Source organism: Lagopus leucura, unplaced genomic scaffold, assembly GCF_019238085.1.
Source record: "Lagopus leucura isolate 7727_CA_CO unplaced genomic scaffold, USGS_WTPT01 Super-Scaffold_100030, whole genome shotgun sequence".
NCBI classification, from domain to species: domain Eukaryota; kingdom Metazoa; phylum Chordata; class Aves; order Galliformes; family Phasianidae; genus Lagopus; species Lagopus leucura.
In genome coordinates, this window is record NW_024962281.1 from 565,639 (window position 1) to 636,799 (window position 71,161).

At 48.9% G+C, this 71,161-nt stretch overlaps 1 protein-coding gene and 1 long non-coding RNA gene across 3 annotated transcripts in view; one reads left to right on the forward strand and one right to left on the reverse strand.

Annotated features, from left to right (window-relative positions):
• The first annotated feature begins 14,265 nt into the window (after window positions 1-14,265).
• On the forward strand, window positions 14,266-54,431 carry LOC122185524. Its single transcript, XR_006180906.1, has 3 exons — window positions 14,266-14,353; window positions 14,444-14,523; window positions 54,294-54,431. It is a non-coding gene; the product is annotated as an uncharacterized LOC122185524 (long non-coding RNA).
• Window positions 54,432-70,368: 15,937 nt separating this feature from the next.
• Window positions 70,369-71,161, reverse strand: part of KCTD16 (potassium channel tetramerization domain containing 16) — a 37,176-nt gene continuing 36,383 nt past the window's right edge. For both annotated transcript variants that reach the window (XM_042881796.1, XM_042881794.1), the window contains one exon: window positions 70,369-71,161. This exon is cut by the window's right edge and continues 550 nt beyond it. The gene's annotated coding sequence lies outside the window, so the exon portion shown is untranslated.

Sequence of the window (71,161 nt, forward strand, 5' to 3'; positions counted from 1 at the left end):
GGATGACCTTCCAGGTTATTTAATGAACGTGCTGAATAGCTAAATATCCACCATTGCTTTTACTAAAGTGTTGGCCTTGGTCTGAGTTGTATTATGGAAAGAGGAATTTTCAGCCAAATCATTTTTTTTCTAAGATCAGTTCAGTGGAAGACACAGCAGGGCAGGCAGCTGCACTGCTGCAGCATCCGGGAGCTACGAAGGTGCACGAAAATGTTTGCTTCGAAAAATCAGGCTGACATTCTTTTTGTCTGCTCAGGTTGTGATTGTGATGGGTGAGAAACTGCTTTGTCCCCTGCAGAAGAGTTGTAGCTTTATCCTTTTCCCTGCTCAGCAGCACAGAGCTGGGACTTTCCAATGGTTGTTTGGGAACACAGGAGGAGGGGATGCAGTCTCAGGAGTGTGAGTGCTGCGCACTGCAGGTCCTGAGAGCCCTCTGTTCCCTGCAGCAGTGATCCTTTAGCAGCATGGGAAGGGTGGTTCTGCTTACAGCCAATGGGGTTTTAATGGAGTGAATATCTGTCTCTGTTCAGGGGAATATTTGCTCCACTGGAGCTTCAAATGCGTGTTTGGAGATAGCAGAAATCCAAGGGCACACTTGGGGGCTCAGTTTGAAGTAGAGCTTTACTGGAGGTGCAGCTCTGAGCTGGTACTGCGCTGTGCACACAGCTTCCTGCAGAGCCATGCATGGCATCACTGAAGTGTACTGGGCCTGGGATGCAGTGCTGTGATCTGCTCCTTTCCCACACACAGGGCTGGATTCAGGATTACACGTTACAGACACATTAAATGCACGGAAATACACCATCAAACCTACTGCAAACACAAAGCGTTTTCTGTGCTCTGGAGTAAATACAGTCTGACAGAAAAAGAGGGATTTGCTGCCGAGTCTGGACAGCCTTCCCCCTGAATTACAGCTTTGTATGAAATGTGAAATCCTGAATGTACTCATTTACACCAGCAGTCCTGGTTACCCCTGAGCTACTGCTGCGACAAGCATTCACAGACTGCTGAAGTGCTTCCATTTTAGAGAACAGAACTGTGCAACTTTCTGATCAGAAACAGAATTTCTCTGGCTGCCAAACAGGAAGGTGTGCATCTTTCTGAAGGCCAGAAGAAAATCACCACAACGGTGGTAGAAGAGTGAGAGAGATTCTGTGTTTATTTCTGAGAAACAAAGTGGTCCATTTGTGCACTGATTGTTCAGGCTGATCCCAGCTGTGCAGCAGCCAGGCTTTGCAATGCCATCTCTGTGCTGCAGTGCACAGATGTGCGTTTCCTAGTGGAAATCAATGCAGCTGCAGGATGTCTCCAGTGCTGCTACTGTCCATGGCTTCCTTGATTAAACTCTGCTAAAGCCTAATTACCTGGAATGCCTTGCTATTTCCTTGGCAACGCTCACACAGTTGCCAGAGCAGGAAGCATTTTATCAGGACATTAGAGCCACACATAGCACACGCTGCACAGAGAGAATTACTGTCCCCAGGGCCAGAGGACATCTGTGTGCCATGCAGTGCTGGCATCCAGCAGGAAAGCAGCCTCTGTTGTCCTGGCACCAGCCCTGATGGCAGACAGGCTCCATGTGGGTGCAGGAGCTCCTTGCAGGCTCTCAGGGCAGTGGGTGTTGGGGGGCTGGGTGTCCCATTCCTACCTGGCACTGCTGCTATGTTGCAAGCAGTGACAAAACCCACGTCTGTGTGACATTATCCGTTGGCAATCCATGGCTCGGGCCTTCTCCAAGCAGGGAACAGAAGGAGAGCTGTCACGTTAACATTTCAGCTGACTCCAACCTCCTCCTTTTTTCTTCTTTTTCAAGCCTGTGCATGAAATCCGCCTCTCCTTCCCCACGCTGCCGGATGGAGCTGTGGCACAGCAGTGTGAGCAGTTGGCCGTCTGAACTCTCCCTCTGCCAGGAGGGGCTGAGTCACAATGCAGCACAGGACAGCGGTGATGGATCCGGAGAGGTTCTGATCCTGCAGTGCTGCACCAGACCAGCTCAGTTGTTCTGAAGGATGTTTTCTCTGCAATGTAGGTCCAGGCTGTCCCATGCCAACAGCTGCTTCTCAGCCCCTTCCTTGCTTCTGTTGCTCCGTACAATCAAAGCTTGGGGCACAGCATTTCTGATTGGAAGGGGTAAACTTGGTGAGTGGGAACTGCAGAACGGCACCCACAGAGGGCAATTCTGCAGCGGGGAGCAGGCAGCTGGGTGCTCTGTTCTGCCATCCACCATTTCACATCAGGCTCAGGACTGCCTGGGGGCTTCTGCAGACCCTCCTCACCATGCCAGCTGCTGCAGAGGGAGCTCCACCATGGGAGCTGATGGGCAAACAAACTGAAAGAGGTTACAAATTGGTCTGTAACCACCAGGAAGAAAGAATGTCCTTTGCAGCCATTAAGTTACTGTAAAAGATGTGTAGGGAATTCTTTACTGCTGAGATCCCTTCCTTTCTTGCAGCCCCTTGATAAGCACTTCCCAAGCCCTGGTGCCCACAGAGGAAAGACCCCATGCCAGAACCAGAGCTCTCTGCTCACTTGGTGGTGCTGGAGGAAGAAATCCCAATGCTCATTTTGACCTCACGATTGTTCAGATGGCCAATAATGATCGCAATGATAAAGAACATTTAATAAAATGTGGGTTTCCAAAAGACAAGGCTTTTGCAGTCTGCTGTGTGTAGATGATGAAAATGCTAATGATAGCTCATGAAGTTCGAGGCCAACCTGAGTTACACCTCTTTCTGTGTGATCACATTAGCAATTGCATACAGGCGATTCAGCCACTGCAGATGTATTGCCAAATAAGAACACAGCCTCCCCAGGCCACACTCAGCATCCTGCAGCTGCTGAAGCTCTCCAGCCCTGTCCTGCAGTAGGAGCAGGGCCTTGCACCTACCTGGCCTCCTTACAGCCAGAGCAAACAGTAGCAGCTGAGCTCTGCAGGAACAGCACTGGGAAGTTCTTTGCATCCCATCCAGTTGCCTGCGCTGTCACATAGTCAGGTTTGTCCTTTGCTAGTCATATTTGCATACATTTCCCAGGGCTTTTTTTAAAATTTTGTTTTTCAAACAATGTTTTGAAAGTAGCTCCTTTGTACAAGGAGCTCTATTTGTGTATGACTGCTAGAAATTGTAGACAAATAAGGCTGTCTCTAATCCATTTGTTATGAAATGTCATAAAAACAGCAGAGAGAGAATAATGCATGGTTTCTACTATGGGCAGTCCTCCTCTCTGGGTGCAGCTGTGCTGGGAGTGAAGGTTCTCCCCATTCCCAGCTGCTGCCCACCATCTCAATCTGCCACAGATTCAGGTGTGACTACTTTTGAATCACTTTCATCAAGAATGAACCTGATAAGCAGAGACCTTCCCTGTCCAATGGTTTGAAGCCCTCTAGCCTGTTTTGTTTGTTCCCATCTGCATCAGGTGCTCAAGCAGCTCTGGGAGATGATCTGAGCAAGTAATTGTAATGGAGGTGAGCAGGTAGGACTGTGTTGGGAGTGTTTTCCTTCTGAAATGGCATGGCTATATGTATAGGAGAAAGCTTGTGTGTATGATAAAGTGGTGCTCAATGGTCCACAATAATCAAAGAGACCATCAGAGATCTATTGATGAACTCCTTAGCACTCTATAAGGAAAGCGTGTGCCAGGAGCTGAGCTGAGCCCACTGGAAGGTGCCCTGCTCTGCCCTGGCTGTGCTCTGCTCTCTGTGCTGCATTGGCAGCACGGTGCCTCGGCTGGCAGCAGTGCTGCAGTCACTGAGAGCTGTGCTGCTGATGGTCTCATTTCTGTGGATTCTGTTGACACTTCTGTTGTGACTCTGGGCTAGGAAGGTGTGCTCTGTTTTTGTCTGGCTTTCTTCCTTTTGTTTCTCTCAGCCCTTTTCTCCAGGGTCAGGGATACACGCTCCTCGATTCTCTGTTCTTCTTTCTGTAAGCACAGTAGATGGGAACAAACTGTCTGTTGTTCTCTTTGCAAACGCCGGAGTGCTGAAATGAGCCCACAGATAACAGATTGAAGCAGCAATAATTGGGAGAGAAGAGAGAAATAGAAGGAATGTAAACAAGTCACTGCTGTGACAGTGGAAGCCCCAAGTAAATGTGTTAGGCAGATAGAAATCCTCAGCTTTAATGAAATAGTTGCTGGAGGTTTTCTAATGCTTTTGGAATATAAATCCAATAAACACCAGAAGTTGCCCTTGGCTACAGAGCTTTAGGGCAGGTTTCCCATTCCCAGTGTCACTTGTTTGGCACTGAGCTTGATCTGGACCCTTCCTTCAGCACATGGCACACTCTCCGAATCCTTGCTTACAGCTCAGTAAAGAGCACACTTCAGTATTTATGTTTCTGGGGATTACCTGCTCTAGTAGATGTGCTTGCTTTGCTGCTCCTTGCTCATTATAGATGGCCAGAGCAGATTACAGCCACGAGACCTTTCATGGCTCTAATTCCTATGTCCTTTTCCTTATCGCTGTTTAACTTTCATACAGCCGAGTTAAAAACTTTGAAGAAGAACAAAGTGGAGATTGAAAGCTCCCCACGCAGAGGGAAAAGCTCTGGGGAGCAGCGGCTGCACAAGAATTTTAAATAGAAATGCTAATTCTCTGATGTCAGCCCCTGAATGGCGCTGCCCAAACCCTGCTGTGCCCTCCCAGCAGCTGCTCTGGGCAGAGCTGTGCCCCCCAGAAGGTTTCTCCAGAGCCTCAGAAGGACAGGTGCCTCTTGAAGACTAAATGCATGCAGACTGAAGAGCAGAGGATTCCAAACCTGACCTATAATTGGTGCTGAGTGGGGGCTGCTGCATGGAAAGGTTCAGCCATCCTGGAAAGGAGAAATTCTAATATAAGAACTGCATTTCTAGAGCTTTGTCATTGAATCTAGCTGTCAAAGCAGTAGATGACCTAACAAATGGCCTGAGATGCTGTAAGTGGTAGCTAGCAAAACTTAGTAAATAAACGGAGGTGATGATTTGGGTGGCAGCCAGGTGTTGTGCAGCTCTGGCTGGGTACAGAAATAATGGTTTGTGTCAGAGTGTAGCTGGAAGAGTTGCCTCTAAATTGCACCATTTATGTGTGGGAGTGAACAGGACGAGTCAGGACTATTGTAGGTCGTCCATGTCTTATTCTCTGCTGGCAAATAGAGATGGATTTCTGGGCACTGGGGAAAACTTCCCTATGCTAGCAGCACGAAACCTATGTGATCTTCTTTCTAAAGCCGTATCTCGGGGATATGCTTCCCCAGTTTCAAATACTGTCCCCATGAACTGTGGCTTGTTACTCTAGGAAGCATCCATATTCTTTGTATGAGCTTTGGAAAGATGTGACACTTCCACATGCTGTGGGAGGACCCAGTCCTAGCAACTGCTCTCTCCTCTTCCCCTTGGCATTCATAAAGCTCTGCCTATGCTCGACATAGGGGCATGCGAAGTAACTGTGAATTGGGAAACAAAGGGAACTGCTTCTTTAAGCCCTCTTTTCACTGGCAAAGTGTGGTGTTCGTGGTCTGGGATCTTTGGCCAGAAAAGTTTGGAGAAGGGAAGAGCAGAGCCTGGATTGCTGTGGCAAAAGTCCTCTTTAGAGGTGAACGACTGCACGAGGAAATCTCTTGGTTGTCTGCTTGTGCCACTCACATTGAAAATATCTCTGTTGACATTCCAAAGGCACATGTGGGCATCCTTTCAGAAGGGTGGAAAGCAGCAATGCTGCAAAATGTGCCGTGGTTTTGGATACAGCTTTGCAAAGCCAATGCTTTGTTCAGAAGGCTTTAAGATGGCAAGTGGAAGTATTGCTCTGAGCAGGGAAGAGAGGAATTAGCAGCTCAGGAGTGTTTCTCTTATTAATTTTGCAGAAGCACTAATGTTAGAGGGTCAGCCTCCTGATGATGGGCTGTGGGATCCCAAACCTGCAATGTGAACATTAAGGATTGTGTTGGGTAGGAATAAACGCATCAGATACAGCTGTTAGCATGAAATATGTATGAATGAGGTGCAGCGGATGTATGGCAAGGTGCAAACTGCTGAAGTCTTGGAGCCTCCAAACGTCTTGGCTAAGTTAAAGTGAGATTTCTGCTGCAAGATGCGTGCATTCTATCCAAATAACACTCCAGAGAGAAGTGCTACTGTCTCCTCCATTTAAGCTAAATGCTCAGAGTTCATTAACTAAAAAGTTCCATTCTTTTCCACTCTCCTACACAGTGACCTTCTCACCCTGCTCAGTGTGCTCTGCTCTGCAAGGCTGCCACTGAACCAGGGCCCATTCCCATCTGTGTTACTGACCTGGGTGATGGGGCACAGCAGCTCACCCCAGTGAGCTCACGGCACACTGGGACCAGCTGGGAAGCAGATCTACAGATGGGCCTGAGCTTCCTGGTGGTCACCACACTGAAGATGAGCCAGCAGTGTGATACTGCTGCAAAAGGAAAAAGTCTGGCTGCGTTAGTAAGGGTACCGCAGTCCAGGTGAGGGTGATCCTCCTGCCAGGGCACAAGGAAGCTATTTATGCTGAGTTGGGCCAAGCACTGGGGTGGGCAGCCTGGAGAAGCTGTGGGGCCTTGAGGAGATGCACTGAGTGCTGGTGGCCAGAGGCTGAGTAATCTGCTGTTCTGGTGTGGCTTTAGCAGGAGGTGAGCCACATGTTTCCAGAGGTCCTTGTCAGCCTCAGCTGCTCTAAGTGCTGTGAGCTGGTCACTGATCAACCAGCAAAGAAAGGAGAATGTGTGGCCTCATGTCCTCTAGACTGAGATCAGTGACTCAGTGCTAGTGGGCAGTGCATGTGCTGTGGTTCCATGAATGGAGAAAACCAGATGCACTAGAAAGAACAACTGAGAAAAGGTATGGAAAGGGAAAGGAAATGACTGTTTTTCTTCTTTTTGTGGCATTACGACGCAAGAGAAAGTGGGAACTTATTTATCACCTTCCAAAAACCAAAATGAGTATTCTGCATTTATATTTGAGGCCGTTAATTATCCTCAAACAGCACAGTTGGGTGACAGAGCAGTGAGTTACTGTGTGGAGCTCCAGGACAGTTAAGGCATCATAATGGATCCTATTAAAGGGAAAGCAGCCTATAAAGTGATGAACAGTGCTGGTTAGGCCAGGTGAATGATGTACCAGCCACCAGAGCATCACCAGCAACTTACCATATAGGAGCAATTGAGCACAGGCTGTGTCATGTTGGGATGCATTCAGATAATCCAGTTATATATAAACTGTACTGGTGGATATACACTGTACTGTCTAGGGATGCTTTATGCTATGGAATGATGACATAAACTTCATTTTCACATTTGACATATTCCTCTCTGTTTCCCTCCTGATATGGTAGTATTGCAATGGGAAGTAATCTTTCTTCTGCAGCAAGTGTTTGGCTTGAGTGACTTTGAGCACTGCTGGGAAGTTGCACCAACTGGTAACACTTCCCCTCCCGTCCTTTTGTCTGTGTGGAAATGAGGAACGCACGCAGATTAATTAGCACTGAGCTCTGTACAGAGCAACATGCGAAGCTACTCAAAACTCTGTGTTGTTGAAGCAATAACAGTTTGCAAGTAATGCATTTTGCAGTGATCAGTACCAATGGAAAAAGGGCCGTTCTTCCAGCTGGTCATCACTAACTGCCATAAAATACTGCCCATGAGGTTAAAACATTGCAGTGGAACCTGAATTTTGCAGATTTGCTCATCGTACCATCTCTACTTAGATTTCAAGCCAGTGCCCCACCAGTCGTTGCAGTGGAGATGCCTGTTTATCCTCACAAGCAGCATTCTACTTATGGATTTGATCATCCTTTGTGGGGATCTGAGCCCTCTTGTTCAGTCACAACATTAAGAACCACTCTAACACTCACTTCTGTGCTGTGCTATTGCCTCGGAGCCTCCTCCTTTCCTCCAATTGGGAGCCAATTAACCCAATCCCTAGGAAAAGACAAACTCTGATATCTAGATGACGCCACTCAAACAGCAGCCAGAACTTTTATTAGTTGTTTAAGCCAGTTTTAAAGAAAAAACAAAAATCAGTGAGGTGACCATGTGAGAAATCTTCTCTCCCCTTCTACTGGGGAAACGAACACGGAGCCGACAGAAGAGCTTCTGCTGTGTGCTAATGGATACTTGGCTGAGGGTGAGGCCGAGCGGTGTAATTTCTGCTTTGTGGAGCAATGCCTCTGGGTTCTGCAGGTGCACTGAGCAGGCTTAGCTGAAAGCCATGCTTGCCATTAATTCCAGCTCACAAATCCCAGCACTGAGAGACGATGCTGTGAAAAATGCAATGAAACTAAATGGTTGTTGGGGTTCTCAAGAAAAGTGACCACAAGCAGCAAGTTCTTGTGATTGCCTGGAGTCTATAAAGAGCTGCTGTGCTGAGATGCCTGGTGGCACTGAAGTCAGTTACCCAGTAACTTTTTTTGGCACTCACAGTGAGTGGCTGCATGGCTGAAGGAGCGCCGTGCAAACGCCATCTGTGTGAGTAACGGCCGGTGGCTCTGAACAGCATTTTGTTCAGTTATGTAAACCTAAAAGGCTCAGCATGCTTCTGGGAACACCAGGAGCAGCAGTGGTGTGGTGCTGTGGCCAAGGTGGGATCTGGCCATCGGGGGTTGGAGCAGAGCGGTGCTGTTTGGCAGATCACTGCTCAGCTGCCAAACAAAACTGTGTCATAAGGACAGCAAATGCTTCTCTGAGCTCCAAACTCCTCACTGGCAGCTCGGTGCCGTGGTGCACAGCACTGCCTGTGCTGTGGTCGCTGTGGCTGTGGCAGAGCCATCACTGCCAGCAGGTGGGGAGCTGGGGAGAGCTGCCTTAGTGCTGGGCTGTGGCTCTGTGTGGTGTCAATGCTTGGGGTGAGGGGCTGTTCAGGATGGTCAGTGCCTGCATTCCCAGAAGGGTAATTGATGCAAGATGGCCATTTCTCCTTTTCTCAGATGAAATATTTCATGTGGTCACAGATTAAGTAAATACGATTGAGAACAACTTTGCCTTCTGTTGATTAATATTCTACTTAAGGTGTATAATTTTTCCAATGTTCAGTGTGACTCATTTTTAGCCTTGGTGTGATTTGTTCCTCAGCTCTGAGCAAAGGGAGCTGTGGTCCCTTAGTGCTGGGGGAGCTGGGCTGTAGGTGTGGGCTGCGGCACCTGCAGGAGCTGCTGGGGCATGGGGGGCTCTGGATGATTGTAAGGGATGCAAACTGTGCGGTACTGTGTTGTGTTCCAGAGGTGGAACAAACCTGCCTGACCCACAGCAAGGGGGGGGAGCAGCCCTGGGTGTGGGGCGAGTGGGCTAAAACCACTGTTAGCTTAATGGCAAGGTTCCATTAGCTGCTCTGAAATCTGCTTCTTGTCCTTCTTGTGGGGTTTCCAGTTCTCAAATCGGTCCCCTCTTGGGTGTCAGAATTTGGGGTAGAAGGAAAAAAAAGGAGATTTGGCAGGAAAGCAAAACAGAACCAAATAAATGACCAATCCTGGCAGCAATGCTTGGTTTGTTCACAGCCGATGTTTTCCTTTCACTTTATTTCCTTAGAAATATGACTAACTATTTTTTTCTCCCCTGGTTTTGTGAAATCAATTTGCAATTGAGACGCGTTTCTGCGATCCCAGCAGTGCCGGCTCTGGCGTCGCTGCTCTCACCGAGCACCATATGCTTCCTTCTGTTTGTTTGCTGCCTCCCAAACACTCCCAGATCATCTCATTGGTGAGTGCATGACAAAGTACCAGGAAGATGTTGGCACACAATGCTGCCGTTCCTACAAAAGGGGAAGAAGAGAAAAAATGCTTTCATTTTCTGAAGAAAAAGATAAGGAGTTGTTTTGGGAACCCAGCTGACAGTTGTAATAGCTGTTAATGTTTTTCATCTTAAGAGCAAGAATTTCAGGGGAGGCAGGTAAACTCTGCATTAAATCTTCATTCAAAAGAAAGGCAAGCACCACCAAACAAAAAACCAAACAGCACTGCACCTGACTTTCAGGAGGCCTCTTGTCAGAGATACAAGGGAAATGCAGTGGGGTTTTCAAGAGTACCTGGAAGTTAAGTGCCTTATTTGCATCCACCCACATTAGCAGGAGTTGGTCCTAGATCCCACTCTCTTATGTGAATATCTTCTGTCATGTGAGTAGCAATACAAAATAGAGAATAGACATTATTCTGCTGTTCTGGGAAATAATATAAAAACAAAACAACCCCCCCATCCCCCCCTTCCCCCCTCCCACACACACATTTGAGAAGTGTTTTAGTAAGAAGTGCTCTTGCTCAGCAAACCAGCCTGCATTTGCTGCAGATATCATCTGTGTTTTTGGGGACCCTTTTGGATATTGGGGTGCAGTGAGAGCCACTGCTTTGATCAGTTTTAATGTAAGCTGATCAGACCCTGGCAGTGCCTCTCCCCGCTGTGCTGCTCTGCAGCAGAAGGAGCTCCTGCAGTGTCCTGCATCCCATTGGGCTCCTGCTTGAGGCCATTGCATGCAGCCTGGCCCACATCTCAGCTCTGCAGGACAGTGGAGCTGTGGAAAATTGCTCAATGCATCAGCATTACTGAACTCAGTGATGGTGAATCACCCCCCTGTGCACCCACGGGAGGGATACAATGCAACTCTCTGCCTTTGCAGACCTTCTGCTTCCCCTGCTGCTCTGATGTCAGCATCCTGTGTGCACCAATAAGTCACTGTTGAACTCGGAGGGCTCTGCCACTGCATGGGGGGGGGGGGGGGGGGATTCTTCTTGCTGTTACTGATCACCTGAATCCTTAGAGCTGGTGTAGCAGTGCTGTTCTGTGCTCGTTGGCAGCAGCCAGGACTTCAGCCATAGCCTTAATACTGATGGTTCGTCTGCCAACTATCAGAGCTTTACCTTGCTCTTTGCTTCCCTCGGCTCAGCTCCTCCATGTCAGTATCGTTCCTCACTCACGAGGATGCTCCCTGAGCCCACCAGCAGAGTTCTTACATTTGTAACCTGAGGGCAATCTGTTCTCAGTGACCATCGGCCCTGCGGTGCTCCAGGGAGAGGTGCAGGGGGAGCTCCCTGCAGCCCTTTCTGGATCCTGCAGCCTCTTCTTCCTAAGAGGAAAACTCCCTGAAGCCCTCCCTGAAAAGAATCAAAGGAATTTTGGTTTCAGAGGCATTGTTTGCGTAATTTAAAATGTTCACTTTGCAAACGGTTTTGTTGTAAATTTTTAGGGGCTGAGACTCGCAGAACTGTCTGAGTGCGGCTCTCAGACATTGCGGTGCTCTGGACAGCTTAAATCGTTTTCTTTCCTTGTGTGCCCCCAGGACGGCCCCAGTTCAGTGAATCAGCGCTCCCTGGGATGCGCTCGCCCAACCTGGAGCCCCGGGGCTGTGCAGGTGGTGGTGAAGCCGGGCTGTTCTGTGTGGCCGTGCTGACATTTCCCATCAGGTTGTTCCCTCCGAGTTAACAATGTTTTTCTTTCATGCAGCTGTTTACCATTAAATAAAATTGATGGTTCCCCTTGCAACACTGTTGTCATTTCCCTTGCTGAGTTGTTCAAACCAGCTCCCTGTGCTCACATCTCTCCTCAGGCGACTTTCTTTTCTATGTTTCCTAACCTTTTCCCTTGGACAGCGTGATGATGTTTGTGCTCTCTGAAGGCAGTGGTGGAGCAAAACAAATGGCCCTGGTGATCCCAGCTCAGGGGGACTGTGACCCTTCTGGGCTGTCTGTGCTGCGTTGTGCAGCTGCAGGCTGTGAGCCCGCTGCCTTCCTGAGGCACAGCAGCTTCTGTTTGCACAACTGCCTGCCTTCTAGACAGTCACATATGTATGTGTATGAAATATTTAACGTACATAAATCTGTGTGTAAATGGGAATGCCTGCACCCGTGGAAGGAAGCAGGCTGCTTTGCTCTGTAGCTGATGGAAGGATCAGTTTTTTGTTGGAGAAGAGCACGTTAGAATGCTTGGACCTGACGACACCTTCGTTATCTCTTCTTTGTTGCAAAGAGCAACCAGGAGGCAGTCTGTAATCAAAGCAGGTGGAGCAGAGAGTCCTGCACTGCTGGGATGCTGCGTGGCATGGTGTGTGTGTGTGTGTGTCTGGTGGTATGGGGGGCTCTCAGTACTTCCCTCATCCAGGACATGAACAGCCACTGAAATTGTGCAGGGGAGGGACGAGAGCTCGGCCTGCTGAGCTTAACCTTTTGCAGAGCTTTTTCTTTCCATCTACATGTGCAAGGCAGTGGTGCTGAGAACAGTTGGGATTCACTGAGAGGTGTGACATGCTCCCTCTAAGGTGTCCCTTCCCTGCAGATGCTATGGAGCAAACCTCCCCTGTGCTGCTGCTGCTTCCTCTTCTGGCTCTGTCCCCCTGCTCTGATGCCCTGCTGGCCCTGCGCTGAGGTGCAGAGAGCTTTCTGACCACCAAGCTGTGTCCTCACTTACATCCGGATGGCATAGCTGTACAGGTGCATAGATACACAAAGAAATTCCTCAATTATTGCTCTGTAGGGCCTCACACAGCACTTCTGCCAGTGGTGGTTTGGGATACAGCAAATGGCCGTGCTGCAGGTGCAGGGAGCAAGAAGCGCCACTGTGTCTGGCTGCTGGGATGGAAGTGAGCTGGTTCTAATGGTGGGATGTGTTCAAATTGTTATGGTATCTTTTTTTACTCCCACCTTATTACTATTATTTTTATTTATTTGCCACCAGGCTGCTTTCTGGGCCTAATTAAATGCTCTGCTAATCCAGAGCCAGGTTTTGATTCACAGAGTTCAATCTGGCCTTCTTATGCTCCTGGCAGCAAACCCTTTTGCTTTGACAATGCATCTTCCCAGCAGGACCAGGAGGTGTTCTCCAGCTGAGATGTTCTTTCCCACCAGGGACTCATTTTCTCTTGTACTCTCTGCCATTTTTCACCTGTGCTATCCTTCTGCTGGAACTCAGGCTTGCAAAATCCTGTTCCTCTGAACAGCTTTTTCCCCCCGGTAAGAAATGCAGATCCTGCAGTCCAAAAATAGAGGTGATTCCAAGAACGTATCAGCTGTTAGGGCTTTCTGCACTCCTGGATTCTTAAGGATGTTTTTAGGTTATTCTGTTTCCTATTCTGATCAACAGTGTTACTTTCCCTACATGCCTGCATTTCTTACAAGTTCTCCTATGATGCTCCCTAATTAACACCCAGCACGTTCACAATTAGCAATCAGTTTTTACCCAGTTGAGTTTGTTTCAAAATATACGTTGATATTTTAGCATGCTCAGTCATTCACTAAAGATGCTGAGAAAGCAATGGGGCTGAGATAACTGGTGGTTAAAATATGGCTGCCACGCTGTCACACCGCCTCAGCCCCCACGGCTGCAGTCTGGGTGCAGAGAGGTGCTGCTAATTGCAGCCCTGCAGGGGTGGAAGCGAATGGTGAGAGCTGAGATTGGACTGAATGAGAATGCGGCGGTGCAATTTTGGTCCTTCTGGCTTTGACTTGCTTATGGCTGCTGCCAATTCTTCCTTAAAACCCCACCTTTCTGCTACAGATTGAACATTTTTTTCCCTAGAAGAGCTTGCCTGGTGGAGCTGATACTAATGCCAGCAGGACAGAGAACTCTTTCACAGACTTCAATGTTTTTCCTGCTTAGAACTGAAAGCACTGCTGAGCACATCCCTTTATTGCAGTCTTTACTTCAACACAGGATTGCTTTTTTCCCCGGGGGTTTGTTTTGTTGAGTGCCCTCAGTTTCACTAATGAATGAAGTGCTCCTCCTTAGTCGCTGCACTCACTTCAGGATGCTGCTGGGACACGGTGTGACACAGCATGCAGAGCTCCCTGTCACAGGGCTGTGGCTGCTGGTTCTTCCGCAGCTGTCGGAGGGCAGCGAGAGTCAGATCGCTTCCTCCCAGCAGTGGGGCATTCAGGAAGATAACGCGAGGAGAAATAACCACCGAGGCCGGAACTAGAAGCTTAGCGAATGTAAATCGGGGTGTGCTCTCAGCCCGCTCTGCTCTGTGCCTGAGTCCGGCCCCCTCCCATCGCCCCTTCTTCACTTCCACGTTGGTTCCCTGCAGTTTGTGTTGCTGGTGGCGCAGCTTTGCCCGGAGCCCCAGGCGAGGTCTGGCGGCGGCTGCTCTTCGTCTGCTCTGCAGCAATTCGGACAGCCTGCTCAGTTCTGCTTGGACTGCCTGCAAAGCTCCCTTGGTTTTGCAGAGTGCAGACAGCCTGTTCTCTGCAAACCGACCCAGTGCCCTGACTCAGCACTGGTTACAAGGTGCAGTACAAGCAGCCTCTTCCCTCCTGTTTGATAAAGAGAAAACAATCAGCAAGCCAATAGTGCTCTCATGTTGCCAAGATAGAAGCTGCTAAATTGGGGCTGAACGTTAAATTGTTTTAAATATGCAGTGCCTCAGGTGTTGCAAAACCAGCTTTGCAGGAATTGGCTTCTTGGTAAGGGCTGCACTGTTAACAGCACACCAGGTCCTACCGAGCCTATGCTCACTCACAGCCTGTTTCTTTTTCTCTCCCATCCCTTCACAGGTACCTGCTGACATGTGCTCCCCAGCTGCAAATGGCCAACCCTGCCCTGGCACCTCAGCTGCCATCCTGCTCAGTACCAGGTGATTTCTTACAAGAAGAACCAGATAGGTGGTTTCTTTGTTTCTGGGGCTTTTTTTCTACTTAAGAAAGCAATATTTTAATAATTATTAATAATTATTATATTAATATAATTAATAAATATTTTAATAATTTTTGATGCTGACGGGGTCTGAAAAGTAAAGTGGACAACTGCCCCAGTGCCAGATGCAGGCTGCTTATTGTCCACTTAGTGGTGACAACTTGCAGCAGAAATGCAAAGCCACAGCTTGAAGCAGTGATGGAGCACCTGGTGGGAAGGCAGGGCCAACCCAGGGGAGCTCAGCTGCGTGCAATGTACTGAGTGATGGAAGGGCTGGAGCCGGGATCCACCCCTTTCCAGCCCTCATTTAAGGACTGAAAGTGGAGGCAAGGGTATTTTGTTGGAGATACCTGTGTACCTGAGGCCTTCTGAAGGTAAGTGGCTTTTTTCTCTTGTTTTTGTGTCTATGGCTGCTGCTTTGACTGTATCCTCATCTGCTGTAGCCAAGATCTTTGCTGTTCTGCTCTTGTTGCTGTGTTTTCCATCATGTTACACAGTTGCAGAATGCTGTTGTCCTCAGGACCCTCTCACTGTGCAGCATGAAGGGTTTGACTACGGCAGTAAAAGTGAAGGATGTTGTGAATGAGCGAAGCAGGATGAAGTATTGTACTGCAAACTGTAGACACACCTGAGGAAAGAATTAATGTTTCGTCAGCTGTTGTGCACTCGCGTTTCAGTTCAGAAGTTTATAATGAGTGTTTTGATTATTTCATTTTTATGAATGTGCTTCTACTCTGTGTTCTGGTGATACAACAGGAGTATTCTATCTTATAAAAATGGGGCAGTTTAAACTCGTATTGCTGGCAGGAGTGAATCCCCCTCCAACCCCCTGTGTGTGCTGTTCTGTGGGCTCTGCTTTGTGGCAATGTGGGTCTGTCTCAGGCTGATGGATGAAAGAGTAACATGCTGATGGGCACGTCTTGTGGCAGTCCAGCAGCACACAGCAGCTTTCCCTTTTCTTTCTCATTGGAACCAGTGCTTGAAAATCTGGTTACTTGCTGTGACTTTGGTACAGAACACCATGGCCCTACCTGGGAGCTGTGAAATATACTTTTCCAGTGTGTTTTTTTTCCAGATTCTTGAGAGTCCCTGCTTTGTTCCATCAGTCCCTTGTGTAAGAACCAATGCCACGAGGTCCTCAAATGGTGGCCGCAGAGGGAGGGATGATGAGGAATGGAGGCTGCTCCTCCTGAAATGATGCTGGGATCTCAGGGCTCCATGCGCTGCCTGCAGCAGCCCCCTCACAGTGCTTGTTTTTTGTGCTGTGTGTTTTAGCACATTTTTCTGTCATTGCACTGTTCCTGCCTCCAATAAGGGTTGTGTGGTTGTTTTCTTTTTTTTTCTTTTTTTTTTTTTTTTGCACCCCAGGTCCTGCTTCAGAGCCCAGTTGTGCTGTGTGCCTGTGGCTGTGTTTGTCTATGCCTATTTTAGAGATAATCCCATGGGACGTGACAAAGCCAGGGTGATGAAACAGCTTCAGCATGTGGTCAGCTCTGTTTAACCGGGGTTGATGAAGAAAGCACGCAGCAAAACTTGCTTCGCCAGCAGGTTCTGTGAGCAGCAGTTTGTCAGGCTGCATTTCTCCGTGCTGTCTTAGGTTAAGTTCTGCTGTGATTGGTGCTGAGCTGCAGGAACGTGGCATCGCCTCAGAGCTTCGGCAGAGCCCTTCAAGCAGCTCCCAGCACAGCTCAGGGTGGGAGGCAAACAGCCCCTGGTACCAGGGTGGGAGTGTGGGTGGGTGTCTGTGGGGCTCCAATTTCGTGCACAGCCCATGGGCTCCTACATGCATGCAGTGTGACCTGCAGCCAATGGGACTGAACCCAACAGCAGTGCCAGAGTGAGATGGGCAGAGCAGCACTGCTGGGTTTGTTCTGTGTAAGCACCATTTCTGTGATATTCGCTCAGTGTTTCTAAAAGCCTGTCGTGGCCGTGAACTGCAGACGTCCTTCTGAGGCCTTGTTATTTTCTTTGCAAAAGCACGCGGTGCCTTATTTGCTAGTAAACTTGCTCTGAGTAATTAAATCTAAATTGCAGCTGTCAGAAGAACAGAGCGGTGATGTTTTGTCTTTGCTCTCTTTGGATGAGGTCGCTGACATGTGAACATCCATCCTCCCTCTGCTCTCTGTGGAAGGATCTCTAACAGACGTAACTGGAGTGCAGTGCTGTGGGCTGGGCTGTGGAGGCACTCGGTTGCTGCCGCGCTCTGTGCAAACCAATTAGTGTGAGCAAGTGCGCTCCCATCTAACATCCCAGTCATTCTTTGGCATGCAATCATTCACCATAAATGCACATGAAGCTGGAATTCAATTAATCAGCCTGTACAATAAGCCTGTCTCTTGCTATTTTTTCCCAATACATTTTTCTTTGAATAAAAATGTAATTGTCAGTGCAAAATATCAGACCAGAGCCACATAACAAATAACTATGGATTTGTAATTAAACCAGTAAAGCCTAAGATGAAATACAAAAGGAGGCGAGCTAAAATCCAATTAAAACTTATTATGAGAAATACAATGCCAGCCCTTTCCAGGCAGAGCGCTCCGCACCCTGGTTTGCAACAACAGTTACTGGGTTTGATAATGAGCCCCGAGGTGCAGCTTGAGGGGTCCGCAGGAGGAGGCGGGGATGGGGACAGAGCTTTTGCCTCCATTAGTGCCCGCTGGCAGGCACTGCCTGCTGCCTTTGGTCTGGACAAGCTGTGTGCAGGGTCAGCCCCGTGCTGTGCTCTGCTTCCTTGTGAGAGTTGCTCTGCAGCAGCAGTGGTGTATGGCTGTAAATGTTTTTTTCTTCACTTTGTTGTCAGCCCAAAAGCTTCTGAGGCGTGGAAGTAAATGGATGAAGTTAACTCAGATATGGAAAACAACTGGACTTTGAGCTTAAAGTGGGGAAAAATATTGGATTGCTCTTCCCAGATTGCTCATTGTTACAAAATAACTGTAATTACTCCCTCTTTTTTTTTTTTTCTTTTTTGCTATTGAGTTCTTCCATTGTGAAACATGCAATTCTCCTAAATAGCAGAGAGAATCAAATCAGCCCGGCCCCTCATTTCATTCTGACCCTTATCTCGTTTAAAATTTGATTATAGGCGTGACTCCCCACTGCCTATTTTGTGTCTTTGTAGCGTTAATGGCCTATTCAGTAATGCCCAACAGCTTTGTCTGTGCATTTCTTTATTTGTTTCAGCTGATGGCACTGGCTCTGCAGCTCCACCCTTCAGGTTTGTGCATCCCAGTGCCGACCCGGAGCAGCAGAACAGGGCAGGGCTGAACCGTCCCTCTGCACTCCTGAGCTGTGCCCCGTGTCGCTTCTGTGCCTGTTCTGTGTCTTCATATTCCACCTACCAACTTCCACGGTGACCAAAGTTCTAACCCCCAAGGAGTTCACCCAGCTTCCCAGTCCTGTATGATTCCCAAAGCTCCAAAATGAAGTAATGGCAAAAAATGTCGTATTCAAGAATCAGCTTTGTTCTGGGCTCTGTCATTAGAAAGCAGGAAGAACCTGAGCAGCTGGGCTGCTGGAGGCCGGAGCTCTCCATTCCTTATCCCCAAATGAGACGACGTGCTTCTGTCCAAACAATCTGCAGCTGAGTGTGGGAAGGGGCTCAGCGGTGCCCTTTGGTGCCTCCTTGGGAGATGTGGCTGAGCCTCGGGTACATGTACCTGAAATCTGACTTTGTTTCCATATTCCAACTCCTGAAATCACATTGTCGCATTTCTGTTCTTTGGGGTGTTTTGCACAGAGAGCTGCGTGCTGACACCTCTTCCTCTGCCTCCAGTGCAGGCTGCCATTTAACTTAAACCCAAGTAATATAAAAGTGTTCATCATGTGAGATGCTGAAGTCAGAAGGATAAATAGTGGACTGGCAACTGGGGGAACTGGAAGAGCAAAGGAGCAGTGAGAGCCTGAGGAGGCTGCTGAGACAGAATGCTGTTGGGGCTGGGGCTATAGATCAACTTAGCCAGAGTTTTGCACCTTTAAGATTTAGGTCTGTACTTTCATACTTCTGGTGGATGTATGCATGTTTGTGTGAGCAACATTAAAAGCATTTAAACTGCAAACGTGCTGCAGTGCAGCACGTGTGGTTCTGTTACTGCTGCCTGTGCTGCTGGCACATGGCAGGGACAGGGCTGAGTGTCCCCAGGATCCTCCAGCTGTTTGCAGAGGGGCAGAATGGCCCACTGCTCAGCTGGAGCATGAGGGTGCAGGTTTTCCTTTCTGAAATGCCCCCACTATGCCCTTTGGCAGACTTTGCCTTCCCACATGCTGTTCAGGGATGCTGGTGATCGCTCTATGTCCTTCCCTGCTCCCCATTCCTCCAAGTATTAACAAAGCAGTGATTTCGATGGTGGGTTGGATTTTGAGCTGTTCCTTACTGACAGCTTGCTTAGAAACAGCATGTAAATGGCACAGAAAGTGAAGACAGTGCCAGAAACCATTTCCAGAGAATCAATTTTATGTCTCCACGTGGCTTCCTGCTGGCCCTGGGAGGCTGAAATCAGGAGCAGGCATTAAATCTAGGGCTCCATGAGGCAGCCATGCTGGGAGCAGCTCCATTGGAGGCACACGCTTCTGCAATCAGCTGAGCAGGACCTGCTGCTGGGGCACTGGGGGACAGCAGAGCTCCCTGCTGCCATCAGGGCAGTGCAGGCAGGCAGCCTAGTGATGGCCTCATCTGTAGGAGGCTCCATTTCCAGGCTCAGAGGACAATCTTGCACTGATTTTTTTTATTTTCATTATTTTTTTTTGGCTGTCTGATTTTCTTGTAGTAGATTGCATTGGAGATTGAAGCTCTGTTAATTCCTCCTTCCATTCTGCCTGGTGATGGCTGCAGGAGATGCAGTGCCAGTGCACAGAATGCAGTTTGTTCTCTGGTTGCCTAAGCCTCGCTTTCTGTTTATTTTTCTCTCTTTAATTACTCTATTAGTACAACATTTTAAGTGGTTAACCAAAATAATGTCAAAGGATTTTTACTTTGGTATGCGTGCCAAAAATAATCACTGCTAACTCTTAAACAATTGTAATAAAAAAATGTCTTGCTGCTAATGATACCTCATTTGTATTAAAGATGCTTTAGTAGGAACAGCTCCTACAATTATTTCAACTAACGCTTAACTACTATGTTGGATTTTGAAATCAAAGTACATGCATGGAAAATTACAAGCTACTCTGCCACACTCAGCAGTGCCCGATCGCTCCAGAAGCCCAGGAGCACTGCTGGCTTTGAAGATCATTGCAGAAGATTAGCTACCTGTAGTGGCAATTAGCAGTGTGAATTACAGAGCCGAGGTCTCTGAGGATTCTCTGAGTGTGACAGCAGACAGCAGCTGCAGTGGGATGCCCTCAAACTCCTCCCATGCGCAGCCCCTTTCCCGTGTGCACAGCTGGTGAGACCTCGGCTCTGGGGCCACGGAGCTGCTCAGATGCAGCCACCCCCAGAGGAACCCCCAGCAGATCCCCATCCTGTGCCCAGTGCAGCACATCCCTGCCTGTGGGGGAGCTGATCTGAACCACAGAGGGAGCGTGTGGTTGGGATCACTGTGTTTGTGTTGCTGATTTCTGGAGGAAATGCGATTTCCCACTTGCCTATCTGATTTTGGGGGAATGAATTTCAAATAGTAATTTTAAGTGCTGCCTATCGGTCCTTTTCAGCGTGAAATCAACAGGATTTGCAGGGCTACAGCTCTGCGGAGGATTTGGGCTGTGGTTTTGGAAAGAATTCTGAATGATTCAGTGTTTAAAAAAACACACAAACTACCAAACCAGCCTCACCAAAGCAACAGCGGCAGCAGCGCACTGATTGACTTAATTGACCAACTGCAGCCACCTGGGTTCTGAGCACCAGGGGAGGGCAGGAGCTGCTGCCTTTGCCCTGAGAGCTCCAAAGGGCTGCCAGGGGTGCTGTGTTCCTTGGGCTCTGGCTCGTTTAGGCTGCAGGACTGTAAGGTTTTGCTGTTTGAGATTTGTCTCTTTTAAATATTGATGTTTCTATTTTAAACTTTTGTTTGGGTAGTGAAACAAAGCTGCCTTTAGCTCAGGTTATGAGCAGTGTGCTTTTATCAGGCCCTTCCTGGTTCCATTAGCGAGCTTTCTGGGGAGGCTGTTCCAGCTCAGCGCTCCCTGAGGGTGGCCCTGGGCCCCCGGTGCTGCATCGAGCTCTGGAAATGAGATGAGGCGATAATTCATGACTGCTGTCCTAAATGCATTGGAAAGTAATTAGCGGTGGTGGTTAATTGGGATATGTTTCAGCAGAGGGCATCAGGAAGCCGTCTTGGGCTGTGTGACCCAGCACAGCAGAGCCCTTGCTGACTTGTTTTGCCTCTCGGATGGGGCTGCATGTTTGTTGCTGGTTGTAGGTTGCAATGGATTAGGCAGATTGGCTCGGGAAACATGTAGACAGTACTTTGCATGTGGCACATGCCCCCATAAACTTCCTTAAAAGGAAAATAATATTATTTTTGAAGTCTGACACAATCACATTAAGCACAGCGCTGCAATGCTTTCAAGCCAATTAAAATGAGGTTGGTTTTCCCCTAGGAAACAGATACAGATTCAGACGGGTGCAAAAGCATCAATATAGCTGTGGATTTCTTGAATAGGAGAACCTTCCAACCTTCAGATCCTGTCCCTGAGCCTATGGCTGTGCAGAGAGGTGGGCTGTGCTGTGCTGCTGGGGGAGCAGGAGCTGCAGCCCAGAGCTCATGCAGCCTCATTTCCTCCCTTACACCAAAGAGACAGCGCGGAGAGAGATGCATTTGTGCTGTAGACTTTATCACTGAAGTGTGGAGAAGGAACAGCCACTAACAAGTAAACTTCAAGGCAGAAATTAGAACATATGCAAACACAGATGCTGCTGCCGGAGAGATTTCTGGAAGTTGCTTTCTAAAGTAAATGAAAATGCACACAGCACCTGCAGCCTGGCAGAGCCTAACGAGCTGTGACGGCGATCAGCTGGACCATGAGCAACTTTCTCCAGCAGTGATTAACAAGTGGAATGCAAATAGCACATGGGACGGGTTTTAGGGAGCTGGGAATGTTTTTGGTGGTTTTCTTTTTTTTTTTTTTCCTGTTTGAAAAACACATCAGGGTGGAGAGCAGCACCAGGCATAGGCTACAAAGCTGATGCTCAGTGCAGCCCTGGTGTGAGTGCATGGGTGCAGGGCTGGGCACGGCCACAACGGAGGAGCGGCACTGGCTGCACTGGGGATCCTGCTCCTGTTTGCTCTGAGTGCAGCACTGAGGGTGCTGGGCCCCTTCTTGTGAGCTCTTCTGCTGGGAGGGGGTGAGGAGAGGGTGGTTTTTAAGCACTAATTGGAAAAGTAAGACCATCTGACTCCCACACATCAGTTTGTCATGTTCTGCTTCAATGTGGTCATATAAAAAGAGGGATTTTGAAATTTTGCTGTGACAAACTATTTAAATTCAGCAAAACTGCCTTATTTCCTTCAAAATTCTGCTTGAGGCGTGGTGATCTCTAGAGGCCCCTTCCAGCCCCTTCAGTGCTGTGATGCTCTGTGGGGCTGTTGTGCTTAAAGCATGTCTGTGAAGTGGGACGAGCAGCCGTAGTGCTTTGAGTCTTAATTCTGGGGCAGTATGCAAGTATGGAGCTTGATGTTCTGGAGAGGAACAACTTTTCAAGTCTGGGTTTTCTCCTGAATGTGCCTGTTTCTACATCTGCCTCTATCCATAAATTCAAAGTAAATTCACCTGTTTGACATGGGGTGGATTTTAATGATATTCCTGGAATATATTATAGATAACAGCAGGCAATATTGGCTTTCTGTGAGGGAAGAGGTGGCGCATGGCCAAATGCAGCTTGCATTTGCTCAGTTTGTTCTGTGTCAGAGCCTTTAATTGAACTGTGCCATCAGCATCTGAGATTTGCCATGACTGGAACACCACATCTTAAGAAAGGCTTTTAAATGATGTTACATCCAGGTTCTGCCTTTGTGATATTAATTCTCAAAAATGGGAATTGGAAAGAAGCAATGAATGTGATTTTGGTGAATTTGCTGGGAGCAGTTAAAATACAAATGCATTTTTTTTTTTTGTGGCTGTGGAGCAGCTGATGTCAGCAAACAGGGCTCTTTCCCCCAGTGAATTTATTTTCCCTTTTGAGGACGTGTGTGAGCTACCAACAGAAACAAGGGCCTTTCTGGCACTTTTCTTCTCTTAATTGAGCACTGCCTTCCTGCTTGCACAAAGTGTTCAATCCACTCCTCTGAGCCTGAACAACTTTTGTAGGCATGGAGGTCATTAATTTTAATTAGATGAAACTTTTTTATACTTGCTAGAAAACGAGGATCAGTCTCAACAAGTTTCATTAAATAAACAGCATATTAGAATGTTCAATACATCTCTGAGCAGATCCGAAATCATTTCATCCAACACTGCTTGGTGGGAGAGGTTGTGGGGGGTTTGGGTTTCTTCCAGACAGGGGATGTGAATAAACTGCTCAGCTGGAACTGACATTGCAGAGATGTGGGGGAGCTCTCAGGATGTCACCCGGCTGTGCTGAGGGCACACCAAGTTCTCTCCCCACGTCTTGGTTCTGCACCTTTCCCATCATTCCCAAGCTCCTTCCTGATGCAGCCCCGTGTATCAGAGCAGTGCTGGCTGTGAAAATCGCGGTGTTGGAATACCTGAGATGGGATGAGCACCACAGAGGCTATTCTTCCGGGAATGTCAGCATCTCAGCTGCCAGCAGTCCTCTCACTGACAGGAGGGCTGTGCTAAGTGTTTCCTTTTTGCCTCTTGTTTGGCACGTCTGCTCTAGTTAATGTACTGAACTGTGTGCAGGACGCTTCCAAATGGGAACTCCTAAGTATGCTCTGTGTGAGAAGATCCATCAGCACAGCGCTCAGGAGATGACTGCTCTCACCACTCACTGCGAAGATGTGAACAAAGTGTTTTGCCAAAACTAACAAATAGAGATGCAGCCTTACTGTGAATATATTGGTCTCTGCACTTCAGCCTCCTTTGCGTTGCATACCAAGCTACTCTTCAATCTGATGTTACCTTCAGAAGAAGCAAACTCATGCAGCTCAAACAGCTCAATGCCATCCCAGGGTTTTGTAGTAACAGCACTGCTGTTCCTAGGAAACAAATGGCCTTTTTGCTCCTGTGCAGTGCGTACCTTTGGGTCTCACACCTGGAATTCAGCATTAAGCCCACTGCCTTCTCTGGTGCTGTTTCTGTAGCACTGAGCTCGTGGCCGGCACATTCAGCCTTGTGCTGGCAGTGTGACGTGTGTGCCTTGGCAGGGAGCTGCTGGCTGCTGCTGTCATTTGTCTCTGAAGAACAATTTCTGTAGCACATTTTCTCCCCTTCTCCCTCGCCCCCGTCACTGATGTCACCAGGGCTGGCCATCTCCCAGCTTTTGTAGCACTGCCATCAGCAGAGGGCCGAGCGAGAGCTGCTGGCTAAGCTGAGCGCAGTAACTGTGTGCAGGAGGTGTGAGGAGCACTGCCTGTGTGTCTGAGGGCAGCATGCATGTGGTGCTCAGGCACGGTGGGCACCGTGTAAATCTGCCCATCTGGGCTGTGGGGGTCTTTGTCAGCCGTGCTCTCCTGGTAAGTAGGAGAGGATGCGCTGTGGGAGTGTCTGCACAAACGGGCTGTAATTTACCAGGGACGCTTCAGTGCCTTTCAAAGTGGCATCTCACTTAGTCAGAACAAATGGAATAGATAGCGAGCCAGAGGTCTGCAGCAGTATGTCAAAGTACTTTATAGAGCCAAAGAAAACCGTGAAGCCAAACCGAAGAGCCCTGACAGTCAGGAGAAATGGACAACGGCAAGCAGCTTTTTTTTTGCCCGTGATTCAGTGTGCTGCCTCTGAGAACACGTTCTTTCTGGAACTGAAATGGCTGCCATAAGGCACGGTTGTGTTCTCAGCCAGGACAGCAAAGAACTTTCCTTCTGCAGGTTTACCTGGCTGTGTTTGGTTGTTCCTGTGGAGGCACAACACAAGCACACAAGTTAATGCGTGCTTTGGCTGGCGTTCAGCAGAACCCTTGATGCTTTTTGCTGTGTGCAGCTCACAGCCACGGAGCAGTGCTGTAAGTCACCTGAAAGGAAAATAGTTTTATACAGGCATCACCAGTAGTGTCAGAAAGCTGAAGGCAGCAAAATCGGACTTTTCTTTTTCAAGTGTTACAGCATATAGGAAACCTGTCTGCAGGCAGGCTTTGCCTGGAGAGGGGCAAAGTGTCCTTTTGGGGTGGGCTTCCTGGGGCTGCCTCTGCTGGCAGCTGGTGCAGTGGGCAGAGCTGGGGCTGGAAGAGAGCAGCTCCATCAGAAAACCTGAGGGTGACAAAGAAACCTGCGTGTGGCAGAGCAGAGCTGATTTGGCTCCAGTCTGTCATGCTGGTGAGAGGGGAGGGAACAGTCCGTGTTTTACTTCTGTGATCATTATGTAATTGATTTGCCTAGAAGTCTTAGTGTTTATGTAGGAAAAACCGAGCACAGAACCTAGGTACAGCCTTACCAGTGTTGCCTGAGAGGGGATTACTGATTTTTGGCCTCTCAAAAATGCATCTAAATTTGGGCAGATTCATTCTGGGTATGACTCTATTAACTTACAAGTGTTATTATCAGCACCACCAAAATGCCAGCAAGCTGTGTGCTACCACAGAGCCAGGGATGTACAGCACAAATGATTAAGGAGCTTGAAGAACTTGGGAGGAAAGATTAAAAGAACAAAATGTTTCTATTGGATGAACAGCAACCAAGAGTGGCCTTGATAATCAGCAACTCCTGTGTGAAGGGTACCAGTGCCAAGAACCTCATTTCAAAATGGATTTGGCTGCAAGTAACAGGATAAACTATATGGCATGGATGAAAGGCTTCTTTTCCTTATGTATAGAGCTGTTGGACTGGAGATGTGTTTCCAGGTGTTTGTTTCTGGCTAGATCACCCTTTGGGTATCAAAGTTTAATCTCAATTCCTTTGCTTTTGTGCATGGCAAAAAGAGGTGGTGGTCTCTGGGGAGTGTCTTTTCCATTGGCGTCAGTGGAATGAGGATGCTGAGGAGGAAAGGCATTGTGGTGGTTACTTGGAACTGAATACCCAGGCAGATGGCAGTACATGTGTGGGCATTTATGTACCAAAGGCCAAAGTTCAGGCACTGCTATCATTCATTATCTTCCTGGTTGTTTTTCATGCTATTCTGAGATTGCCTGTGCATAAGCCCCAGCATGAGATGTTTGCACTGGCAAGCATGTCAAAACCATCTACAGCCTCATGTCTACCCATTGCTGTAAGTCCTGGGTCCAAACTAAGTAGGGGTGGCACTTGCTGAGCACAGCACACATCCCCTCTTCATTGCAGCCATAGGCAAAAAGCAGAGTGTGCCCTATGGCAGCTGCAGGGCAGCTTGGGGATGCCTGAGAAATCCAGAGCGGGCGTTCTGAAAATCAGTCTGGGTCAGGGAGTGCCTTGGGGTAAAGGTGTGCTACAAGAGGCAGAATCTTCTGCTGAGAGGAATAGGAACTGTAGGGAACAGCAGCTCGTAGAGGAGCTTTTCACCTTTGGTTTCAAGAGCCAAGCAGGTGTGTGCAGACAGCCGTGCTCATGGGGTGTGGGGCTCTATGGCAGAATGGTGCTCCTGCAGCAGGGCTCACTTGGGGGTGGGGAGTTGGAGATGCTCAGCAAAGTGCTTGGAAGTGCACACAGAACTGCACCTGGTAATCTCTGATCTATGTTTATTTATGAAGCCTGTAATCAGCAGCAAAACTTGTGTTTGTTTCCCTAATTGTATTGGATAAGTGGAAGGAGAGCGTCTTAATTGCCTTCCTTTAGGTAAACCTGTCCTTCCGTTCGTCAGGGTCTTGCCTCAATTACTGCTTCCTCTTCATGTGTTTCAAAACTGTTGTTAGAGGTGGAATTGAAGTCAGACAGCTTAGAGTGCGGGAAGAGGTTTGTCTGAATTGAATAAGAATGTTATAGAGAAGAATTGCAAAGGGGCTGTCCTGGAGGAATCCCATAGGATGTGCTGCTGATGAACTTGTTGACTTCAACCACAGCTCATGCTTGGAGATAGATGTCTGCAAAAGTGCTTTCTGTAAGTCACATTCTGCTTGAATCTACCTCTCCTCCCCCCAAAATGGGTCAGCCTGGGCCTTGCGGAAGGGTTGGTGCAAAGGTGGTTCCCATTTATTTCTCTTTTACCATACTGTGATCCTGCTGTGGTAACTGACAGTGTTACCAGCAAAGGTATTGTGATGGCTTCATCAAGGAGCGTTGCATTGTGTGTTTTCTTCTTCTAATGCCAACCTGGAGACCAGTGCTGCATGTGTCAGCTTTGGAGCAGATTATAGCTCCAAGGAGCAGAACTAGCTGTTTTATTGTCTAACAGTAACACATAAAACTCTCATCTCAAAACGCTATTTTGAGATTGATAGGAAGCGGTGATTCATTGAAAACCGCCAGGCTGGACCAAAGCACCGAGTGCTGCTGAGCAGATACACAGCGCCTGCTGCAAATCAGGTGCGTGGGATGGGGGCATGCTGCACATCCCAGGATGGCATCAGTGTTCCGGTGGGAATCTATGGAGTGTGGGAGAGGGGAGAAATATCTGCAATGCTCGTCACGCCGATCAATCTGACTTCATGGTTTACCCCGTGGAAGCTACGCAAGTTATACTGTGCAGGCGTAATTTGGGTAGAAATATGTCACCGAGCCAGATAGGAAGTCAGGATTGTGATGCAGTCAGGGAATGAGCTGCTGGGTGTTCCTTCATGAGCCTCTGCTCTGGCAGAGGGACGTGCTGGTATTCTCAATGTGCCTGGTGCCATTGCAGAGGGGCTAACAGCACTTTGTCTCTCTCTGTATAACAACAAAGCACTTCAATTCCAGCAACCACGGAGGTAATGCTGTTTGATAAATAAACACTTATTGCTTGGTATTTGCTCAAAGCACTCCTGAAAGATGTCCTGGGCAGGCTGCTGGCAGAGAATCCAATGAGTATGGCTTGGGAGCAAGGTATGGGAGAGAGAACTCATTTGGATTCATCTCTCTAAAGAAAACCTTTTGTAAACATCTTGGTACAGCACTGCCTGATCTGTCCCATGAATGTAACTTTGATGTCAATCACTTCAGCCACAAGGAACATCAGGAATATTCTGGGGTCTCCAAATAAGTGACAAATCACTGGAGGCAGGGAAATCACGTCAGGCTTTAACACTGGTGATGCACCAATGGCCCCTTGGGACACCCTCACCATTAACCAAACTCTGGAGGATGTGTGTGAGGTCAGGCTGGGGAGCTGCGGCAGTGCAGGGCCTGTGATGCAGAGCTGTGAGGCTCCTGCTCAGTGCCCTGTGCTGTGCTGTGTGGGGATGTGTTGCTGTGGGTGCTGCAGCACTACAGGGCGCTGGCAGCCTGACCGGTGTCTGCCTCATTTCCTGCATCCCAAGCATTGTGTTGGCCTGCCAGCCTTTTTGCACTGGGGACCAGATGAGCCAACCCTGCAAGCTTGTTCTGGCCATCTGGATGCCAACTGGTGCTTGGGGAAATGGATGTGCTCACTGGGGACCCTGAATGCTACACTCAGCAGTGCTGGTGGCAAGAGCACCTTCTACAAACCGGTGAGTTCCCAAGTTGAGCACAGTTCCTTATTACAGGCAGGATAAGCTTCCCAGCTTGTTTCCATAAATAGGGATTGCATGTGAACGCAGATGGAAGTGTTGGAGCTGGCACATAGCTTGGCTAGAAATCAGCTTTTATTTAGGGAAAGAATAATCTTACAATGGTTTCAGTGTACACTTTAAAACAAAAATATAACCGTAAGGAAACAGATTTACAAATAATGTAAGCTTTTGCTCATAGTCCTGATTAGCCCAGCAGCAGTGCTGTGCACCAGTTACCACTGATCCTTTGTTCCTTTGCAGTGAATTTGTGCAAAGATGGGATGCATGTGACACCTTGTGCGGAAATTATTAGAAAATCTGCCCAGTGCTGCTCGTCACTCTGTGATTTTCTCATCCAATAGTAATTGAAATCTTGCTCTACAGAAGCTGTCACCAAACTACCAAAAAAGATGATGATGTAAGTGTTCATTCAGAGCTAAGCAAGAAGGGTGTTTTCCCCCCTATTTTTGGAAGCGTCTGCATAGGGCACAATTGGATGATGCTCAGTGCCTCGGGGGGAGGGAGGGGGTGGCAGGGAAGCTGAGCAGTGCCTGGGGGGCTGCTCCTCAATGAAGCCCATCAGTGTGTTGGCCCCTGTGGTCAGGGAGCTGAAGTGAATAAAACCCTCAGACCTGGAGGGATAAACGTGTTCTTTAATGCCATAATCAGCTTGCTGCATGAGCTCACGCTGCAGCTTCAGTTGGATCTTGGAACGATGGTGCCATGAACAGAGTTTCACGTGTGCTGTGGAATTCCAGAGCCTATTGCTGAGCTGTTTGACATGCAAAGTATGAGGCTGCCTTTTTATTAGCAGCACTGCTTGTCTGAGGGATCTCTCTGCTCGTGCTGTGGACAGACATCTTAGAAGCAAAATGTAATAGAAATTCTGAGCAAGTGAGATGAGAATTAGCTGCCTGTCGAGTGCTTCCCTGTTTATCTCCAAATGTCAGCACTCCACACTCAAAGTTTTGATAGGAAGGCTTCTGCAGTTCTGGGCTAAAGAATTAGCAAATGAGGATTAGGGTGTGGGGGGAGGGCTAATTGAATCAGCTGTGAAGACAGCAGCCCTGCGAGGTGCTGGGCCAGGAGGAGCAGTGGGATGCAGCAGGGGTGGCTCGCACTGCTTTGCCCTGCACCACCACACACCAGGACAGAAGTGTTGTTCTGTTCAGAGCTCTCAGTGGAGCCCTGACTTCTTCCGTCCTCCTCACTCCTTTACTGCCAATATTTCCATCTGGGAGGCAAACATAAAAAGGCCAAATAGGAAATAACCACTAAGAGCACATCACCAACCTGTGCGCCACACTGAGAGCGTAACAGCGTGAGCACGATTTGGTTCTGTAAGAGATGAGGGCTGCATTGCTGTGCAGTGAACAGGAAGGGGTCATCACTGCTTCCCCGCTCCTCACTGTGCTTTGTTCCCACTACAGACACCAGGCAGGAGTAAAACTCCATCCTTGCTTCGCAGGGCCATCAGCATAAGCGAAGAGAGGAAAGATCAGGCTTTCCTTCCACGAATGGCTTTGTAAGGCAATTATAGAGCTATAAATACACTTTTTAGGAAGCAGCAGCCTATGAAATCGGTATCAAACAGTTCTGTTACCAGTACAGCTCTCAGTAGCCTTTCAGTTTCAGTTCATCGGAATGTTAAATGGCAGGGAAGGGAGGGGGAGCTGCCGGTATTTCGGATACTATTTGTTCCATTATTCATCTCTTTCATTCCGTGTGAGTCATCCTGAGATGGAACCTCTTCTCAGGAGTATGCAGTGTGAAACGCTCAGTGCATGCAGAAAGGGGGCAGTGGGGCTGCCGGGGAGTGCTGCTCTGGGGGGGGGGGTGGAGTTATTCCTCCTCGTGATAGAGTGTAAATATGGTTCAAAGGAAAAGGTGATGAATTGCAGGTTGAAAACGTACACTTAGAACACCTTGAATTCTGGTGTGAATTATTACACAGCTCTCTTATGTGAATGAGTTGTAAAAGAAAGTGGTGGTGGCGAACTGTCAGGTGCTTGTGTGTACTGAGATTATTGGTGTTAAGAAGTTGGGAGGGATGGTGAATGAGGGAGAGTTTGGGAGTAAGTGATTTTTTTATTTTTTTTAATTTTTTTAAGAGAAGACTGAAAAAATTCCCTAAAATTAGGGAGAATAAAATAAATATTGGGGATTAAAAGCCCTGTTTGATAGTGTTTGTAGCAGGAATTTCTTGCCACAGGTGGGGGGGGGGGGGGGGGTAAAGCTTGTGAGCAGTGAGTTAATACAGTGCTCTTATCTCTCCTTGCATTTAAGGGGAAATCCTGTCCAGCATCAGTAAAAGGGCTTCTTGCATGGCTGCTTGTAGTTGTAAAACCAAATGAACCTTTGCAGTGCTGGAGGTTTTAGGTGGGTTCCTGCCTGCAGCATCAATGTGCTCTGATCACACATGGTGATGCTGACAGACCTCTGTGTGCCCATACATTGCCATCTGTGTGTCTCCATCCTGCCTTGTCCTGACCTTCTGCTGGGCTGGGCTGGGACACAGGCTGTGTTCTGCATCACCTTCCTCTGGGCTCATCGTCTCTGGGCTGGAGGAATGGGTTTGCTGTGGCTCTGTGGGGACTGACCTCCCCCTGAACTACACATCTGGTGCACAATGCAGACTGATAAGGAATTAATTCTTGCTCTGTGCAGGCGGTGTGGTGGGGAACAATGGGAGCAGTGGCATCCCATGTACCGGCAGTTATCAGCTCTGCTGCGCACTCCAGTTCAGATCCTCTGTTTTTTTCCTGGCAGCAGCAAGAAAGGGTGGGAGGAAAGAATAAAACCCAGTGCTAATCTCCTCCCCCCACTTGCCTTTGGATACGTGTTTCAGGAATGATTTGTTTCTGTACAAATCCTGTTTTTTACACCTTTTTATTAAACAAAGCCTCCAAATAAATTTTAGCTGCTTTCCTGCCTGCCTAATCCCCGTGTTTTTGCACAGATAAATCTTGTATAATTAGCTGTTGCTCTGCAAGCCTGCCGTGCCTGATGAGAATGCAATGAGACGCTCTGTGGCACAGCTGTGAGCTGCAGGTCAGCATCCTGCACGGGGCAGCCCCACTCTGATCGCTGCCACCCAACCCTGCTGCCCCTGTGTGCAGCTCAATGGGCCCTGACCCCTCCTTAGGGGGCACAAAGCACGTGCCGAGCAGTTGGGATTTGGTAATGACTGGGACATTGTATTCCATCTCAATGGAAATATCTGCATCCAAACCCTGTTCCCCTCACCCCCTCCCCACCACTTCAACCTGTGAATGGTAAAATGAAGTCGTGTAGAACAGGCGTGGGGAGTTGGCATGGGACAGGAAAGCTTCCCTTCAGGATTCTGTGTTTTGTGCTGGTAAGGACTTGTGTTACTTCTGGCAATGGTACGTGCTATTTCTCAGGTTTTTCAGATAATTTTCCTGTTAGTAGCAGGCTGAGGGAGGCTCCCCAGCTGTGTGAATGACTGAACTGATGGTATTAACAGCAGTAACACTGACATGATTACTTTTTCAAGGCTGATCTCTATGCTGAGTTACATTCCTTGCAGAGCAGGATGCCCAGTTAACCTGTTTCAGCTCACAGCTCTGCCCTCACATCAAGTCTCTGAGATTCAGCCCATCAGCAGAATTACGTGGTGGATGAGCAGAGCGTTGTCCAACAGAACATGCGGGCTTTTTACTTGCTAGCAAGTTGCACAGCTACTGGTAAAGCAGTTTGAAATGAGGCAGCCTATGTCCTTGTCATGGTCCAGGATCAGTGCAGTTTCTTCTCCCTCTCCCGTCAACACAGCTGTGCCAGCTGCCATCCAGCAGCTTTTCCTGAAGTGCTCACTAGCATCGAAATATTGACTTCTTGTGCTGGTTTCTGCCATGACCAACAGCCCCCCTTCAAAGCTGTGTGTAGAGAAAGCACAAGAAGAGAGAAATCAGCAGAAGTGTTTTTAAACTTTAGAGCTGTCCTCATCCAAACATACATCAAAGCATTCAGGCATCAAACTAACCTGCTCCAGTGTTTGGGAGAACATTTCCACTTCAAACCACGCAAGCTTAATATTTTTCAAGGAAATTTTTTTCTATGTCATATATATAAATATATATATATATAAATATAAATATATATAATAAAGCACAAAAGAAGGAGGAGCTAGGGCACAAACATGGATCTCTGCTGTGTTTGGGTGAGCAGGAAGGACCATGTCAGTGTTCTCTACTCACTCGTGCACCACGACCTGCCTGTGTGCTGTCCTACAGGGCACGATGGAGCTCAGCATTACCAAAGTGCATCGTTTGCTTTTAATTCCCTTTTCTCTCGGTGGAACATGACATACTGCTTCTTTGCTTTGACCTTGACTGGATCAGAAAGGAAGAGTCCAAGTGAGCTCCTCAGTGAGGAACAAGGCTGTGTGCTGAGCCCAGTGCGCTCAGCTGTGCGGTGGCAGGGGACGTGGGGCTGCAGGGAGGTGTGGAGAAAGGACTTTCTGTTGTACTAAAAACATGGCAGACTGATGTAAACAGGAGAGGAAACTTTTGCAAATGCCCTTTAGAAGACCTCCCTTCCTTCTTTTCTTTCTTCAAATAGGAAATCACAAGAAGGGAGGACAAACACGAGAAACTCTCAGATCCTTTTGGGTTTGGTTTTGTCTCTGCAGTGGCTTTGCCTTGACTCAGAGCTCAGGGGAGACCTGGAACTGAGTGCTGCTCTGGGTTGGGTGCACTCAGGTTGCTCCTTGTCCCCCCTGAGCTCGCCTTGGCGCAGGGTTGGCAGCCGTGATGGATGCTGCTCCTTGCTGCTACCTCTGCTGTGTGCTGGGCTCAGGGTGGGGTACTGGAGGAGCTGTTGTGGTCACAGCAGGGCCTGCTTGTGAGGTAGGAACTTGTAAAAACAACCTGGGAGGATTCTGGCTTTTTTATTTTTTTATTTTTTTATTTTTTGTGGAAAATGAGTGTAAGCAGGTGGTTGTGCATATTGAGGTATTTAAAGTAGCATTTCTGTGTTAATACTCAAAGGAAATGCCCAGCATTCCCACCAACGAGATCCCTTCTGGCTCTTCAGCCACTGCGTCCTTTAAGCTATCCAGGAACAGCAGAGAAGGGGTTGCTGGATCTTCAAAACGAAGCTGAGCAAAACCTGAATGCGTTCCTACAATAATTGGCTTCTGTACACATAGATAAGCTGCCAAAAATAACAAGGTTTGAAAGGTTTGCTGGTTTGATCCTTACAGAGTGAGGAGGGCTGGGGTTCCATCTGAGCAATGGTGCTGTGAGCACACAGCAGAGCACTGGGCTCTGTCCCCTTCTGGGCATAGGAAGTACATTTGTGTGGGCTTCTGGAAGGCACAGAACCTGTCGTTTTGGAATTACTTTTTAAAGCTTTTCCTAGGAAGATGTGGTATTTATGCAGTCATTCAGCACAGTGGTTTTGTGTTTGTGGTTTCAAACAGGAAAGAAAAATCGCACTGGCATGCTCCATCATCTCCAGGTTGGGAGGCTGCAGAATGAAGGTGGCTGAGCAGCAATAGGTGACTGGGGCAGCAGAATGAGACAGCTGTGCCAGTGCTGCTGTGTCACTGGGAATGCTGCAATGAGCAGGGGGAGCTGGGTGCTGCTGGCAGCTCCTTGGGAAGGCGGAGATGGGTGTAGGGTGTGGGTGGAGGCTGAGAGCTGAGGGGAGGTTCTGGTGGATGTGAGGATCTGGTTTGGGCATGGGGGTGGCTCAGTAATGACAAAATGAAAAAAAAAAACAAAACCAACAAAAACAAACAAACAAAAAAAAACCACCAACAACAAAAACCAGATGAAAGTGACACAGGAGCTGTAGAGGCAGGCTGTGATATTGTGATAATAATTTACCTCCTGTTAGATCAGGCCCTGAATTCCCAAGGGTCCTCATTTGTACACATCGTGCCTGGGTGCTCATAGTGTGGTGTATGTGACTCAGCACAGGACAGGACTGCAGCCCTCCCCTGGTAACTGATGCCCAAGGTGAGGGCTGGCACTGCTCCCTGTGTTGTTATAGACAGCCACAGCCCAGAGTCATGGGAGTGTTTTAAAGGATGGACAGTGGAATGCATAGGATTGGGGAGAATAGGTTTGCTTTTTCTAATGCAAAAACCAGTGCATAAATCTGAGCTGAAAACAGTCATCTATGTGTGGATTAGAAATAAAAAGCGTTTGTTTTGCTCCCCCTCATATGTGTATCTGTTGGTGGTAATTGAATATATCATTCCCAGGAGGAAAGAAGCAGCTCACCTGCTGGAATCCATGCATTAATTGGTGCGAACAGTGAGAGTGCCATGAGAAGGCAGCACAGTCGGGGTGGTAGCAGTGGCTTATTTTGGCAGCAGTAAATGAATGAAGAATTGCAAATACACAGTGGCTAAAATGGGAAATCCTGAAGTCAAACTGTGAATGTCAGAGCACGTTTACATCAGACAGCAACAAAGTGCTGATTGATATCAGAGTCTGTGCCCAGAAAGGTGCAGTGTAGTTCATCATCTGTGCAGCTGGAATTTCCCTCTCCTTTTTCTTCACTTACAAAAGTGCTGAGCTCAGCTTCACCGTGCCAGCTCTATGCTGTTTATGTTCTATATCGGAGTGAGGTGTCCCAGTACCTCCATTCTCAGCCCGCTCACCCAGAGAACTCACTTGGGTCTGCTCCTCCAGCACAGCCCTTGCCAGCAGAAATCACCCACCTTCCTGTACGGCAGAGAGCAACAAGCTCAAAAGCTGTCAGTGATCTGTATGGGGTTTCTGTGTGGGTGGGGGCAGCTCAGGCTGGCTTGCAAGAAAGCAGAGCAGGGGCAGAGCTCCTTGTGTTGTATGCAGTGTGGGCACCGAAACCAGCACTGCATCAGCAAGGAGTGCTGCAGGGAGGTGTGCCACTGACAGCATGGCGAGGGGCTTCTGGCACTGAGATCGTTCCAAGAACAAAGATGAGTGGCTCCATGAAGCTGGAGTGGTGTCAACTGTTACCATCACAGCTTTGTCTTCACATGAGTCTCTGCGGGGCAGTGCTGCCCCATGTGGTGATGGTGACCTGGTGGTGCCCCACAGCACTGCCATCCCTGCAGTACCATTCCAGTGCTCTGTGCCGTGTCTCAGGGCTGCTCTGTGCCCGGATTGCTCTGCTGTAGCCCATTAATATTCTTTATGAGCATTATGCTAATACCCACTTTTAGAAATTCTAGGAACTACAGGAGTGCAATAAAGAGGCCATTACAAAACTTGCAGACATGCAGATTTCCCACCCCGAAATATCATTGTGGTGGATTGCAGCCATATAGCTATGATTATGTTGACATAGCATAAAATAAATCTAATCCAGAATGCCTGGCTGCAGTTACAAGGCAGGGGTTGTGCTGAGGAATGCATGCTGTTTGCTTTGCACCACTCTGATTACTTTAATCAGTTTTTACTTGGCTTATTTGTATTAGGGTAATATAGCCTTCAAGACAGCTTCAGCCACCCAGACAGTGGGAATTTTAGAAATATTTCTCACCAGCTGTGTACATATCCCATCCCATATTGACTTTAAAATATTAAAAAAGAAAAAAGCGCGCACTGCATTTGCTTCAGTTCCCTCCTATCAGCTGCCTGCACTCACACCTACCAGGTGTGTTTCTTTCTGGTTGTCAGCCCTCAAAGTGACATTTGTGGCTCAGGGGTGCTGTGTGCAGGGCCCCCTTCCAGCACAGCGTGCTGAGCTGCTCGCAGCCTCAAGGCACTGCAGCCAGCATCTGCCAGTGGCTGCAGGGAGCTGGTGGGACACGAGGGCCGGCAGCAAGGGGTGTTCTGTCCTCTCTTGGAGCAGAGCCCTGTCCTGAGCGTTCCTCGTGACCTGCAGCTCTCTATGTTCAGGTCTGCTAGCAAAATAACCTGGAAAACAGGGGTGATCTGAGCTGACTTCCAAAAAAAAAAAAAAAAAGATGTGCTGGAAAGTGGGCAGCTATGGCAAATACAGTGCTTTCAGTGCTAAGCAGTTCTGGAACTTTTTTCCTTTCACTGTAGTAATTACAGGAATACTCTCCCATGCCAGTTCTGTAGATGAATTCCCAACAGCAGAAAGAGCTGGGATGCTTCTGCCAGCGCAGGAAATGCGTTGCTGCCGCTCTCTGCTCACAGGCTTCAGGCTGAGCTCCTCCTGCCCTTCTCTGCACTCATGGGCCATTCAGTTTATCAGCCTACAAATCCCCTAATACAAATGTAAGCTGGGATCGACTCGGCTCTGCTTTAATCTTCAGATGCTTATGAATAACAATTTTTTAGCTTATTTACCATTTATGAATTAGCAGCATATAATGTATTGTAACTGAAAATGGGTCTTTGTACTACATGAAACCATGCAGGGATTCCTATTTTAGTTAAATGTAAGGGCTAGCATGGAAATCCGTCCAGCAGCTTAGATCTGGAGCGCTACCTTCACTACATAGATTGATAACTTCCTCAACGTTCAGATCTTTTCTTGCAGTTGTGCTTCATCAGTCTGTAGTGGTATAATCAATGAAAGACATGAATTAAGTGCAGAAAAAAATGTACATTGATTTTTCTGATAGACCTTGTTCCTCCTATGGGTTCCTACAGGTCTGCTGGTGGGCAGAGCAGGTCAGGAACTTCACAGCCAGTGCTTTCAGTGGGAGGCGCTGGGGGGGCAGCGTGCTCATAGCTCTGTGTGCTGGCTCCGTGGGGCTCATTCCATTCAGCAAATATCAGAATATTGCTTCTGGCGTGAATTTTTTGTTTCCACTTAGTGGGAGATAAATATGATTTTGAACTGAATTGGTACAAAAATGAATCTCCAAGTATTAAAATCTTGCTTTAAGGAGATATTGTGAGCTATGGCTTATTGGCTTTTTTATGGTCTGAATCTGTGCTTGCTGAAGGCAAAAGGAGCAGAAGCAGAGCTGGTTTCAGACTAAAAGAGGAGAGATTTAGGCTGGGTGTAGGAAAAGGTTATTCACACTAAGGGCATGAGGTGCTGGCAAAGGATGCCCAGAGGAGTGGTGGTGCCCATCCCTGCACATAGCCAGGACAGGCTGGGGGGCTCTGAGCACCAGTGGAGCTGTGGGCGTTTCTGCTCTTTGCAGGGAGTGGGACCTGATGGCCTTTAGGGGTCTTTACTCTTCCAACCTCAATCGTTCTGTGAATGAGGTGCCCCAGGAAAAGGTGCACATAATTACACGTTATGGCAGTGAGCTGTGGGGGTCTGCTGCTCCTTACTGGCTAAAAGATGGAGACTGGGATTGAATAGGATTGCTTCCCCCAGCTGGAGCATGGCGCTCAGCCACAGGGTGGGCATCAGCCACAGGGTGGGCATCAGCCACAGGGTGGGCAGCACGTGCAGCCCCGCTGCTTCCTGTCGTGCTGCCAGCACTGATGAGTGCAGCTGCAGGAGATGAAATCTCACTTTGATGGCATTGAGGGGCAGGAGCTCTGATGTTGGCCAGCCCGTCTGAACATGCCCTCATTCTTTCTGTACAGAGTTAGGAGATACTTTCTGGTCCTCTTTTATCCTGCATAATGCTTAGTCAAATATTAAGTGGACTGTTAACGAGGGAATAGCATAACAAGAAGTTTAATCTTCTTTGTCAAATCACTTCTGGAGAGAGCCAAATATTTGTGGACCTTATGGTTCCTGCATATTTTATAATTTTATAAGTCACATTTTATGTATCTATCCCTCATCTCTAACAGAACCCATTGCAGGGGGAGCACAGATGATCACTTAATAAAGCTCAGATCTCTGAAATGATTGCACAAATGGAGGGTGTCTCTGCAGCAATTCCCTCCCCAGGCAGCAATTATTTGATCAAACCCCGTGCAGCACATCCTGCTCCAGCGCAGAGCTCTTCTCCAGGAGCAGAGCCCCACTACTGGCAGAGCCCTACAGGTGACCTCTTCTCACTTCTGGATCTGCAGCCAAACCTGCAGTTCTGGGTGACCTGGACTGTCTTCTCAGCCCTCCCCAAGCACCTCTGCTCTCAGCACCACAGAGCAGCCCTCTCTATGAGACACGCAGAGCAGCACAGCTCCTCTGTTATCACTTCTCACAGGGGAGATGCCGCTGTGATTAAAGTGCCAAATGATTCCCGTTCACATTACAATGAAATGTGACCACTGCTCTCCATGAATGGGATGTTTTTGTCACCTCTTCTTTCTCTTCCCTAATATCTCTCTGCTCTGTGCTGGGTAATGTGGATGTCAAGTCATATTTCAGTTCCAGTGAGTTGACTTCTGTTTGACAGATCTTATTATGTCATAGATCATCCAATTGAAAATGTACATAGGCTTGGATCAAAAGCCCTTATGAGGAAGACTTCCACTCCAGGGGGTTTGGGGTAGGCAAACTCCTCTCCTTATGTCTCTTTCTCTCTGTCTCTCTTTTTTTCTTTTTTTTTAATTAATATAACCTAATACCAGAAAATTGCAGAAATGTAACAAAATCCAATCAAATTAATCATGGTTGTTAAAGAGTGCAACTGAAAATCATAACCTGGCCATAACAGAGCAGATGAGTCACAGCTGGCCTCAGAGCAGCGTCTCAGGGTTTTTAGACCTCTAAAGCCAATATTCTTTCTCCTGGTGGAATTCCATTACCTTTGAAGTGGTGCTACCCTGCTTTTAGAGCTTGCATTGTAACCGAGTGCTGGCACAGCCCTGCACACCGTGAGCAGGCACCTAATGATGGTCCCTGACAGATTCACGCAGTGCAATTCCTTCCCAGGCAGTGAACAGAGGGGCTTCCCACAGCAGAGGCAATCTGTGCCCAGCGAGCAGCCCGTGTGTCCTTGTCCTTGTGAAACAGGAACGTAGGGGGACGATGGGTGCCTAATTAGAGCCTCCCAGGGAAACTTCCATTATCTGCCCCAGCTATCTAAGCACAGCAATCCAACCACGTCTGCTGCTCCTTCTGGTGCTGCCCACCCTTTGGGCAATCCAGAAGCAGTCTTCTCCCTTGCATGTTTTTTATTGTTTCTGCCTCCTACAGACCAGGGCTGGCCTTCTCTTTGCGTATTCTTTCTGACTGGATGCTGTTCTCTCATGTAATTATTTGCTTTGTCACGGAAGTGATTGTTTTCATTTAAAAACTGCTGTATCTGTAAGGTCAGCTCTGCCAGTCACCAAGGGAGGACTGATCTCTGCTCAGTCAACTGAGAGCTGAAGGAAATCCCTGTGCAGGGCTGCCCTGGTCTGGAAGGAGAAATCGAGCTCAGCTTTGTTTCCTGAGCAGTGTTTTGTCAGACTACACGTCCTGAAAAATTCTTATCCTAAATGTGTAATCCTCATCCTAATCCTGTATGCCTGTTACCATGTGATTGCATTGGATGAGCTCTCATTACCTGCTTTCAGTGCCCTTTTCATAATGCTCCTCCTGTGCCCATGTCCCGCTGAGACACAGCAGAAGCAGATTACTGTTTCCAAGGATGTCAGTTAGAAAGTATTCATGAATGGATATCAGATGTGAGGCCTTCAGCACATCTGCAGTGCGATGGGCAGATGGAACGAGCACATGGTGCTGCTGGTGGTCGGTTGTTCCACGCTGCGGTCGTCTCTGTTTCCTTTGAAGCAGTTACATATTTCTCTTCCAGGGGAGCAGTAGAACTGCTTAATTATTCCATTACAGTTCAGATAATAAAGGGATGGACCTGGTAGATACCTTGTGCCTTTGGAAATCTGTGTGTTAATGAGACGTTCTGCTTGGGCAGTTTTGGATAAGTTCCTGTTCTGTGCTTGGTTTTACAGAGCAGGAGAAACCTCTTGGTGTTCCACTGGAGAATTTATTTAAAAGTCTCAATCTGAAAGACTCCCAGAGAAACTTTGTAGGTGTACAACAATGTAAGCGTTTATCAGTGGTGTCCTCTGGCTTTTCTTTGTTGTTGTGGAACACAATTCTTCCGTGAGAACCAAAACCATTTTGTCTGCAGTTCTGTGCCACATTTCCAGTGAGTCCTTTTTTTCTTTCTTCAAGACTTTTTTTTTCTGAGCTCCCTAAAAGCTCCTCAGGTTTTTCATTACCCCAGACTCGATTCTTTGGTTCCTTTGTTAATTATTCCATGACAGGACTAAAATACATTCACTGAGGGATTGGGGCGGGAGGGATTTGTCATATGTTATGGTTTACCTGTTCTTTGGAGAAAACAGACTTCCACCTCCAGCAACATCGGGTTCTATAAACACTGTGCTAATGAGAGCGAGGAAAGAAATTGCGTTTGTGCCAATGGTGGGAAGGAAATGCTTAATTTTCCCATTAGTCTATTAGGTTAGCTCATATAAACAACATGATTAAATTTTTCTGCGTGCGCCATGCTATATAAATAATAACAATAATTAAAAAACCATGCGAAGCCTGAGGATAATGAAATTATGTTGGAGAAGGACTGGGAGGACAGAAACATTGAAACAAAGATGGAACGAATCCATCAGTGTGAGGGCCGTTCGGCCAGCAGCGGCTGGAGGTGCTCTGAGGGATGGTGATGAGTGTGGATTGAAGGAGCTTCCCAGCAGCACCAGCCATGAGAGAGGGAGCTTGGAATATCAGCTGGATTCCTCAGATGAATCGACTTTCCCCTTCGTTCAGGTTTGCTCTGCAATGTTTGAAGATGCTTCATTTGCAAAACATTCACAGAGGGTGAATGCTGAGGTTGCTTTTACTGCAGTTCCTTGTTACCGAGTCCCAGATCCACATGCAGAGGGAAACACACTGTGGAATTGCTTGCACTGATTTTCAATTAGGGAAGACAAATCTCACCGTGTGAGTGATTAGATAAAAAGTAGAATATGCAACACAGTGAATTTTGAGTGTGTTTGATTGGGGGTGTAAAACAGAGATATGATTTGATGTACCTTTGCTTGCAGATAGCTGACAAAGCAATTGGAATTCCGCCCCTGTTGTATGGGAGGACACTGTTCCCTGAGGGGCATCAGCAGCTCTGGGGCTGCCCAGCACGGCCCCTCCTCGAGGGGACAATTCTCATGGTAGTGAAAAACTGGAATAAAAGCAGATGTAAAGGTCAGCGTACGACTCGGTGCTTTCCTGAGCCGAAGCTCCTCATGTTAACTTGTAGCAAACGTGGGAAATTAATTCACTGCCTTGACCGTTCACGTGAGATAGGAAGGCAGTCTGTGGTTGAGACTCTTGTGTGGATCAAAATTTGTGCTGCTGTGTTCAGACTTTCCATTAGACACCCCAAGACAAGTCTGAAATTCCCAGATAATGCCAGCGATGGCATGCATCCCTCTGCAGGGACTCTGACTTCTATTGATCCACCTGCAGACCTGGTGCATCCCATCAGCTGGACGCTCAGGGCAGTGCTGTGAGCAGGGAGCTGTGTGCCCCGTGTGCCCCGTGTGCTCTGTGTCCCATGGCACTGCTAGCAGGTGCTCGTCTCCTGGGGGCTGTGCTCAGTGCTCCCAGGGCTCTGCTAGCACTGCCTCTATGTGCATAGGCTGGGAATGGACTGGAATTGCACAGGATGAAGCGGTTCAGAGGCTGTGCTACATGGGGCAGTGCTTTGGCACAAGGAGGGGAGCAGCTGGTGATGAGTTCAGCAGAGCAGCCCCAATTTTGGGTTTGGAGATAATGGTGCTGGGTGGCACAGAGGTGGGTTTGCACCTCCACTGTTGGCTGATGGCCTCAGCACGTAGAACCAACCCCAGCTCTGAGCTCCTGTCTGCAAGAAGCGGCATTAAATGAAAAGAAAAAGAGGAGTGTATGAAATTATGGAAATGCAGCATTGAAGCATTATGGAAATTGGTGGATATTTGCAGTAATATCATTTACTTAATGTCATGTTGTTCTGATAATAGCTCTATTTCCATTATGGGAAAAAAATCCACAAAAAACACACACACAAAAAAAGCACGACTTGATGCTGCTTTATCCTTATCTATTCCCATGAGACCAGCTAGATTGCCAGGCAGCTTAACGTGCAAATCTACATGTATATGATTTAAGGGCACAAGGGACCATGAGGAATCTGTGAGAGCCATTTGAACTGCAGTGACACCATCTGTGGCTGCGCAGTGCTTTTGCCTGTGGAATAGGAATAAGGCTGTGGAACAGGAATAGGGCAGTCCTGCAGTGCAGGCTGCAGAGCATCTCCTGGTCTGCACCAAGGGCAGCCACGACTTCAAACCTTTACCTTGCTCCTGCCTTGCTGTAGCACTCATTTACCTTCCAACACCCACAGGTGAGCAGGAAGGAAGGGCTCCCTGGATACACACAGCTCTGCACCCGCACGGCCCCCAGCTGCTGTGTGACCCCAGTGTGTCACTGTGCATCCTCTGTCCGATAGTGGTGCATCTAAACCCATCTCTCCCTGAGTCTGTCCCTTCCCCTCTCAGGTAGGACAATGCTACTGAGGCGCAGAGCACAGGGATGCCACAGGCTGCTTTGCTGCAAGTGCTGCTGTCCAGTTTCTGGGCCTGTGCCCTTTTTGTCACGGTTTTGGTACCTTAGCAAACCTCCACAACCAGCCCATGTGCACCGTGAAATTAGGAATTATCATGTTTAGAAGAGGTTTATTAGGAAAATTAGTGAGGGGTTACTTTCTCTTGCTTGATGCCCTGCTACGGGAGCACAAGGAATCCTCTCAGCTGAGTGCAGTGCTGATGGTCCTCCCTGGGGTCCCAGCATCACCACATTGTGATCAGTTAAACCTGCTCAGTCCTTGGAAGGGTTTTTTCGGTTTAATTAACCCTAAAGGAATTCTTCAAAATAGGACAACAGTTCTGGTTGTCCCCAAGAAACACACAGTGATATCAGCAGTGGTGTAAAGTCAAACTAAAGAGTTTATAGTGAGATTTAAGTGGACACCTATGCAGCACTCAGGATCCCTCCTGCAGCCTGCCCTGAGGTTCCTGCTCTTTGTGCCCATCTCCTGACTGTTGCCAGCTTCATTAAGGCCAAATTAGTGCAGTGGCACAGTTTTGTGGTGTGTCAAATGCTGTTGTGTGGCGAGGAGAGGTGGGTTGTGCTGAGCTGGGGATGGCATTGCTGTCTGCACTCACCTGCCGGCTGTGGTGAGAGGGCCCCTGCACACTGATTGCAATTTCAGACAGTTCTTGTTAATGCTTTGCTATTAATTACTCTAATGATGCATTCATTTAGATTGAAAATGTGATACTAGTAAAGTTTAATTAAAAAAATCAATAACTCATTAGCACATTACCCCTACACCTACATGTGCCACCAGATTAATCTCTGGTGTTGCAGCAATGGTCTCCACAGCCCTGTGTTGATTCACCTCTCTGTTAGAAATGATTTGCTGGACAGATAATTGCAAAAGGAGCTGTTTGGTCACTGCTTTTGTTAGGCAGCAGCATTGGGCCGGGTGTTGGATCAATGCTCCCTGTGTCAGGGTGAGGCTGATAGGTACTCCTGGGTAGAGTTTATCTTTTCTATGTTTTTCAAAGAGAAAACACGACAGTGGCGTCTGTGTGCCCGGCTGGGATTCCGTCTTCTTGCAGTACACAGGAAGGAATAAGGCTCAGAGCTATTAATTAATGGCCACAGTCCTGGCATAGAGCCCAGCAGTGTTACTTACCTGTGTTTCCAGCACTGGGAACTCTGTGGCCACTGCTGGACCTGGGGCTGCAGCACAGGGCAGAGCAGCACTGAGGGCATGGCCCCTTGCAGACGGGCAGACTGGTGTGTGTGAGAGGTGTGTGTGAGGTGTGAGAGGTGTGTGAGAGGTGTGTGCACGTGCTGTGAGATCACAGTGCTGTTTGGTGTTTCTCAGTGGGACGGATGGCAGAAGGAGCAGTGGTGATCTGCTGGGTTCCATCCAAGTGATTCATTGAGAACCGAGCTGAGGAAAGAACGCTTCTGAAATTGTATTTGCTCCTTGATGGATAAAATACATCAGTTGTTGCTGTGTTCCCATGCAGCAGCTAGTGTGGGTTTTAATTAAATTATCCCTAGTGGGTGTCGTGGCACAATTCTCAGGCAGCAGACACAAATCAGTGGGCGCTGGGGACATGGGGTGCCCCATATACCTGCAGAGCTGTCCCTGCTCTGTGGCAGCACTGTGCCCTAGGGCTGAGGTTTGGCTTCAGCTGCTGCTCCAGGAGGAGCGGTGCAGCTCTGCACGGCCACCAGCACAGAGCAGCAGGTTCTCACGTGCTGCTGACACTTCCCTTCTGCTCCCCAAACTGAGGGCTGGGCAGCAGGGCTAGAAAGAAAGGGCTCTGCCTCCTGCTCTGTGAGTTCCTCTCCTTCGGAGTCTGCACTGCTGACTGCAAGCTGCTGCCAAAGCTGATGATGGATTTTTTAATTAATTTTTATTTCCGTTTGTAGCAGCACGGAGCAGCTGCAAGCCTGCACACCCAGCCCCATGCTGCTCTCTGGGTACTGAGGACACCTCAAGCGGTGCATTTCCTCAATCAGGAAATTTTAGAGCCTATTATCTTAGTTGCTACATCACATTCTTTTAGATTTAAGGTAAAAGTATGTGCCAGACTTTGCAACAATTGCAGCTGAGTCCTCACCTCAGCAGCCCCCATTCCCAGTGTTCCAGGGAACCACCGCTCTGAGCCCCACAGGTGGAGCCTGGCTGTGCCATTCCAGCTCCAAGCCCCACACCCTTCCTGGAGCCACGGCCACGCTAACAATGCTAACAGCGATTCATTATTAATACTTACGCTTAGCCAATGTGCACCGCTTTTCATTTTCATTGTGCTATGCATACATTAACAAATAAATCTCTACAGTGTCCCAGTGAGAGTGGTAAGTGCTGTTATTTTTGTTTTATGGACAGCAAAATGAGATACAGAGAGGTTAAGCAAGTCTAATTGGACAATAATTGCCCACTTACACACTGGAAATTAAGAAATAATCCTCCCATTGTCATCACATCAGCAGAACAAGGAGAGAGCAGCACTCCCATCTCTCCTGTCCCACTGCTCAGCCAAACAGCCCACGTGCAATGAAAGCAGAGGGAGCACGAGAACAGATAAAAGCTGTTCTGTTTTGTTTAACATGTATTCCCCACTGCTGAGTCACTTCAGGACAGAAAATAGTTGTGCAGTTTCCTTAGAAATGCATTAAGAGATGGTTTAAGTGAGTCCTGCCCATTTGTGAGATGTGTGCTTTGGAGGAATGGAAAGGAGGTCCTGCAGAGCTGCAGGGCCCCATCTCACACTGCTGCACTCACTGCCTTTTCCTCTTCTCTTGCTCATAGCAGCAAAGCCCAGTATCACTCTGGGGGTGGTGGTGTGATGTCAGCACTGGTTATCCTGAAAGAAATGCAGGTTGTGTGAGGAGGGCACTGATTGCAGCAGCAGAGTGCTCTCCTCAGGGCTGGTGATGCTCCTCACAGCACTGTCACTGCAGGACCTGGTGTCAGCTTGGGGAATGGCAGCAGTTGTGTTTTGTGACACCTTGGCAATGAGATCCAGAACCTCTCCTGCCTTCTGCTGCTGCATGCTTCCCCTGTGCTGATCAGGGAACCGCGGGAGGATACAGGACCTGTGTGCAGCAGCAGGGTGCTGAGAAATGCCCCACTCTAAGCCTGATTTATCCCCCGGACATGAGGGGCTGTGAGCTCCCCAAAGCTGCGTCCCCATGGGGATCAGTGTGAGCAGCAGTGCTGGGCACACCTCAGCGTGTCCCTGTCCCCAAAACTTGGCATGGTGAAGGCAAACAGCACAGGTGTGCTCTGCGTGCTCCTGACCCGCTCCATGGATGGCAGTGCTCACACCTTGCTGCAGGCTGCCCTTCTCCAAGGGGTTCTCTGTGCTCTGCACACTGAAGGAGAAACTGTATCTCAGTAGTTCTAAAGGCTATAAAGTAGTTGGTGAAGGAAGGCCCACGGTCACTTGTTAGTCCTGATCCGTGAGCTGATGGCTGCAGGGGATGCAGGGGCTGCGCGGCGCTGGGTGTTTCCTGAGGGCATTCACTCCAGAGCTGAGTGTTCCTCTGCCACCCGTCTCTTTCCTAATTGCCTTCTGCTGGATGTGTGGGAATCCTGGGTTCTACATTAAACTGATTCACAGTTCATTTACTGCACACTTCCATATGTCTGTATATCTGCAAAGTGTGTGAGCGTGCAGTGAGACACCGGTGTTGAACCAATAAATAAAGCACTCTGTATAACGTGGTAACTATCTGGGATCTGAAAAATGAAAAGGAATATAAATGGAAGCGTTTTATTTGTTCTGACCCCTCCAGCAGAGGAAAGCGGGGCAAAGCAGAATAGTTTAAAGGACCACAGCTACCCAAATACGAAAGCACACCTACCCTATGGTTAGTTTCCAATGGAAACACTATGCTAATTCATTTCTTCTGAACATTTAAGCTTCCTTCTACCAAGTAAATAGGACTATTACACAAGTGACAGCCACTATATTAATGTAATGTTTTGAGTATTATTTCCCAAGTGACCTGTTTCAAAACAAGATTTTTTCTTCCAAATCAGCATTTCAAAAGGTGTTTTGATACACAGCGGAACTCGACTTTCAGTGTTATAAATAAAAGAAGACCAGCAGATATATTGGAGATGTTATGCCTCTTTCTGGGTTAGCATTTGAAGTTGGCTTCATCTTGTTTCCAATTTTTAAAGCAAAATGCCCATTTGAAAGACGGCGCCTAACAATCCGCTGTATTGAAATCATCCATTTGAGTTTCCCCATAGGAAATGAGAAATCCAGCTTGAATTTGGGTTTCTGTGGGTGAGCGTAACTCTGCTGGACGGCTCTGCTGAGCGCTGCCTCTCCTCCGAGAGCCTTCCTCTGGGGCTGCGCTGTGGGATGAAATGCTGACAAAAACTTCAGGGTGTTCTGTATGATTTTCATTTCTTTCTGACATAAAAATGCTGCTCTCTCTTTGCCATCCTCCAAAGGCATTCTTGCAGCATCCATCACGTTGCCACGTCTCCATTCAAAGAAAAGAAGCAAGGCTCACTTGTAATTGATTTTTTAATTCACAAAGGCAAAACAGCTGTAGCATTGTGCCCAGGTTATTCACTGTGCAGCTCTTTTTGATCGAAACTTTGCAGTACCCGATCCTCGCTTGGGGGCTGCTCCTGGTCTCATTTTTCCAGGTGTAATAATGTGGTTGTTGGACTTAATTCGGATCCCTGGGCTCACGTGGTGCACTGCAATGGTGCGTGTCCGTGCAGTGCTGTGCAGTGCTGAGGCAGCTGCAGCAGCTCCTCCTCAATGTGTAGGAGCATCGTGGCAGCACTGCATTGCTTCATGTAGAACGGAACACATGAAACTCAACAGAAACGTAACGGCGTTTTCCAGATCTGTATCAAAAATCGATACTGGACGATGTAAAATCCTCTTTGTCCAGAGGTGAATTGTGTAGCGCTAATGTAACTTTTGATTAAATTCTCTACAGGAGATAAATAAATCTACAGAAATCTATTATTTGCAATTAAGCTCCATAAAGCTGCTGTATAAAGTGCATTCACAAACGGGGAGCTCAGACAGCTCGGCCTTTTGGTGCGCCCTGTTTGGATGGGAGAGCTCCTCCTGATAGAAGGTGATGACAGAAATAGATTTGCTGTCACGGATGGAACAGCCTTTTTTTAATGCACTCCGAAGATTTCCATGAGGCTTCTGCTCTTTAAATACGTGCTGCAGTACATCAGCGGAGCTCCATGAAAGTCAATGCCCCTTGCCAATGAGTAACGTATTAAAACTGATGAGCTGCCCTGCTCCTCGCTGAGCTATCCGTCTCTCCGGCTTTGTTCTCCTGCTGGGTGCCCCACATCGGGGGGTTTCCTTGGGCAGTGGCTGTGCTGTGCTGGGGGCGGTGCTGGGGGTGGGTGCTGCGCTCCCCCCTGCAGGCACTGTGAGGGGATGGTCCTTCCCCTCCCGAGGAGCGAATTGAAGTGCTCTGAAGTTGGCTTCTGTAAATCAATCTGTTCAGCCCGGCGCTGGAAGAACAGGGCTCCTGCTTCTTGCTTACACCGGTGATGCTCGGAGTGGGAAAAGCGTGTTTTTAGATTATAGATTTTAATTAAGACTGAAAATACTCTCTCAATTATATAACTAAATTGGATGGAAAATTCAGTTCTGCATACGTCTGAATTGCTTGTTTCAGTGATTTGGGTGATTGAAAGTTGAATTGGAGATGGGAGATATTTGTTACAGGATATCTTAAGTCCTACTTAGTGCTGTTGTGAGTAAATAAATACAAGTGACTATCACAGGGTGAATGAAAGGAATTACCTGCAGCTCTGCCTCCTGAAAGCACTGCCCCACCCAGTGACATAGCTCAGTTTTAAGCATTTTCTAAGTCACCATCAGTGCTGCTGAATCCTGGAAAGGGCACTGAGAGCTGTGTGCCAACTCCTGGAACGGGGGAGAGCTGAATCTGAGGGGTTCTGCCTTGTCCCTGACCTACCAGCAGATCTCCTTCCTCCTGCTGTCTCCTGGGGTGCATCCAGAGGCCTCTGCAGCCCACCAACCTGCAGGGGAGGAGCAGGGTGCTCTGGGCTGCGCTGAGGCTGCCATCAGCTCAGATCCATCATATGCTGAGCATCAGGAACACATCTGCTGTTCTATGGGAGAAGGCAGTGTAGAGTCTGATCCACCTAAGAAGGCAGTGCCTTGTCTTCTCCATATTCCATAGTCCTTTTTTTTTATCCTCAAACTGTGCTGTCCTGTGTGTAACCGTGCTCCCGCTCAGCTCTCTTGCTCAGCTCACCATGCCCATGCTGACAGCACCTGGATGGGCAGACAAGGTGCAGCTCTGCAGCAGAGGCTACCAATGAGGTCAAAATGCCTAGGTGACTGTTTCCCACCAACCAGAACTGACTGCACCATTTCTGTGTTTCACCCACAGAGTTTAGTGTTAGAGGTTGCATATAGCACTGTAGCAGAGGGATGTGCCAGCAGGGGCACTGGGTGGCACTTTGCCTCCTGCCCTGCAGCCAGGAAAGGAGCACTGCCATCACAGTGCTGTGCAGGGATTGGGTGCAGCTGGCAAAGTGCAGGCTTTTCAGGACTAGAAAGGAGCTGTAAGCCAAATTGCCAGCAGGGAAAATTGGGAAAGGATTGTTTTCTTTCAGATCAAGACAATTTAACCCACATTTCTCAAATAACTTGTGTGTTATGTTTTGTTCATCCTTGTTTCTCCTGGAGAAGGACAAGCTGCCATCCAGCACTATCTGCTCTGGCACAGGGAGCATTATCTTGCTCTGCAACCTGTTCTGCATTTCATAGAGCAGATAAATGAGAGAAGGTGGCTGACTCTCTGCTATTTACATGTGTACCAGCTTTGTTTCCGCACACATGCTCTGTCTTGAGGGCCAGCCACGGAGGGGCTGCAGGTGCCAGCAGAAGCATAGGATCTTGCACTTCAGGAGAAGAGAAAAGGGGGGAAAAAGTCCATAGTCTGAATGTGTGGAAGGGATCATGGTTTTCCAGATGCATGGAGCATTGTTCAGAGTGCCACCTGCACTGCCAGGCTGGTACCTCAGGATCGTGCGGCTTCCCCGAGCTTGTATGGTACACAGAACATTTGGTGGAGTCTGCAGTTTATGGATGCAGGAGGCTTAGGAACCAGAGAATGGTAGATGTGTGCCTGAAGGGATTCTTTGAGATAAAAAGAGGGAAAGGTATCTGCTTCATCAGAGTAACTATCAATTTTTATGACTTAGTGGATGGAATTCCCAAATGTGCCAAACCCCACTGGCTGCCTGCAGCCCCAGGACGGTGCTCTGGGCACTGGCTGGGTATCCCCATGTCATCTCCCATTTTCAGAGGTGCTCTGCAGAATGCAGGCTGGGGGTCTGGCAGCAGCCTGGGGCAGGGGAGGGCGAGCAGTTCTCCACTCCTTTGGAGGTAGGGATGGGCTGCGCAGTCACTTAAACAATTGGGTTCAATTCTACTCTGTTCTCTGTAATCATTAACAGTGGTTTCTAATCACAGTGACATCTGCTGATGGATGATAATTGTCCCCCAGAATTGAAATGGATACCGACTGATATCTTCAGTTCAATCCTTATTAAAACATCAGTGAGCGCTGGTTTTAATACACATTTTCAGACATGAAAATTGTAGCTATATGCATTACAGTCAAGCCCTAATGTGCTCAACTTGGGACAAAATATCGTGGAAAACGCATTTCAAGCTATTGCCTGGACTCTCACCTAATACATCTTACCTGTAATAATTGCTTTCCCTTAATAGATTGGGTCATACTAATATCACTGCTGAATTTTAGGAGAGAGAAATGGAAATAGAGAACAGGCATTTTTCCACGCTTGTACTCTGGCGTGCATCAAATCCTGCTTTTATAACTTACTAATGATAAATTGATCTCGGGAGGTACTACCTCTGTATTTACAGAGTGTTCAGACGCGCCAGAGGCTGTTTTCAACATACCAGCATCTCGGTGCTGATTTAAGCACACAGCTGTTCCTATAGCACAGCATTCAGATCTGGTGCACCCCCAGCGTGCAGTGATGTGAGCAGAGCAGCACAGCAGCAGGCAGCCCATTGCCCCTGGGGGTTGAGGCCCGGCTCCAGGTCCCCAGGCAGTGGGGGTCTCCCAGTGCTGTTCCCCAGGTGTGGTGCAAGGGCAGGGCATGGGGCTCGATCCTGACTGCGTCCAGCCGCGTGGCAGCAATGGCAGCAGCTCTGTGTGGTGTGGAGCTGCTTCTGTCCTTCGCTGTGTGTTTGCAGCTCTGTTCTGCCCTTGCATTGTGTTTTCGAGGCACGAGCTGTAATGGGAGATAATGTTCAGTGGTCTTTGAACCAAAGGACTGTGTAGTAATGATGGCAAATTGGTGTCTGGCACAGTGAATTGCATGGTGTGGAGATGTGTCTGAATCACTGCTTGGGGGGGCAGCTCCACACAGCTCCTGGTGTCTTGAGCCCTAGCCCAGGGTGACAGCCCTGAGCCTTCATTGCAGCACGAGGGCAAGGCTCTGCCCTCTCCACAAAGCAGCAGAGGCTGTCATGGCACTTGTGAACCAGCCCTGAATTCCCCCTGAAGTTTTAGTGTGATCTTCATTGGGAAAGAAAAGTCATTTAACTCTTCCTGCTCTATTGACTACTTTAAAACAATCTTTTTGTTGTTAAGCACAGTGAAAACTTTGATTAACAGTGAAAGAGTGGTCAGCACCGGCACAGCTGCCCGGGGAGCAGGGCAGTCACTGCCCATAGGAGTGCTCCATACCATGGAGATGTGCTGCTGGGGTTCAGGGTCATTGGGCCTGGTGAGGGGCTGAGGCTGAGCCTGGGGATGTGAGAGGTCTTCTCCAACCAGAATGAATCAGTGACAAAGTCCTTCTGCAAAGGGGCTGCTTTCTGCAGGCCGGAGTGGGATGAATTATATAAGGTTTCACCAGCACATCTTCATTCCAGATCAGCCTCAATCCCACTGTGCTCCCATGGTCTGCATGACACAGTCTGAATATTGTAGGCCAACATCTAATTTTTGCAGGGGGATTTATATGGCCTTCCACTTCTTGTTCTGACAGTGAAACCCCCGGATCCCACCCCCAGCCATTTCCTCACAGTGGTGGTTTATGTACATGCGCTTCCTCACATTTATTTTTGATCACCGTTCCTCCTGGCGGAGCTGTGAGCATGCTTGGAGCAGTTGATGTGTTTGAATACCTCCTGGGTTTGGGCTGCATGCTTTCAGCAGCCAGAAGAGATCAGGGCCGTGTGAGACCCACAGTGAGTGGTTTGCTGCTCCTACACCTCACAGCAACCATCCAGCTGCCTGGGGAAATGGGAACTGAGGCCAACAGAAGGGCTGGAAATGACTCCAATTGGTATCTCGTCAACGATCTGGGAAATATCACAAAGAATAGAACAGGGGCTCAAGAAGGATTTTCCTAGACACGCTGTTATAGAAGCCTTTACCACCCCCTGCAGAGGTAATCAAGACTAATGGGAACATTAGTGCAGCAGAAGGCTGCATATCAAAGAGCCCCCGGAGCAATCACACCCAGCAACAGAGCATCGCTGGCGCCGCTCCGAGCCACCCTCCTGTCGCAGAAATGAGTAAAAGGGTCATAAACAGCAGAGACAAAATTTTTGCCTTGTGACTGCAAATAAGCACCCAACAGAGCTGTTAAAACTTACTTGCTGAAGAGAAAAATACGATTCTTCCCATTTTATGGGCCATGTTCAGATAGCTCTTACTCCTATGCCATAAATCCCATTCTCACATAGATCCCACAGCAGAGCTGTCCCAGACCCTGTGGAGTGTCGCCTGGATTGCCACACATCCAGCATGCTGTGCAGCCAAGCTGAGCCCGGAATGCCACCCACATGTGAAGAAACACTGCAGGGGCCCCTACAGCACCGCTGGGAAAGCACAGTTCTTATGTCAAGGCCTGCTTGGATCCCTCTGTAGTTTTTAAATCTGAATTTAATGAAGAGCAACACCAACAATTCCTGCAACCTCGTGATGGAGGTTAAGCTAAAACCACATCTCCAGAGGTGGCCTCGGGAGCAACTGCTGCCTCCAGAGCAACACGGAGCTGCAGGCGGAGCAAAGCCCTGGGCACAGGTACTGGAGCATCAACTGGGATGTCCCTAAATGTCAGCAACAGATCCTGCATCCGAGTGGTCTTCAGTGTGTGGTGGGGTGTGCTGTGCTGCATGGTGTGTTGTGTTCCTTGCTTGATGCTGGATGGAAAGAAGCACCCATTGCTGATTGGTGATCTGAATAGCTGAGCAGGCGGTTCTGGGGGTCGTTCCCTACCATGTTTAGAACAAAGGAAGGGATAAATCTGCAGCCCACCAGGTTTTTTTGTGCCCTTTGGCAGTTTGGGAACCCTTAGAAAGATCTGTGCTGCTTGCACTGTGGTCAGCATGCTCCTGTCCCTGTGTTCAGCTCAGACCATGCTGGGCTGTTACCAGTGCTCAGGGTGTTGTTGCTTCTGCTCTGCACGTTGCATCCCTGCTGGCGGTGGTAACTCTGCAATCTGTTCTCACTGTGATTGCTGATCCTCTGCCGTGTTTGTTGGGTGCAAAGCCACTAGTGAGTGTGGTCTGTACGGCTGCAGCATTTACAGGGCTTTAACGAAGGGCTTAAAGACAACTTGACTTTCTAGCTGCATCTACTGAAGTGAAGAGCGAGATCCCAGGCATGATAAAATCAGTGGGGATGGGGCGTTCCTTCGCCGTGCTGTGCCCCATATTACCCAGGGGTGCTGAGCCCATGCCCTGGTGTTCCCCAGCTGCTGCACCCACCGGGAGCTGTGGGGGGGCTCTGGGCAAGGCGTCCTGCTGGAGCAGCGCAGTGTGGGTGCAGCGGTGCTGGCTGTGCCCACAGCTCAGCGCTGAGTGCGTTTCGTTCCCATGAGCCTGAAAGCTTTGCGCTTGAATCTCATGTGAAAACGGGTGGCTAAAAATAAACGTGGCACGGTTCCTGGAAGCGGCGCTGGGTGTGGGTGGCAGAGATGGGGGATGTTTCTGAGATGTCACCTTTTTTCTCACTCAGAAAAATTCAAATTCAAATAAATTTACCGAAATTCAGCACTACGTGTTTGATTTTGCAGCAAGATCATCTCACTTCGGTGTTGGCGCATTGAGAGTGTGGGAATTGAAGGTTGTTTCTGCATCAGAACAAAATAAGCATTTTGTTAATTTCATGGCATCTGCTACCTTTATTAGAGCTAACAGTTCTTTTCAGGGGCCTTTCCACTTTATTGGGGTTCTCTGATTAGTTTTCATTGCTAATCCCATAGATAAATCTTTCCCAACAACACATACTCAGTACATAAGTAATATGTATGTGTGTATATATATATATATATATATATCCATAGAGATTAGGTAAGGTAAGTGAAGTAAATTATAAGCACAAAGACTGAAGCTCCTGTCTGTCCAGCCATCTGAAAAACTTCTGGGCCTTCAGTTAAAGGGAAGCCAGATGTAATAAATATCTTTACAAATCAGAAGCCCCTTGATGTTGGAAAACTACTAGCTTTTGGTGCTGGATAGACAGGACCTGAGTAATAGAGAATTAAAGGGGGAGAAGTTAAATAATTAAAAGCATATATATATAAGCTAGTAGCAACTTATGTATAGCCAGTGCTGAAAATGTATGTATGTCACACACTGCAAGAGTATCCTGGGCAAATTAAAAGGATAATTTGTTGCATGCCTCAGGGAGTGCCTGAAGAAGGTATTGAGGAAGATCGGGCAGCTCCCTTCTCTACTCCTTGTTTAACAAGGACTCTGAAGAAAGTCACCATATCAACAAGAAGAGTGTTGAGACATCTTGGGGACGACATCAGATAAAACAAATTAACAAGTAATTAACAAATGTAAACTTTCTGATAAGGTTGTGAACCTGGAGTACCCAGCCAGTGTGGAAACAGGGGAGGCAAGGGGGGAAAACAGGGTATGAAGACTGTCATGTTATGTCCATAGGTGCTCCTGCTTGCTTGCCCGCCATTGCAATCATGATTAAAATCTGCTTTTATCAGAAATACCGTCCTGACAAAAATTATTTGGGTATTTCCAACATGAGGCGTTTGGGTTTGTCCTTGGAATGCTTTAAACTCACAAATGAGCAACAGCTTCTAACGCATGAGGTCTCTTCACAACAGAAACCATTTATCCAAAGCATCTGAGGTGCGAGCAGCTCATCACTGCCCATCATTCACTGCCACAGCACAGCTCAAAATCTGGCTGACCAGCTCCAACGTGACGCCCAAACCCTGCGTGTTGTGCGGCCACACGTGGGGATGTGATCTGTGGGGCAACGTCCACGTGTGTCCCCTGGCCCTGCTGCACTGCAGCTCCCACATGGAGTTCTGTGAGAGCTCTCTCAGCACAGCACCGATCCATTCGTGATTTCCTCTGTCTCTGATGTGCAGGCGTTGCCTCCCCCGGGCTGCAGCCCATTTGCACACCAGTTGCATGCTGTGAACGGAGCTCTGCTTTGGGCTTGGACTGAAGGCTTACAGCTCTGATCAGATACTGAGCGTTGGTTGGTGCTCTGCCATGCACAGAGGGCTGCGTGGTGCCTGCAGGTGATGGGCAAAGCCAGAGCAGCAGAAGTTGTTTCCTTCTCCTTTCTGCTACCCTATGTGAGCAGCCTGTGATGTGAGCTGCAGAGCTGGGAGGATAACTTGGCACAGGGAATCTCCAAATACAATGCCTCACTCTAATAAAAAACTGATAAAAGAACAGTACAGACTGTTACTCATAATTAGCCCTATCTTGAACTGTGGAGGCCAACAACATCCAAAACAGCAATTTAACTTCAGAACAGCAAGCATCACAATAGGTGGCACAGCACAGACAGAGCTGCTCGCTGCCTGGTGCTGGGCTTGGAATCATTGCTCTGTCCCAGCCTGCAGAGATCTGCCTGCATTCCCCTCCTCCCACAGCTGGAAGTGCTGAGGAGCAGCAGCTCCAGGTATTTCCCTGCTGGGTTTGCAGCACTCACCCAGAAACCTGGATTTCAGCATTGCTGTAGCAGAGAAGGAACCGTGATCAAGGATCTTGCAGTGGAAGAGCTGTGATCTACTTTGAATTATTCTGCACCAAACGCAATCTTCAAAAACATCATTTTTGTCTCTACTTGAAAATTGCATTCTTTGCTTTTGAATTAAGCAGAAGAAACACGGAGCGGTGTTTGCATGATGAATGAGAGATTTCTTTACAACATACAAAATGAAAATTCATTACAAACATAATGCAACAACAAAGAAGCAAACGTTCAGACATGGGTAAATGGAAAGTACCTTCAGCAGAAGTTATGCACTTAGTGGGAAATGACACAGCAGCGGGGTGCCTGCATGACTGAGGTGGGAGGCAGCGCATCCCTTCAGAGCAGGGCTGTGGCTGGCAGCAGCACGCAGGAGGAGCAGATCTGGGCCATGTCTGCTGGCTGCAGGGCTGTGCTGCACTGATGGCCAGTGGTGCATCAGGGCTGCTGGGCCAGGCAGCCTGGCTGGGGAGCATCCTGTGCTGCAGGGCCTGGGATCATCAACCTGCACTTCTCCTCCTGCCCGCCCCACTGCTGCCTGGCAGATCTGAAGTGAGCTGCATAATTCAGCACAGAACGGCTCTCATGCAATTGCTCTGCTAGAAATGATCCCTCGGAGGTTTGAGGAGGTTGGTTTCTCTTTGCCCCTTTTAACCTTTTCTCTTCTTACAAATGAAAAGAATTGTTCCAATCAGTTTCTCTTTCTTATTCAGGTGAGCATTCCCATGCTGGGAGATGGAGCCATGAACCAGCGGTGGCTCCGGGGCAGTGAGCGCTGCGGGACACGGCCATGTGTGGTTGGAGGGCTCTGCACCCCACACAAGGAGGGCCCACAGCTCTGCAGCTCAGATCCCAGCTCGTTGGACTCCGAGGCGCTGATCCTCTGCTGACTGTCTCAGGAAAGCAACAGCCATAGGGGACATACGAGGCGCTGTGCTCAATTCAACAGCTATTTCAGTGTACTCCAGCTTTCCAAGCGCCAGAGAGGATCTCATGTAGGGCTATCTGACTGCCTGATAATGAATCTGGTGGAGAAAGCACTGCCATGTATCTCATGCATTTTTAGGGTAAAGGGACCATTATGTGAAGATGAACCATTCTGAAGCACCAACACAGCATGAAAAAGCATCAGCACATTCAGGAGTGCCTCTTGCTGCCAGCAGCAACCTGTTATATGGCTTCAGTTAGTTATTTTTGATATACCTGGGGACATTTTTGTGAGTACATTTTGTCAGTGTTAACCTGGGGCTGAGAGGTGGTTCAGGGTCACTGCAGGACATTTTGCATTCATCATGTTTGGTGCTCATCACTCCATTCCCTTCTGCATGGAGCTGCTTTGCAGGGGCCGATCCCTGCTCCTGCGGGTCTGACAGCAGCAGGACCTGCTCCTTTATGAGTGGCACCTAGGAACAGGATAAGGAAAAGATCCAACTAATTGTCTGCCATATCTTGCAGCCACATTAGGATGAGATCATTGTGTTGACACAGAGGAAGTGTATTCCATGGCCATGCATAGATCAGGGGAATATTCTGAGAGCTGTCACATCCCGATTCTGCTGTTCATTGCAGCTCAGGCTCGGGCTCCTGTCGTTCCTGTCCCTTCACTCCATTAATTCTTCTTCCTTACAGCAGCACTGAGCTCTTATCTCCCACACTGGCTCAGCACATCCATTTGTGCTCAACCTGCCTCGCGCCTGAGCCCATGTAAAAGCCTCTGCACTCAGGGGCTTGCTGCAAGGTTTTCCATTTCCTTTTCTTATTTACTGTAGAAAATTGCAGATGGAAGGAAAAAAAAAAAAAAAAAAAGAAAAGAAAAAGTAGTTCCTCTTTTGTTCACACAAATGTATCAGAAATCCAGCGTGGCTTCAGGGCAGAGCTGAGCTCCGTTTGGTACAGCAGGAGGGCGGCACCGAGGGAACACGGGCACTGAGCTGGTGTAACACAGCACTGCGGGCACCCAAACGGAGGCACTGAGCTCCGTGTTGCAGCAGTTCCTGTGCCTCGAGGAACAGCTATGGAAGCTCTCTTAGCCGATTTGATGGGGAATGCTGTATGGCTGCTCTCTGCTCCCTCCTCCCAGATTCTCGTTCCTGATCTGTCACAGCACCTGGAGCCCCTTCCAGTCCTGGCTGGGGAGCTCTGCACTCCGGGACTCGGCAGTGGGGTGGATGGGTGCAGCTGCGTGTCCCATTGGGTCATTCTTCTGGTGCAGATCAGCATCCATTAGGAGCTGTACCCAAATGGCTGCCGAGCACATTTGGCACTCTGTTCTGATGGGAACACAGCAGCATCTCCTGGGGTGCAGTAGGAGCACTAAATCCTGTACTGACACTGCACAATTCTCAGTATCTGTGAATTTTCTTCTGTGTAGGAAGGCACTTTCTGCACGGCAACGTGCTGAACAATGCTGAATAATTCAAGTGGCCGCAGGTACTGCAGATACAGGCACATGTGCTTCAGCTCTGTGTGCCCCTGGGCTCCTCCCTGAGCACTCCCCTGCTTTACCTTCAGCCCCAGATGAGTCTTCCTTTGGTCTCACCCCATTGCACACAGCCCCTGCAGTCCCATAGAAGAGCACGAAGACAAACACAGAGGAGTTCTGCGAGGTGCTCCCTGGCTGTGTCCCCACATGCACTGCTGCAGCTGCTCCCGCAGTTCTGCAAAGTGGAACAAGCACCGGATTCATGTGTATAACTCTCACTGGAGCACCACCGGCTCTGCCTGTGCCACGTGCTGCGTGCAGAGTACTGCCATCAGCTGGGTCTCCCATGCTTGGAGCACACGTTCCAGGCATATTGATGGGATTCCATATGACTCAGCCCACTTTGTGCATCTCCTGTGTCTGGAGGCCACAGTCAGAGCCCCGGAGCTGCTGAGGGAGCAGTGTTCCCTAAAGTGCTCTGCCCAAACCCCAGCCAGGCGCTCATGGCACCTCCCTGGGTGCTCACTGGGGACAGCGGTAGTTGAGCACGGCCAGCAGCAGTGCCCATTGAAGTGCAGGAGCAGGAGTGTAATGGAAAGTGAACAGTGTTGTGTGTAATGGCTTTTCACATGAATTCATACCAAATTCTGCAATGAACAATGAATACCTTTGTGGATAGGTAGCAATAAACCATGCGCTCATTTCATAGGGAACAGCAGAGCCTGGTAAGCCTCAATTCCACAGCTCCCTCACTGCAAGGCCAACAAACCAGGTGTTTAATTGCTTTTTTTCCTCTTGGCAGACTCAGAAAGCAGAAGAAGGTGCCGCAATGTCCCCAGCACAGGGCAGCTCCCACAGGCAAACCCAGAACTGTGATGGCACCTGCAGGCCCCAGCTGTGGTCTGTAGCACTTAATTTATGGGAAACCTGGGAAAGCAGAAACCTTTTTGTGCCTTTTCTTCAAAATAATTTTTTTTTGGGGGGGGGGAGGGATGGGGGGGGAGGAAGTATAGCTTTAATTTAATACTGCTATTTATTTTTCTCAAATTGCAGAGGGCTCAGAGGGGTGGTAGGACACAGACATCTAGGCAAAATAATTTAAAATAGTGGGCTTTTTTGTTTGTTTTTAATATAAAAATAATTTCAAATCCACCTCCTGATTTCTCTTGTAACACGTGGGGGGCCAGTGGTGTCTGTATGGAGCTGTGCTGGAGGTGGTTCTGAAATGAAGGGCTGCCTGGGCACAAAGGCTGCAGCTGGAAACAGCAGTTCCTGTCCCCATTCACTCTGCTCTTCTGGGCTCTCACTGGGGCCATGCCTGTGGTTTTCTCTCATGGCCGGCAGCAGCAGCAGCCAGAGATTCCTCCCTGCACCAAACAGTGCAGAGGTGCTGGGGATGGCTGCTGGGAGCAGGCAGTGCCTGCAGGCACAGAGCGCGGCACTGCGCCCTGCGGGGAGGAGGAAGGGACACTTCCCAGCATGGGGAGGACGATTCCAGTCCTTTCTTGGGCAATTTTTTAAGTATTAGCAACCATGGTAACTGAATAGAAATGTAACCCCTGCGCTGTGCATTCAGCTTGACACAATTATCTCTGCAGAACAGCCACGTTAAAAATAAACACAGCTTGCACCAGCATCCCCAGCCACTGCACAGGGCCCTGCCAGAAGAGCACAGCATGCTGCAGCCAGCAGAGCGAATTTGGGAAGGAAAAAGGGGTTGGGGACTTCATTTTGTCACCAAACATACCGCCATGTAATATTCCGAGCTGTTTGGATTTGAAATTCCTGCCTCACGTTGGTATATTCCCTACAAGAGACAGCAGAATGCGGGGGGCAATCACTACCAAGTTGGTTTGGAATCAGCAGTTCTTGGTTTGTGCATTTCAACCTGCACTCACCTGGTGTGTTTTTCTCATCTGTAAACTGGTGACGAAACCTTCCCCTGTCTTCAGCAGTGGATGGGATTGAAGCAAAGCACTCCATCTGTGAGCAGACCCTGGCTGCCATGCATGCTTAGGAGGGGGTCACCAATAAAACCCCAGTGCCAAACATTTCAGAACACAGTGAAATATACCGAAACCTCTGCTGAGCTGTCGTGGGCTCAAGCGCAGTGCTGAGGGAGCGCTGCCCTGCATCCCTCAGGTGGGGACACCAGGACCGAGCGCTGTGCTGCCCGGCTCTGGGTCACAGCCGAGATGAAAGTGTTAGACAAAGACACACGGAAGAGGGAGAGTGTGGGCACGAGGAAGTAGGAAAAGGATCTTTTTTCCTGTGCTGTTTCAGTACATGCTGGGGAAATCGAGTGAGAGGCATAGATTGCCAGCTCTTAACTGCTAAAGATATTTGCAAGAGCCATTTCCGCAATAGTCTCCCGTTCCATATATAGATCCATAGAGCCTGTGCTTCTAATGGACTGACAAATGGACCATAACCCCCGATGACTGTTGCTTCATTGCTTGGCTATACAGATAAGAGGGATGCTTCCTTTTGATTGAGATCTTAAATCAATTGTTCCCTTACCCAGCGTCTCGTGGTCATTATCCAAGGAGAAGATAAAGTTTAGGTGGTAAATTGTTAATATTGTAAGAAAAATGCCTGTTGTGTCGTGCTTAAAGTTCCCTGTCTGGATGAAATACACCCTCCTGTAATATTTAAGACTGCACGTGATGCATCAGTGTGCACGCTGGCCCTGCTGCTCAGTGCTGCTGCCTGCTGTGAAGCACAGCGCTGCAAGGCCTGCAGAGGGACCTTAAAACACTGCCTGGGATCACCATCCCTCCTCAAGTTCTGGGAGTGGAACAATCAATGACACCTCTTGGGATGCTCCTCTACAACTTCTCCACATCCATGTTACCGCGTTCCAGGTTCCCTCTCAGGCAGAGGGCATACACAGTCCCACATTTGTTTCCAAAATGAGCAACAGATGTAATCCTTCCTCTGCCCCTTTCTGAGTAGCTGTGGCCATCACATTTCATGCTAATTTGTTACTGAACTCTCACCCACATCACCAAAAGATGTCGTTCTGTGGTCTCCTGTTGGGGACTCCTGTTGCACCGAATGAACTTAACCCCTCCGGGTCACCCTCACTGATGAATGTCTGTGGGCTGCCCATGTACTTACCAGTCCTTGGGCAGAGTGTGTCTTTTGCTGAAGAGTAAAACAATCCAAGCATTAAAATCTGTGCTCCGTCATAAGGAAGGTGAAGTCGTGACCCATCCCCAGTGCTGGGCAGCCTGGAGCTGCACTTTCACACAGCAGTGGGTGCTCACATGCTCCTGAGCAGAGAGCTGGACTGACCCAGGGGTGGGGGCTGCTCCCACATGGGACGCCCCCAGCAGTGCCCCATCCCCATCCCTACGCGATGCCCCACTGCTTTCTTCCTTTCAGTACAGCGCTGGCAGAGCTTGCGCTGCTGTCTGTGCCTTTCCTGCCTGGGGAACACGCAGCTGCCTGTTGCCAGCCCAGGACACCTCACCAACATTAAACATGATTTTTTTTTCCTTCAGAGACACTTCGGGGATTTTAAATGATCTGTTTGACCTACGTGCTATGCAGCTCCATTGCAGTCACTGCAAATATTCACCCGCAGCAAGTGGCTCTCCTGATTCTTTTCCTACTGACAGTAATCAATAGCAGCAGATATGAGGATGCAGATAAATGTACGTACAGCTGATGAGGGGTGAATGGCCCTTCAGAGCACGCTACTCTCACAGATTTCTGCTCCTCTCTGCCTTGTTACATGCTTTGGCTAAATGCTCTGCGCGTTATCTTGCTCACCTTGAGTGCCTGAGCTCTCCCATCCCTCTTCAATATGCTTTCAGCATTCTGCAATGTCAGATGTTGCTTCCAGCTGCAAGAGAAATTATCTTTTATTCTTTAAAGGGAAAGCAATTCAGAGCATTTCCATCTGCAGAGGCAGCAGCTCCTGCTGCAGCCCGGCCCTGAGAGGCGCTGCCTTTGCTGCGTGATCGGACTCCATCGGAGGCAGCGCTGTGCAGCGGTCATTCACCGCCTTCTCAGGGCCCTTCTCACATCCTTGTGTAGTGCCTTTATTATTCATACCAATCTGTCTTTCAGATCAGCTTCCAGAGACACTCCAGATTAAATTTTCTTCGTTATCATTGTAGAGCTAGATGAGTAAGTGGCACATCTGTTCACGAAGTGCTTTATTATCTGTTCTGATGGGCTTCGGGATGAATAGCGGAATGGCTTAAATATGGAGCAGGCAAACGCATACAGGTTTGTGCACAGTCTGAGATGTGCAAACTGCACTGCTAACTCGAGGAATCTGACTCTATACTAAAGAGACAATCATTAACTAACGATCCAGGTCAATTTATCACAAGGGAAAGTTTAATGAAGGGACAAGAGGAGGCAGAACACAGACGTGCATGTGGAATTGCACTAATGAGGACCCACACATTGTGCAACTGGTTCTCATTCCATCACCATAGAGGAAAACGATAAATATTTTACAAACACAGCATTCCAGCCACGCAAAGCCAAATTGCACCAATAAATCTATTTATCCTGAAGTTATTTCCCAATTTCTTACAGCTGCACTGCTCACAAAGGAGGACAGGATCGTTTGTCTCTCAGGCAGAGGCGGCGCTCCCACTTTGCACCCACACATCCCTGCAGTCCCCAGGAGGACTCCGGGTGCAGTGAGGGCAGTGGGCACTGCTGGGGCAGCAAGGAAATGAGGCAGCAGGGAAACAAGGCAGCATGTCGCCTTTGTGTTGGGGAAGGGAAATGTCAGTGGATTGTGCATAAAGCATGGGCCCATGTAAGACGGAGGGCTGCATCATCTTGAGATCCAAGTGACAAATCACTCGAGCTGCAGGAGCTGTCACAGCATACAAGGTTGCCAGGAACAATCAATGAAATTATAGCCCTGTGCTACATGGTTGTTTATCTGCTATTATGGAAATAAGGTACCATCAAAACTGTTGAAAAAACTTCAAGATTACAGTAGGCACAATTTTGGGAGATGACAGCAACATTTTATCATGTTATTCTGACAGGTCCCGTTAAAAAAAAAACCCTGACTTCTGCTGTTGTTGCCTGCATCAAGCCGGGAGGATAACAGGGAATGCTGTTTGTCAGCTGTCGTGCAAGAGCAGACCTGGTGTTCCACATGGGGTCTCAGAGCAGCACGGTGATGATGTCAGCAGCACAGAGGTGCTCCCGGCTGGTACAGTTCCTACCGAGCCCATGGGAGAGCTGAGGCACAGCACGGCCACAGAGCATCACATGTAGGTGTCACACAGCATCTTCTGAAATAACTGAGAGGCATGGAGCAGCACGCCATCAGATGATGAATTCGACCTCCCCATCCCCACTTGGAGCCGCATGACCCTAATGGGGTCATTGCAGGAGTCAGTGGCTGAAGTCCCCCAGTGGGGATATGGGGCAGCCTGAGCAACCCAGGGAGCATCCATTAAACACGATTCTATTGACTGAAGATACCAACAAGTGGATATCAACACTGTCAGAAGCAGTGCAGACAAATAATTTGTCCCAAGACTGTATCTCACCACACCGTTACCTGCATATTTTGAGATGTTTTTATTATCTATTCTCCAGCTTTTATGAATCAGAAAGTCTTGGCTCTGGCTTTTGTGAGGAGGTATGATTTATTATGATTTACACCTGGATTGCTTTTGTTGGAATTTTAAATATTAAAAGCTAGTGTTCGGTCTAGATTAGCTCTACGTCATCACTCCAATGGGGAGCTGCTGTGCTGAACATTTCTGTCTGTTTCTGAGCACAGCGTCAACCACCTCTGTCCTTGACAAGCCCTAAGGAAAGGAACATTTACCAGACTCTATGAGAATGGTCTGAAAAATATCTGGAAATAACATCTTACGAGAGAGTGTACTCTGGCTGGAAGATATCAGAAGGTTGGTGTCTTGTCTTAGAAGTTCTGTTTCCTCCCTATACAATCGCTGTCATCACAGCACCCCCACCTCACTGTGCTTATTTTAGGAGATGCTTTCTCTGTGTTCTCACGTCAGCCTCAGTGGGGAAGCTTCCAAAAGGGGCAGGCAGGAGCTGCAGTCTATTTGTGGCTGCCACAGCACCTCCTGCACCACGCACTGCTCCATGCTGCCCGCAGAGCTGCTGAGCACGGCACCCACTGCACACTGAGCAGTGCCCACACACAGCAGATATCACTGAGTTTGGGCCCAGGTGCCTCTGGAAGTTTCCCCACATCAATCACAATGATGCAGGTCTTTCCTCTATGTTCATACTTTAAATTCCCATGTATTCCAGCCGTGTAACACAGAAGGAACACCTACCGTGACAACTTCACAGGGATGGGCAGCATGATGCTCCCTCCCCTTTTGGCTGCTTCCTGGCTGTCTGTGCTTGCAGGCTCTTAGGAGACCTCTGTGGTTGCTTTGAGGAGTACCCTTCCTGCATTTGTCCATACGTGGTCATCTAAGGACGAGCCAGTCAGGTCTCCTCTTGCCAGCTTGCCAAGGAGAATGGTTGTCCTTAATTAATCAGATAATATCAACGGCCAAGCTGCTCTCGTTAGTATAAGCAGCTCTCGACCAAAGGGTTGTACGTCCATGATGATTAGACACAGCCAGTGGCCCCATCCTTCCAAGGGAAGGTCGTGGTTTCCACCACATGCATCTCCCCCCTTCCAAAGGCTCAGACACCCCCTGGGATCCATCTGGGGCAGCCGTTGCTCTGCCTGTGTCTGTAGCACATCCAGCCCCATGGCACTCACTTCCCCTTCCCCTCACTATGGCCCAGCCGTGGCCCCACATCGCAGCACAGCAGGGCTGGCACGCGCTGCTCCAGCAGCACAGCACTGCGTGTGCAGGCAGCTGTGTGCCCAGGGCCCTGAGCTGACACCGCACGCTTGGCTCTAATAGTAAAATCAGGGGACTATTAAAGTAGATTATGCACTAATAATTATGCAAATATTCCTTCAGTGAAACTATAAAAATCTCATGAAGATTTAGCACCTGGCTATTATATGGAGAGAAATATGTGGAAATGAAAATGAAGATCATTAACTTTAAGGAGTTAGGGGAATTTTTTTCTGCTATCATTTAAACACATGGCTTGGGATGCCTTTGAAGGTTTAACTTAGAGGAGATTATCAGTTGTAACACTGCTGAGATGCAGCTGCAGGCTGACAATGGGCTCTGCTTGGAGGAGGAAGGGCAGCAGAGAGGAGCCCACCCAGCACATCCCCTCGGAGAGAGAAACAGCACCACAGAACTTACAGAGATCTGAACGTGGGCATCCTAGAGCAGTGCAGGAGCAGCTCCCAGGCAGCAGCGAGGACAGAGCAGCAGAACTCAGCCACTCAACAGCCCTGATCCCCACAGAAGAGCCCAGAGCTACACCACGTACTGGGAGATGTGAGGGAATTTGATAGGAGCCACCTGAAGGAGCAAATCAATTACCTGATTGCAGCTGGGTTCAGCACCCAGGTCCTGCCATAACAAAGCACTCCATTAACTTTAAAAGCACAGGAACCTCTGAAAGACTGGATACCAGCTGGTGGGCGAAGCTCAGAGGGGGATGGCTATCCTGATGGAAGAAATCAAAGCAAAACCTTTATTTTATTATGATTAAGCACCAGCGTGGGTGCGCTGGGGGCGGGGCAGTGCTGCTCGGTTTTTGGCCCCAGCACGGTACAGCGGCAGCTCCCCGTGGTGCCTGCAGGGGTCTGCGGTGCTCGGAGCACAGAGCGCCGGCTGAACTCCCTGCACGAGGCCTCTGTGCTCACCTGCTGGGGGGGGGGGGCCGTGGGGGGGGGCCGCCCCTGCTCCCCTGCCAAACTGGGGGGGCACTGGGGCTGTGATTGGCAGAGCCCACACAGCAGTGCTTGGGAGCTGCAGTCTGACATGGTGCTGGGCACGGAGAGCTTGCCTGCTGCTGATGGAGGGGAAATAACGCTGTTTATGAGTTTATTCACTCATTAATAAACAGAAAATGCACAGGCAGTTCTCGAGGCAGAAACAGAGACCAGAAGTAATGCCCCACTTGCTCGCTGAGCTGTGCTCCTTCCTGAATATTCAAGCTTTCTGGCCTGGTGAGCCTCAGTGCTGCGCAGAGCTCTGGGCAGCAGTGACCGCCCCGCTCCTGCAGTGCCTGGAGCTGCCTGACCCCGAGTGCTGGGCCAGGAGATGCCCATCCCAGCTGCACTGGTGGGTGCTGAGCTGTAAGCAGTGCCTGAGGGGGTTGCATGGAATCATAGAGCTGCTGGCATTGAAAGGGGTGCTTTATGTGTGTGGATTCCATTTGAAGGACTTCAGTGTTAAGAGTCATGGAATCATTAAAATTGAAAAAGACCTCTAAGATCATCAAGTCCAACAGCCAGCCCCTTCCCACCACGTCTCCAATGGAACCATTGCTCCCAAGCTTCTCTTTGGGCCGTGGCTGCTTTATGCACAGTGGTGTCGCTTTGTGGAGCTATGAACCCACTGCCCTCTGCTTCCCACCACCCAGCAGCTGAGCTGCCTCTGCCTCCCACCCCACGGCTGCTGCCAGCACAGCTTTCCCTACGGGCTGGGGGAGGACTCCGGATTGCAGCCAGGCTCTCCCTCCCCTCATTTGGAGGACACACACTGCACACCATGGGGATTCTCTCCCTGTGTCCAGGCCTGGGCTGGGTCACACACAGCACCCAACGCCTCTTTGTCTTTGGTTGGTTTTTATTTACCAATAAACGATACTACAAAACATGGGAAACATCTCCTTGAAATACAGACTGCAGTCACACTGCCAGCCTTTAACCTGCTGTATTTACAGATCTCCCCGCCCCCTCAGAGGAGCTTCAGCCTCTTCTTCTTTCTCCTCCTCCTCCTCTGGGCGCTGCTGTGCTCACTGCTCTGTGTTGGGGCACAGCAGTAACTCAGCCCCACTGCTTCGGCCATGGGGGTCAGTGCCACCACCAGGCAGAACGGCCGTGGGTCCATCAGCATAGGAAAGAGATACACGTGTGTGTGCAGATACGTCTGTATATAAGTGCTTTTAATTATATAGTTGTAAGGCAGATTAAAATTATTTTCTGACACCAGCTGGTATCAAAGGACACCACTCCTACCTCCCATGCACTTTGTGCAGTGTGTATGGGAGGTAATTAAGTCTGCAGTAATTATCATCCAGGTACTGCAATCTGAACAGCCTCTGCTCCTTCACTTCCATCCCGTGTGAGGCTCTTGCTCTGTACCCCAGGCAGTGCAGCCCCCAGCACTGTGGGGCTTTGTGCTGCTGCCCCTTGGCACATGTGGGCATCAGGGTAGGTGGGAGGTGATCAGAAGCCCCAAACCCTTCTGTGTGCTGGGAGGGAGAGGGCAGAACTGCCTCTGAGTAGGGCTTCTCATTACCACTGGATTGTCCTCATCCCAGCTGCCAGTGAAGGGCAAGCTTTTTATTTCTTTGCACATGAAAAGAAATGAAGACAATAATGTATTCCAGAACAGTTCCTCTTCTCCCAAGAATTATTATCAGGGAGCTGGAGCCCTGCTAATTGGCTTTGTTCTGCAGCACCGAGTGGCTCCTCATGCACACAGCCCCGCAGCCCCAGACCCTGTGGCACAGCCAATGAACTTCACAGCAGCACCGGGTTCTGGACAGACCTCCCCGAAGATGAGCCCACGGTGCTCCTCAGTGCTGCTCCAGGCAGCAGTGCAGGCAGTGCAGCAGTACAGCAATACAAGAGGTGCAGTAGCATGAGGTGCAGCAGTGCAGGAGGTGCAGGTGCAGCAGTGTAGCAGTGCAGCGGTGCAGGAGGTGCAACAGTGCAGGAGTATGGGAAGTGCAGCAGTGCAGGATGTAGGAAATGCAGCAGTGTGGGAGGTGCAGGTGCAGGAGGTGCCATCAGAATGGGCTCTGCTGAGGAACAGGCAAGTACAAAAGACTAACAGTAATTTAAAAACCCTTCTCCTGGAACAAGCAGCACACAGGTGCTCAGCTGCTGCTCTTCAAGCTCTTCTGTCCCAGCGTTGCTAACCCCATTGGAGTCATGCTGGTGCAGAGCAGTGACTCTGAGAAACTGTGCAGGGAGGGCATGAACAGAAACCCACGTCCAGTGGCTGCCACCCGGAGGGCCCTGCAGGGGGGTACAGCAGAGGGCTGCTCCCAGCTCCAGCAGCTGCCCCGGCCAGCGAATGTGACAGAGCCTTCCCCTCACAGGGTGCCTCGCAGGACACAGGAGAGCTGCGTCGTGGTGCTCTTTGGAATGCTCCATCAGGTGAACCCGATGCAGTACCAGCTGCTCCAGATGAGCTGCAGCTGTGGCGGTGCTCCCATCTCTTAAGGTGGAGGGAGGAGGGCTGCAGCTCACCGTTGCTCTGTGCTGCCTTCAGTTTCTTGTGGGTACAAATGGGGCAAAACAAAAAATGTTGGGGGAGAGTGATCCCCATTCTGCAGAGACCTGGTACACATGGAGCAGAGTGGAATCACAGCAGGCGAGGAGGCATGGGGGCACCCGTTGTGCATTTCTGTGTGTGTATGTGGTGGGTGAAGGGCACCGACTCACTTAGCCCTGCCTGCACACTCACAGTGCGTGTGCACAGAGCGGCGCTGAGCAGCTGCAGGTCTCAGCCCTGACACAAAGCGCCGAGAGCTGCGCTCCCACCAGCACACAGCTGACACCCCCGCATGCAGGACCATTCCTGCACCACCACACTGTGCTTATCGGGCTCCTAAGGCAGAACTCAGCTCTCTGCCACAGCACCACCCCCTCCCTGACCCCCAGCACCTCCCCAGAGGGACGCAGCCCCCGCCCCCAGGCTGTGCTCAGGCACTGCTATTTCCCCCCAGTTCCATGCTCTCTCCCTATCTGTCCCAGGGAAATACAGCAGGCTAAAAGCTACTTTGTTGTTCCTGTTGTTTTTTTTTTTAACATACCACAGTAGAAACAGTAACTGAGTTATATTTGTCAGAGTCACAGCAGTGTATGCGTATTTGCTATTCACAGACCGCAGAATATTGCCAATAACCTCACTGGTGGGACTGACGACACGGAGATACATGCATTCGTGTGAGACCACAACCGATGACGTCTATACTGCGTTAAGCACATTCACTGTTAAACACCTTCCAGTCACATCGGTTCCTTTACATTTTGTCGTTAAAACTTTAGTTTTTTTCTTCCACGATTAAGCACAAAGTAACCTGTAAACAAGTTGACATTACACTTATATACAAGTGAACCACGTCGGAGAGTAGAAGAGGTAATTCGGTGGGTGCCACTTAACCTACGTCGATGTGCAATAGATGGACCCCGCCGCAGCGGAGTCACTGCGTGCCCTGGGAGGCCCGGGCTGGGAGGGGAGCGGGGCCGGGAGGCACAGCCCGCAGCCCCCACCGCCCCACCACGGCCCCCAGAGCCGCATCCCGCGCTTGGTCATTGCTATAGATTAAAATCTGCAATAGCGTCCTTACAAACTGATTTGTAGCTAAGTGATATCGATGCCAAGAAAAATAAAGAATGTCTTTTCATAATATAAATAATTTAAAAGTGCTTTTTGTTGTTGTTGTTGTTGTTGTCATCGTTGTTCTTTTACTATTAATCTACAAAACCCCGCGGGGGCATAATCTATCCATAGGACTGGACAAGTAGTTTGTACCATGGTACACATGGGGCTGACATGTCAGGGACTCAGAACACCGCATGCAGCAGTGCTGTGGGGCGGGGGGGGGGGGGAGGGGCTCCCTCCTGGGCCTGGGAGCACTTGGGGGGCACTGGGGGGGTCCCAGCTACCACAGTGTCTGCCGGCACCAGGCAGCCCAGCACTGCCCTCTGCACACAGCTTTGAGAAGAAAGGAACAAACCAACTCCCAGGCTGGAGCTAAAACCCCACAGACTGTCCACTGGAGCGCTGTAAAGCATCTTTGTGGTGCATATAGGAGAAAAATAGAGGGGAAAAGTATAGGGGGGAAAAAATTATTTGGTCCACATAGGTCTGTGCTCACCCTCACCAATACCCTCCTGCAGCATCATACCTCCATGGGTATGATGCTCTGTTCACACAGCCCTTATGATCTGCCTGGCAAAACAAAAGCTCCCCAATTTGGGAAGAACAGAGCCCTGCAAGCACAGAGGAGCCCCTCACTGAAACCGCCTTAGGATCAGCAGAGATAATCTGTGCACACTGACATCATTTCCCACAGCGGACTCAAACTCAGGAGCTCTGGAGCCTGGATGACGCTACATAGGTCTGAGACAAGCTGCCCATTCCAGCCAGCCCCATATCTGTATGTTTCACTCTTTCTGTGCTGTCTGACAGTGAATAATTTCTCTGAGCACCTCAGTGCTCATTTCTCCCCCTGCAGCAGTGCCACAACAGCCCCTAGGACACTCCATGCAGTTCATTTCCAGTTCTCTGGAATGCACACAGCTGCTGACCCAGAGACCCATTCCCTTCCAGTCAGAGCATTAAGCCCGTCTCATTAGGCCGATCATCTCCAGCATTTGCTTCCATACCAGATGGGAGCCTGCTGTGCCTGCCCCGCCACCAGCATGGGCTGAGCCCATGGCCCCCACACAGCCTGGGGGCACAGCAGGGGCGAGGGACAATGGAGAGACAGCACCAGAACCACATGGAACACAGCTACAGAGAGCCCTGTCCCTGTCTGCGGGGAAATGCATTCATGGTGCCTCAGAAAGGGGAAGGGAGAAAGAGACAGAGCCAGGGGGTTCTGCTGCAGCCCTCAGAGACTGCAAAGAGCCGACCATCCACTGCAGCTGACAGTGCTCTTTCCTGAGAAACTGCAGTGATCAGGAGGGAGCCAATCTGCCAGCAATGTATTCTGATATATATACACATATATACACACGGAGATGTATATACACACATATATATCTATGCACACCCACACCCAGGCGCTGAAGGCAATGCTGTCCTGGCACAGTGCTCCCAAAAGCCCTGCTGCCCCCAGGCACGGAGCTGCACACCCCCAGAGAGCAAAGCAGGGTGCACTGCCGGCCCTGCGTGCCCTTAAGGTACTCTGCTTGTGTAAGACTCAGAGTTGACAAAGAAAAACATTTGTCATTGTGCTTCCACAACTGGAAAAATATCATTACCCTACGACTATAAATGATTAAGGTGAGATAGGCAAATTAGGCAGTTCTATAGA